General features: G+C 34.2%; 4 protein-coding genes across 11 annotated transcripts; 2 read left to right on the top strand and 2 right to left on the bottom strand.

The window, feature by feature from the left end:
- Positions 1–7,774: 7,774 nt before the first annotated feature.
- LOC110672981 (protein DA1) lies at positions 7,775–15,189 on the top strand. 2 transcript variants are annotated; one of them, XM_021835940.2, is made up of 12 exons: positions 7,775–8,300; positions 8,936–9,067; positions 9,361–9,451; positions 11,325–11,487; positions 11,794–11,914; positions 12,053–12,136; positions 12,455–12,574; positions 12,684–12,896; positions 13,485–13,547; positions 13,659–13,777; positions 14,197–14,255; positions 14,488–15,189. In XM_021835940.2, exons 2-12 carry the CDS (start codon positions 8,954–8,956, stop codon positions 14,793–14,795), a joined length of 1,455 nt encoding a protein of 484 aa, XP_021691632.2. In that variant the 5' UTR covers positions 7,775–8,300; positions 8,936–8,953; the 3' UTR covers positions 14,796–15,189. The 2 variants fall into 2 exon arrangements, with proteins under 2 accessions (XP_021691632.2, XP_057989023.1); XM_058133040.1 differs by having other exon boundaries at positions 7,785–8,300; positions 8,427–9,067.
- Positions 15,190–15,572: 383 nt separating this feature from the next.
- Positions 15,573–17,750, bottom strand: LOC110672988 (lysM domain receptor-like kinase 4). The gene has a single exon (XM_021835949.2). It carries the CDS (start codon positions 17,600–17,602, stop codon positions 15,671–15,673), a length of 1,932 nt encoding a protein of 643 aa, XP_021691641.2. The 5' UTR covers positions 17,603–17,750; the 3' UTR covers positions 15,573–15,670.
- A 5,901-nt stretch (positions 17,751–23,651) lies between these two features.
- On the top strand, positions 23,652–29,378 carry LOC110671002 (putative pentatricopeptide repeat-containing protein At1g19290). 7 transcript variants are annotated; one of them, XM_058132999.1, is made up of 4 exons: positions 23,652–26,755; positions 26,842–26,998; positions 27,146–27,224; positions 27,604–29,378. In XM_058132999.1, the coding sequence occupies exon 1, from the start codon at positions 23,807–23,809 to the stop codon at positions 26,663–26,665; it is 2,859 nt and encodes a 952-aa protein (XP_057988982.1). In that variant the 5' UTR covers positions 23,652–23,806; the 3' UTR covers positions 26,666–26,755; positions 26,842–26,998; positions 27,146–27,224; positions 27,604–29,378. The 7 variants fall into 7 exon arrangements, with proteins under 7 accessions (XP_057988982.1, XP_057988998.1, XP_057989002.1 ...); XM_058133015.1 differs by having other exon boundaries at positions 23,652–26,998; positions 27,132–27,224; XM_058133019.1 differs by lacking the exons at positions 26,842–26,998; positions 27,146–27,224.
- Positions 29,379–37,289: 7,911 nt separating this feature from the next.
- LOC110672999 (probable galacturonosyltransferase-like 1) lies at positions 37,290–38,904 on the bottom strand. Its single transcript, XM_021835957.2, has one exon. It carries the CDS (start codon positions 38,770–38,772, stop codon positions 37,684–37,686), a length of 1,089 nt encoding a protein of 362 aa, XP_021691649.2. The 5' UTR covers positions 38,773–38,904; the 3' UTR covers positions 37,290–37,683.
- Positions 38,905–54,004: the final 15,100 nt, after the last annotated feature.

The raw sequence follows: 54,004 nt of genomic DNA, 5'->3' as shown, positions 1-54,004 counted from the left end.
GTGAGTCTTAAAAGTACAGTTGCCCTAGATAAGGATGAGGATACCACTACTGGCAGTCATCAGTAGATGACCCAGTCATAATAAGTTTGTGATAATAGAAGATTCAGGAGAGATAAGAAATTAGGAGACCTAGTGCATCGGGGACGTATCGTAGTAACTATACAATGTTCTCGATGTCTGCTCTGTAAGTTGCAGATTATAGTACCGACATGAGATTATTGTGTAGAGCTGCGTACTTCCCTGTAGTGCTTATGATGAGGATGTTTATGGCGCCTCTATTTTGGTACAATAATACCATAACAGAGTTCTATATCTGCAGAGGAGTTGGGAACTCCTAGTTAGGGGTCTAGAGTTAGAATATTGAGAGGTCACAGTGGGGTGATAACTAGAGTCAGTGACTCAGTTACCCTAGCATGAGCTAGAGTTACAATAAGAATTGCCATCAGACCAGAGGTTTCGGATTAGTTGCAAAGTAAAGGTGACACCTATAGAGTGAGATTATCTAGTATTCAGTATGGAATTTTGGATGGTTTTTGCAGTATGACAAACATTTGGTTAGAACTTAGTGAGAATAGTATACCTTGTGTGTATCAGTATGAAATAAAGTACAACCCTACTACCTAGGGAAAGTCGAAACTATGAATTGATGATTCACAGAGCTATAATATGATAGGAGAGTCATTAATTTGACATGGTTTTGGGCAAGGTGGTAAATGTAGTATCTTTGTTGCAGCAAGTTAGGGTATAGTCCTATCTTTTCAGAAGGGATCGAAAGTTATTACTAATAATGGTGACCAACAAAATAGTGCCCCAGATGGGACTGTAGAGTGTGGTAGAGAGAAGTTGGCTCAGGTATCCTGCGGAGGATGCAAGTTCTATTATAGGAATCATATATAATCAGATCACGATGGATGTAAATCCTTTGAATTGGATGACGGGTTTGGGTGCCCGGAACCTTAAGTTTTGGCTAATTGAGTAAACATGGATAATAATAATAATAACAAATAAATAAAATTACTACAGAATCAGTTCTCGAGGTGGTAAGGGTATTATGTAAGCTAAAGGATAAGAATAGAGATCATACAATAAAAGTATGACTGTAATTTGCTGAGTTCCTTTCTAATTTCAAATTATTCAAAACAATAGTATAATCTAATTATAATAGTGTTAAGAGTAATAAATTAGCGAAGATAAATCACAGAAGGCCAATGGATAAAGAAAGTGCAGAATGAAAGTTTGGACAATTGATTGCAGATGCAATATAATCTAAATGCTAGTGGAAGTACTAGCTAGAGTGGTCAAAGAGTAGCACAGACATATGATAACGCGATAGAGACTCTGAAAGATATAGTTAGCAAGTACAGCTATTATGTTAGGAAGAAGAATGGAACCAGGGATAGAATAGTCAAGTTCTATTTTGGGTAAGACAAAGGAAATAAATGAAAGGACAACCTAAAGAGCGCATAATAAAAGGAACAAAGTTAAGATATAGGATAGGCTAAGTGTTATTCTTGGCAAGGAGAATGACAAAGATAGAAAACCCAAAATGGGACCACATTAGTGAGAAAAGTGATGGAGGTATGGAATACAATAATAATGAGTAAATGTTAGAAGGTGTGCGATGGCATTGCGGACTACCTAAATAGGTAGAGAAAGAGAAGTTAGTAAGCAGTAAGTTGAATAAAAGTCAGTCTAAGGGATCAAATAGGTATGATGAGAGGAAAAGAATGATAGATAATGACACATAGGTTTTAGGTTAGACTTTTGAGATAGTGAGAAGGTAGTTAGAGGTTCGTTATGAATGTCAGGCAAACATTTTTAGTGTGATCAATGAGAATCACTTTGCGGTGGCTTAATAACGACAGAGCAACAGTAGGGGTAGAATAAAAAGTGACAAGTATGGATGTTAATAAATCACTAGAAAGTTTAAGGATCAAATTAATGACCATAGATAAGGGTGGAATTAGTGTTTGAAGAATCTATTAGCGAGAGAAATTTTTCAGGATTCAACAAGGGTTAAGGGCACAATATAAACGATGATAGATATGAATCATAGGTCGAGTATAAGTAAAGTTAATAAATTATAAAATATTATGTCAGGAAGGACGATGGTATAGTAAAGGGTTCATGCAGATGATACCTTATAGGTAGAGCACAATTGTGCTAGGAGATGATGAAATTTGAAGAGAAAAACTAAGAAACATAGGTTAAACATTATTATATGGACAATCGGGCGTAGTTGAATATAGAGGATATTTTTCTTTCTTTTCAAGTTTAGCTCGTGTTTTTTATTCCAGAGCGTTATATAAGGAGCAGAGACTGAGGCAAGGAGACTTAGTTATTTGAGATTTTGATAGGCACCAATTCATATACAATTTCCTGATATGAGAATAACAGTAAGTGCATACCTAGTGTTAAGTATGAAAGGACGATCAGAGTAATGACAGGAGTTAAATTGAGTTAGCTACTAAGGCTTGCGACTGTTTTAAACTATGAGCTAGATGAAGTACTATTTATGGATGAGTTTCAATAGATGAAATTGTTGCTGATGGGTAATTTGAGGTTGAAGTTTAGAAAGCTATGGGCAGTATATATGATTATATTAAGGAGAATGAACACGTGAAGTATCTTGTTTGGAATTAAGGCATGACACATATTTCCTACAGCCGTGTTAGTTCAGATGGAACTTATAGTTTATGGGGCTCATATTCATCTAGGATAAGCAATTTCCTACTAAGGCTGGTAGGGAATGATAATGTTCTGATAGTTAAGTTGGAAAAAAGGGGGTACAAAAAAAAATTCTCTATGGGTAATTATAAGTGTTACATAAGGTGAAGAATGTGCTGGTAGGAGTAAATCATAGGGTTAGAATTCTCGAAGTAATGAAACTAGTAATCAAGATAAGACTAAGAAATAAAAAGAAAGTTAAAGTTGATGATGGGATAGACATCTTTGAAGGAAAAGGTGTAAGGATGAGATAGGACTAAAATTAAGGAATAAGTACAGCAGGTTGAAAAGATACCAACAATACCAAAAATAGGAAAAGGGAAGTGGATAAGATCCAAAGTACAGGAAGAGAGCTCGATAGAGTCAGTTATAATGATGAGGATAAGGAGTGTCTAACCACTGCCCCTGTGTTAACACTACCTATGAGCGGTGAAGGATACACCGTGTACTGTGACGCCTTCAGAGTTCGCCTAGGGTGTGTTTTGATGCGGAATGGAAAAGTAGTGGCTTATGCTTCAAGGCAGCTGAAGAGGCATGAGCAGAACTATCCCACCCATGATTTGGAAATGGCGGCTGTAGTCTTTGCACTAAAAATCTGGAGACACTACCTGTATGGTGAAGTGTGCGAGATATACACCGACTATAAGAGTTTGAAGTACATCTTCCAACAGAGGGATTTAAACTTGAGACAGAGGAGATGGATGGAGCTTCTGGAAGACTATGATTGCACCATCCAGTACCACCCTAGGAAGGCCAATGTAGTAGCAGATGCTTTAAGAAGAAAATCTTCTGGCAGTTTGGCGCACATTTCAGCAGAGAAGAGACCGTTGATTCAGAAAGTACATGAGTTGATGGATCAAGGTTTAATCCTAGATCTTTCAGATGAGGGGGTCTTGTTGGCTCATTTTTCAGTGAGGCCAGACTTGCGAGATAGAGTTAGAGTTTCCCAACACAGAGACCAACAATTAATGAAGATCATAGAAAGAGTACAGCAGGGTGAAGGTGGTGAGTTTGGATTTGCCAATGATGGCGCCCTAGTGCAAGGTTCTAGGATATGTGTGCCCAATGTGGACAACCTCAGGAATGAAATCATATGAGAGGCACACTATACACTGTACAGTGTCCACCCAGGTTCCACCAAGATGTACCATGATGTGAGAGATAGCTATTGGTGGAATGGCATGAAGAGAGACATAGCAGACTTTGTGTCCAAGTGCTTGACTTGTCAGAAGGTGAAGTTTGAACACCAGAGACCGTCAGGGAAGTTGCAAGAGCTCCCTATCCCAGAATGGAAGTGGGAAATGATTTCTATGGATTTTGTGACTGGGTTGCCTCGTACCACGCGAGGATATGATTCGATATGGGTAATTGTAGACCGCCTAACCAAATCAGCTCACTTCTTGCCTGTGAAGACTACATATTCTGTGGCACAGTACGCCTGGCTCTACATTCGAGAAATAGTCAGATTGCATGGAGTTCCGGCTTCCATAATATCTGACAGAGGGCCCCAGTTCACTTCTCGATTTTGGAGAAAGTTGCAGGAGGTACTTGACACACAGTTGAACTTCAGTACGGCTTTCCACCCTCGCATGCAGACAAATTGAAGGACAATCCAAACACTGGAAGACATGCTTCGCATGAGTGTTTTGGATTTTGGAGGTCAATGGGATGAGCAGCTAGCTTTGGTGGAGTTTGCCTACAACAACAGTTATCACTCCAGTATAGGGATGCCACCCTATGAGGCACTATATGGAAGAAAGTATAGGTCTCCTCTGTGTTGGACGGAAATGGGGGAAGCGAAGGTGCATGATGTAGACCTAGTGCAGTACACTTCAGATATAGTTCCTTTAATCAGGGAACGACTGAAAATAGCTTTCAGTAGGCAGAAGAGTTATGCAGACCCCAGACGGAGGGATGTGGAGTTTGCAGTGGGCGACTATGTATTCCTAAAGATTTCTCCAATGAAGGGAGTCATGAGATTTGGAAAGAAGGGCAAGTTGGCACCTCGGTATATTGGACATTTTGAGGTTACTGATAGAGTTGGAGCAGTTGCCTACCGGTTGGAGCTACCACCCAACCTTTCTTACGTTCATACCGTGTTTCACATCTCTATGCTCAGGAAATACATTCCCGATCCTTCTCATGTACTACAGTCGGATGTAATAGAACTAAAGGAGAACTTGACATTTGAGGAGCAACCTGTAGCCATAGTGGACTACCAAGTGAGACAGCTAAGATCAAAACAGATCCCTATGGTTAAGGTTTTGTGGAGGAGCCAGTCAGTGGAAGAGTGCACCTGGGAGTCAGAACGAGACATGCGTAGCAAGTACCCTTATCTGTTCAATGTGTAATCATGTACTTTATTCTGCCTTGTGTAAAATTCGAGGACAAATTTTCTGTAAGGGGGGAAGAATGTAACACCCCTGATTTTTTATATATTATTATTGGGCTTCGTGTAAGTATCCTCAATTCGCGGAAATTCGACAGTTGTCCGGATCTGTGAATTTCCGGCCAGACAGACCAGCTACCGGAAAAGTCTCCGAATTGGATCGAGGTTTTGGCTACCCCACCATTGTCAGGCATCCCGAGCGCGTTCCCGAAGTCGGAATCGGCAAAGGTAAACCCGAACCTTGCTTTTTCATAATTTTCTAGTGCTTAAATAGGATTAAAAATCCATAAAATATTCGTGGTAGCTTAGAAAATTACGATTCTTTTTACAATAGCTTAGTAATATTTCTAAGGACCGCGGGGCAGAGTTTTATAATTTTTAGAGCTTATTTGAGCAGTTTTTGCAAAAATGATTAATTATAAGGACTAAATTGAAATTTTACATATTGTGATGAATGATTGATTTGATGGGCCCAGGAGGGGCTGTGTGATGTGATTGAGTTGTGGATATATGGATTGTGGATATAGAAGTGTGTTTTGAGCCCTTTTGCAGGTTGGGTAGGTCCTAGGTATAACGGAGACTCTGCCGTATTTTCGGCACGACTTAGGACGTATTGGGTCTTTTCTTAATTTGTATTGGGTCATTTGTATTAAATAATTGTAATATAATTGTCAAGTGAGTCGGGACAGCCTTCTTCCTCCGCCCAGCCGCCACAGTGATTGCCGTCAAGTCTGTGAGTAAAATATTAATTTTAATTGTAATTTCGATATTATTATATGTTCAAGCATGCCCATGCATCACTTATATGCAAATATTTATGTAGTTAAACTCTAGGCACGATTTATGTTGCATTCATAACTGTTAGCGTGCCATGGATGTTGTTGTGGTAATTTGGAGCAGTGTGCGTGCGTTGGCATGCGTGTGATGTGGTGTGGACTATGGATAGGACGGGTAGACACGGCTTGAGATCTTCGCTGGGACCCGGTCCTTCGGGGTAGATACGGCTTGAGTTCTTCGCTGGGACCCCGATTTGGTTATTAAGTGGAAGTCCGAGCTGAGTTCTTTGGCACTGAGTTGGATTTAAGAGAGTCAGATAGGGGATCAGCTCCCATATATTATGATTGATGTTACAGGGTGCGTGAGTGCTTCAAATTACCTTTTTGTTGTTATGATGTGAAAATATGGTTGCTGTTGCATTTCACTCCACTGGTTGCATTAGTTCTAAATAGTTATAGAGATTATGGTTAAAATTGATATTTTACTCATGGAGTCAAACGCTCACTCCTGTTCAATATTTTTTCTCAGGCTACAGGAGGATTTTATTGTGATTAACCTGCTTTTCTCCTTCGCAGGTTGTTTATCAATAGTTTTGTAATTTTATTTACTCCTAGAATTTCCGCATGTGTTAGAAATATTTAAATGATTCGGGTCTGTAATATAAATTGTCATGTGGACCTGTAAAATTATATGCATGTTTGATGGATTGGATGAGGGAGCTGAGCTCCCATTTATTTTTATGCCGATATGAGTATGTGGAGGGTGAGCTGAGCTCCCCAATTGATGATATATTTTGTTTACAGGTCGGGTGAGTAAAAAACTCCCCGTTGAAAGGTCCACTTTATGGCCGGACTCTGTCCGGTTGGTTTCTTGAAATTGGGCCCAAATGGGCCTTAAAGTTGGGTTAATGAACAGTTAGGTTTACTACGGGCCTCGGGGGCTTTAGGCTGGTCCAGGTCCTAGTGCCGGTCCGGCCCATAGATTGGGTCGTGACAATAATTTAATTTTTCTTTAATCAGAAAAATATTTTTTATTGATTAATTTTCTTAAGTGCTCTTAAATATCAGAAAATATAGAAAATATTTATAAAATAAATACAGCTTAAATTTAGGTTTAAATTTACCTGTTTAAATTTAAGATTTTAAGATTAGAGTTTAAAATTTAAGGCTTAAAGTTTAAAATTTTAAATTTTAAAATTTAGAGTTTAGGTTTAGGATTTTAAGATTTAAGATTTAAATTTTTAAAATTATATTTTTAGGGTTTAAAATTCGATTTGGCAATATTAATTATTTTAGTAGCTATTTTATAAGTTATTAACCTTTGATTATTAATTATTTATATGGTTATTAAAATTAAAAGTGTTCAGTAAAAACAAAATGTTAGATTAACTATTAAATATAAGAATAATAATATAATCTCTCTTAATTTTTAAAATCTAAAAAAATAATTTTTTATAAATTATCTTTTAATTTTTAAATATTAATATAAATATTATATTATAAAATAATATAAATAACCGTTAAAATATTAAACATTAATTTAAAAATTGTTGCTGAAAAAAGTTTAATTTAGAACTTTTAGATGTAAAATTTAAAATTTTAGGGTGGGATTATATATATATATATATATATATATATATATATAATTGGACTTTGAAGATTCAAGATGTCACACTTTTACTTGGTCTCAGCCTCCATCTTTTCATATGTTTTTATAATTTTTTTTATGTAACAAAGCTTCCGTGACGCGCGCTCCTACAGTATTAATTACTATTGGATATTATTATAAAAAATTCGAGTTTATATGATAATTTAATAATTATAAAATTAAAGGAGTTTATCCGTGTTTATTATGTATACTATGTGAACTAAAATAAAAGGAAAACAGCAGCAAATCAGAAAAATCACATTCCTTGCTCTAGAGAAGAGAGAACCTTCTTTGGGGTCTTCTCCTAGAAGAATTGCAGGGGGACCCCCACATGCCTACCCACCAAATTGGGTTTTGATGATCCTTTCGTTTCGTCAAACCCTTTTTGGTTTATGACAATAATCTCTTAATCTTATACACTTTTGTGTTTATTTGTCCAAATTTGACTTTGTAATTGCGTACAATTCAAGCATTCCTTCGCTGCCTACATTCTTAGCGTATATGCATTCTGTTTCTTGTTATTTCTCTCTAACGCGTCTCTTCGCTAATCTTCATTCCTTTTTGGACATAAAGATTTTTCGGATTAGATTCTTTTTTCACACATAAAATACACAAAAGGATTATTGCCTGTTAACAAAAGATTTTATCTTTTCTTTGTCTGACTCTAAATTTTGTGGCTTTTCGAGCTGTTTGGATCTAATCTAATCTGGGTTCTTCTGCTTCCGCCATTTATTGCAAGTTTTTTCTTGATTTCTTATAGGTGAGTCACTCCATTATTTGGTTCTTTACCTTCTTCTTCTCCCCAGAATTCGATATCATAATGTTATTTGTAGTGAATTTGATTGGCATGTTGAGCTGGAACAATTTCTCTTTATGTTTCTTTTAGATTGACTTGAGAGCTGATGACAAGGTCTGATAGCTCAACAATGCCTTGTTGAAGATTTTGCTTGCTATAGTGTCTCCATAGTTTCCAATGATTTCTATAGACAAATGCAAAATAGTTGTAGTGTTAGTTATCCTAGAACTGGAATCAATATTTGCATATAGCATATAAAACGCCCTAATTATTGGATTGCAGGGACTCTTGGATGTTTACGCCCTTGCGTTACTATTGTTTATTTGTGGATTGCTTTCAACTGCCTTCAGTTTTTTGCTTTCGGTTTGATTTGATCATTTTTTTTTTCAATGAAATTCTCCTCAATTCTATCATCTACCAAGTAAACTGATTTTCTAAATTTCATTTTGAGTTGGAAACTGCTTGCCAACCTTTGCTTTAATTTGTTTATTCAGTTCTTAAGAAATCCTATTTATCTTTTTCACATAACATAAAATAGAAATATTAAGTAGAATCTGACTCTTGGGTTAGCATCATTGTATGAATGGTTTATCTTTCAGGCAAGAATTTCATAGACCATGAGCAGATGGCTTAACAAAATTTTTAAAGGCTCCAGTCATCATACTTCAAATCGCCATTATAACGGAAATTATGGAGAGGATCCTAATTATTATGCTCCGTCTACTTCAGGGGTACTTACTAATACCACTTCTTTGCTATCAAATCTGTCATATTTCCATTTCTGTGTAGTTGGGTTAGATTGTATGGCTGGAATATGAATTGCATAATGTTTTATTTTGGTTAAAACATGCCATTTTAGAAGTTAGCTGACAAAGCTTAGGAGATGCGTCAAATAGTACTTCCCTCAGATGGAAATATTGTAACTTTGACTTTCGGTACTACCATGAGTATCTTAATAACCTTGGTTGAAAATTTGCTTAGAGTTAAACTTGATTCCTAATTTAATCTTGGATGTTGACCATAGGCTGTGAGGTCAGAGCAGGAGAATGAAGATATTGATCGTGCTATTGCAATTTCCCTTGTAGAAGGACATCAAAATAGAAAATTTGTTACTGGTAAGTAATGTGGCTGTTAGATGATGCTCTTATGTGCATTCTAGTAATATACATTGCTACTTTGAATTGTGCTCAAATTGCTCAAATTATTTCATCATTTTGTGCACACCTTTGTGTCCAAAATTTTTACTTGGAATTGTGGATTTCAATTATTGTTAATCTCAGAAAAATAGAGTGTGATGACTGATGGAAAATATGTGGTTGGCAACTAATATGTCTATGGGATGCTGTCATGGATGCTCTAGGTATTGTGTATTGCTGCTTGGCATTGTGCTTAAACGGTTGTATTTTCTTGTATGCAACTGTTTTCTTGTCCAAATCTTTCCATGACATTTCTAGACTTCTCATCAATCTCAAAGAATAATGTGAATTTAGGGCTGTAACAAATCAAGCTATTCGCAAGCTGCTCGAGGCTCCGCTCAGGGAGGCTCGTTTAGAAAATAAGCAGAGTTTGAGGTCGATTTTTAGGTTCTTTTAATAAATGAGCAAAATTTGAGCTTTACAGTATTCAGGTTGTTAAGACCCGTGAGCCAGCTTATTTACTGGCTTGTGAACAAGCTTGTTTGTAAAAACATTTATATTACTTATGTTATTTCATTATATTATAAACAATTATCATTTTATTCATGAATGTTTTAAAAATAATGTATTGATTAAAAATATGATATAATCAATATATAAAATGTATTTTGTTAAATATAGTTATTTATATTTTAAATTTATTTTTTTCTTATGAAAATTAACTTATTTTTTATATGAAAGCTAATCAAAACCATGTAGTTTGAACTTCATAACTTTAAATCTGAAACTTACTCTGTAAATGAGTTAAACTACTCGCGAGTTGTTCGAGAGTCAATTTGATAAAAGCTCAGGTTGGCTCAACTCGTTTAGAGCTTGTTTTTCAAATGAGTGAAGCTTGAGTTTATTGATATTTAGCTCGAGCTTGAAAAAATTTTTATGTACCAAGCCTGAGCTGTTCAAAGCTCAGCTCGACTTGGGTCATTGACACCCCTAAGTGTGATCTACTGATGCCAAGTGCTGACAATGTAATGCTTTGGTTTTATTAGTACTAGGTTGACTTATTATGGTACTTTTACTTGATCGAGACTGCTATTGCTCATAGAAAGATGCACAATGTAATGCAGATCTGGCTTTTTCATACAGTAGCTTACATATGCTTGAAAGCTCCATGCTAGGGCACTGTGCTTCAGTGGTTAGCTCTGTTTCCACTTGGCAAATGAAGAACTATTGCATGTCCTTGCCATACATGAAAACTATGTGGAATTGCACATCAAAATACTACTTGTATGGTTTCTCTCAAGAGATCTTATTGTTCTTATTTAGTGTATAATTCATAGTTTCATACTGCATCTCTAATGTTGTGGGGTTTGTTATGAAGAATACTAGAGCATCAATTCGATTACTGATGACATTCTATAGTGATTTAAAGCAAACTAAATTATTGTAATGTGTTAATTACCATTCTTTAACTATATAGGTGAATTGTTGTATGCTTAATTTGCATCTTGAGTGCAAGAATGGAAAATATTGTGAATGCAGATTTTCCATCAATCAAGCATTCAAAAGAGGAATACAAAAGATTCATGCCCATGAAGGGCAAAAAAATAGTGATACTCATTTTTATTCGTTTGCATTTTGTTTGGTGTTCGTCTCCTAGCTTCCTTCTCAGCAATAAGTTATAATGGTTCTTTGATATGTCAAACGATTGATCTATTTCTTTCTAGTTGTATCTGTATGATTGTAACCAATTATTTTCTAGTAAAATGATTGATCCTTTTTACCTTCTCTATTATGAAATCATTTTATATTGATCTCATGATTTAAACTATTAAGTTTCTCAATCACTTGATAGATAGCGAGACTCAGCTGAAAGAAGATGAAGAACTTGCTAGAGCTATACAAGACAGCTTGAATGTTGAATCTCCTCCTCAGTATGGATATGGAAATGGAAATGGCAATGCATACCAAGGCAATTTATATCAACCTGTCCCAGTCCAGTTTCCAATGGGGTACAGGTATCTCTGTTTTTGTATTATTTATTAAATTTTCGTTAAGTTCATTGTCAATTCATTAACCACACTTTTGTTATTTTCTTCTTAAATTATTTATTGATTATGAATAAAAGGGAGTTCCAGAATTCAAGGTTTCCCACACTGTGGATTTATTTATTAAAAATTAAAAGAAATCAAGTTTGAATTTGTATTGATAATTGAACATCATCCTGTATTGGTTTTGATGCTATCACTCTCTTTCCTAGTAACTATGTTACTATGTTAGTAACTTCAAGAAAGATGACCCATGAATGCCTTCATTTTGGCTAGGATTTGTGCTGGTTGCAATACAGAGATTGGTCATGGAAGATTTCTAAATTGTCTCAATGCATTTTGGCATCCAGAATGTTTCCGGTGCCATGCCTGCAACCTACCAATTTCTGATTATGAGGTGCACTTTCTGATTAGCTACCAACGAAAGCTTATGGTTATGGTTGATTACAGCCAATCCCATTATTGTTTATTTTACTAGAATTTTTGTTTCTGTGTAGTGCAGTGGCTAACTTTACATATACTCTTTCTCCTGTAGTTCTCTGTGTATGGTAATTATCGTTATCATAAATCTTGCTACAAGGAGCAGTACCATCCTAAATGTGATGTTTGCAAGTACTTTGTGAGTATCTCTTCTATAAGTAGAAAAATCCTTTAGCGATTCTGATCTCGGACAAGGTGTTTGTGTCTGATCATTGACCAAGGATTAAAAAGAGTTTCTTTCATAACATCATACTATAATTTACAGAAGTTATACTTTAATTTGAATACTAAAATTTCAGTAAAATTGACGTCCAAAAGATTTGTTAGCACCTTTTGCAAGTAAAAACCAATTGCCTCGGTTATAAAATAGATCTGAAGTTTGTGTTAATGCTCTTCTTCAAGTATTTTACTCATTTTCAGTCATTGGCTTTTTCTTGATTATATATCTTTTTGACAGATTCCAACAAACCCTGCTGGTCTTATTGAATATAGGGCACATCCTTTTTGGATACAGAAATACTGCCCATCTCATGAACACGATGGTACTCCCCGGTGCTGCAGCTGTGAGCGAATGGAGGTTAGTCAATGAACTACTTATGCAAGCATTAACAGTTTCTTTAAGCTTTCCAGGGAAAATCTCGGTGATCTGATTTTCTAACATGTTTATATGTTCTCAACGTGTGCAGCCACGAGACACAGGATATGTTGCACTTAATGATGGTCGGAAGCTCTGCCTAGAGTGCCTGGACTCTGCAGTCATGGACATCAATCAATGTCAGCCCCTTTACCTTGATATACTGGAATTTTATGAAAGTTTGAACATGAGAGTGGAGCAGCATGTCCCACTACTTTTGGTTGAGAGACAAGCACTGAATGAAGCCAGGGAGGGGGAAAGGAATGTAAGTGTAAATGTGTAAAAGAAAGTCTTATATTGCGTATGATAAAATAATTTTCCTTGTTCAAAATTGGCTTATTAGATATTGAACTAAAACCTGTGGCCATTTGCATCAAATACACTTAGAATGTCCCCCACTTTCTATTTTCATAGGAAAATTGAAAAAATTAAGTGAATTATTTCTTTTTAGAAAAAAAAAAAAACTAAAATTGAATATTTTCAAAGTTATGACTATTCTTTGGTTATCTATCTTCTTCAATATTATACAAAATCAAACAATATACAGTTCTTCTAATTAAACTCAAAAAAACAACAGTTGTGCTATAAGGTTGTTAGTCATTTATTGCACCACAGTAGTCTCTGTGGCTTGAACCATGTTGACAGCAATATGATATATCCATTTTTTATTTTTTAAATGACAACACAATTATGCTTCATGTCTGGATCTCAGAGAGTTATCATGTCCAACACTATTGAACATATGGAAAAAATGGGATGTCTTTGTCCATATGTTCAAGTAAAATCTAACACTAGCTCTTGTTTCCTCTAGAAACTATTTATAGTTGGGTGTTGAAACTCCTTTCCTGGACAGGGCCATTATCATATGCCAGAAACCAGAGGACTTTGTCTTTCTGAGGAACAAACAGTCAGCAGGGTAAGAAATTTTGACATCTTCCTTTTGCATTTTGTGGTGGACTGGTTGAATCTTGCTCTGATATTTTTATATTGACTGGAAATTTACATTACAATGGCCATGAATGACCAGGTAGTAAGACGGCCAAGGTTTGGAGCTGGAAACCAGGCCATGGGTATGGTAACAGAGCCTTACAAATTGACACGTCGTTGTGAGGTGACAGCGATTCTTATTTTGTTTGGCCTCCCAAGGTATATATCCTTATGTCTCTTTGCTTTTATACTTTTAACAGAGGGCGTCATCAAGAAGTAGATAATTGAAATAAAAACAGATATTATTATTCTTCCCCCCTCTTCTTGTGTGCAAAATACACATTAAGGGCCAATTAAAGTTAAATATTTCTGTCCTTTAGAATTAAATTATGTGAAGTTCAAATTTCTCTTTCAAATAGGCCCTTAACAAAATTGCACAATTTCAATTTGCATTTTTTTTTTAGAATTTCTCTTGTAGCGATGTTTGATGTGAAGTTTGAGAAATTCATGTCTTTCATGAACTTTGTATCATGGCGCTTCTTTAATACGTTGAAGATTTGAATATTTACTTATACTGTATTGGATATGTATTTGCCAGTTAGATGTTTTATGTGCGGCTGGAAACTTGTTTCTTGCAGGTTGCTTACTGGGTCAATCCTGGCTCATGAGATGATGCATGCATGGATGCGACTTAAAGGTGCATTTTCTTCTTCTGTGATTTATAAAATCAGTTTATTTGTCTTTCTTAAAATTCACATCATAATTTCAAGTATAGGCCTCCTTTGTATTATGATTCTTGTGATGGCTTTGTAGTAATAGCAATTTGCACGATGTTAATTGACATAAAACCCGATAATTTCATTTTTGCTATGCGTTAATTTTGGGGTCTGTTTCTTTAAATTTGCTGAGATATTCTTTGTTTCTGCAAGGTTTCCAACATCTCAGTCAAGATGTTGAAGAGGGCATTTGTCAGGTGCTTGCATACATGTGGTTAGAGTCACAGCTCCGAACTGGTTCTGGCAGCAATGTTGCTTCATCCTCTGCTTCTCGAGCTTCAAAACGGGGTGCAAGATCTCCATTTGAGAGGAAGCTGGGGGAATTTTTTAAACATCAGATTGAATCAGACACTTCCCCTGTATATGGAGATGGATTCAGAATAGGCCACCGAGCAGTGCAAAAATATGGCCTTCAAAGGACACTTGACCATATTCGAATGACAGGGACATTTCCATATTGAACTCCTGAATCTTGAATTCTTACCATGCTTTTCTTTAACACAGTTAAAAGCTTTGGCCTTTTCCTATACGACCCCAAGGCCAAACCACACTGCACATAGGAATTGTTTTCTAGAGTAGTTTTTAGCAGTCCTGATATGTTTTTCGTCCCATGGGTATGATTCCATTGAATAGCCTTTTTTGATGAAGTTATTATTTAATGAGAAATAGTCATTCGTTGATTTAAGTTTCGTGTCTCGCTCAATTCTGATACATAAGCTCATTTCATTAACATCGGGTATATGTGCTCATTACGTCTCATCTTTTAGAGCAATCCTTGTTGTTGCTGATACAATTCTAGATTGTTTAACGGAAACAATGTATAAATTCTTTTATTAAAGAAGTCTACTTTATTTAGAGGATTGCAATGATTTCATGTGGATCTGCATGTTTATGTGGTGAGAGCAAGTGACTTCCCCACGAGGAATCAAGGACTTTCTATTTATATTGTCAAGCTTGGATATGGAAGCTGCAGGGGCTGCTTTTGATAAAAGCAATCAGAAACGATAATGAATCTATAGATAAAGTGCGATTATTCATAAGCTTGCTGAAATTAAGTTCAGGCTACTACAGTGCTAGGCCGCGCATGTTGCTAAGTTGCTAGGTTGAACCACGTGTGAAATAAGTCACCTAAGTAGGGTATGTAGAAACTTATTAAGCCTTCATTAAGGTTATTCATTAGCAACGTGAGATATCAAACTCTCATTAAGGTTTTCCTCAAGTATAATTGTATATGAATATCTTGCTTAATTATGTAATCATAAAAATAATTGTAGGATCTACATTGACACAAGTAATGAAAATAAGAATTTTAGTCCGTATGTATATATATAAGCTATTATTTTGAAATAGCTTCAGCTCTCCAATTAGTTTCACCTATTGATGAACACCAATGTCGGACTGCTACATCAACAGAGTCAACTTTCAATGATTCTGATTTCTCCAAATCTGCTTGAATTTTTAACAGGGATAACACGACTTCCCTCATGCCTGGTCTCCTCGCTGGTTCGTATGTGAAGCAAGCTAAGCTTACTCTAGCCAGGCGTAGAGCGAATTTTATCTCTTGACTCCCAACAAAACTAGGATTAATGAACAAACCCAGCTCAAATTCTGCATTTTCCTTCAGCAGGATAGAAACTATCGCTGTTGAAAGCAGTGTTTCCCTTCCATCCTGTATAAAAACAGCATCTTTTCCAGTGATCAGTTCCAGGAGCACGACACCAAAACCATAGACATCAATCTTGGGGGTCACTTGTCCTGCCTGTACATACTCGGGCGCCATGTAACCTCTAGTCCCCTCAACATGTTTTGTCAAGGAAGCATTTGCTGTTCCCCTTGTTGCTGCTCTTGCAAGACTGAAATTTGCAATCTTGGCCCTTAAATTGCCGTCTAAAAGAATGTTGCTGCTCTTGATGTCCTTGTGCACACAGGCAGGTTCAGTGAAGCTGTGAAGATAGTAAAGTCCATTAGCAACATCCAGAGCAATCTTAATCCTCTTACTCCAGCTTCCATGATTTTCAGTCCTTTCGCCAGCCAACCATTCTCGTAGAGAACCATTTTTCATATACTCAAAAACAAGATAGAAACAGCCCAGATTCTCGCAAACGCCATGAAGCTTAATCAAATTGAAGTGGTTGATCCTCTTCAAAATGTTCACTTCCTTTGATACATCTCTTCTCATCTTCTTGACAGCTAACATCTCTCCACCGAATTCTCCCCAGTAGACAGAACCCTTTATTCTATGTTTGGAACTGAAATTTTCAGTGGCTTTCTTCACCTCTTTAAGTCCAAAAACTTTCAAGATTTGCTCAAAGCTTGCAATCTCAACACGAAGATCTTCTGGCAACACATGTCCGGTTTCATTACTGCCCTCAAGAACCTTGTTTCTTTTCTCTCTTCGAAGCAGAAGGAGAATGGCTAGAATAATACTGAGGAAAAGCAAAGAACAAGCTGCTGCAATCCCAATCCATTCATAAAGTTTCTTCTTGGATGTTCTGTTTTCAGGCCTAGAAGGCAAAGGAGGAGGTGAAACATTTGGTGGTTCTTTGTGAATAATGGTGTTTGAAGTTGTAGGTTTAGCTTCCAGAGGTATCAGAATCGTTGTGTCTGGATAAATAATTGGATTTTCTTCCAATTCATTTGCATCAATTATACTCTTTACACCTACATTGAATCTTTCAGCAATAGAAGAGAAAGTATCACCAATGGTAACTGGATAAGTAAGCAGATAACTCTTACCACAACTAATTTGGCTTGAGGTAGGACAAGCACATCGAAGTGGTACTTGCAGTTCAACACCAAATTCCAAACCATATTCATTTGCTCTCTTAAGAGAAGCACATGTAGACAATCCCTCATAAGCTTGACTTGCTACAGCATAATACGTTGTATGGTCATTCGTGGCATGAAATGTAGTGTTGGCCTGGTAGTATTGGCCTAAACAAGAGCAATATACAGGAACAATAACCTCTTTGTTGGAAGGGAATTCTGATAGCCTTGTAACATTGTTGATTCTTGCTAGCTCGTCTTGGTTCACAGATGTGAGCGATGAGATAGCAGGCACTGAGTCATAAGAAGGTTGAGATTTGAAGATGAGAAAGGCCTCACAAGATTTGCTTTGGCCATTACAAGTGTAGAGAAATGCAGGTGATGGTCCCGTCTCATCACTGCTGTTGCAGTCCAGTGCAGAATTAGCAGAGTAGTTCTGCTGAGCAAAAGTAGATGAAGTGAGGAAGCTGAGAATGAGAAGGCTAAGAACAAACTGATCCATGGTGGATGAAATGGTTTCCAGTGAGGAAAACAAGTAAAGGGTAGATAAGAATTTTAGGATTTGAGATGATAACGAAGACAGATTAGCAAAATTAACGCGTTTTAGGATTAAAAAAACCTGAAAAACAGAATCATCGACTTGTTGGCCCAAAAATAAGGTCCGTGACGCGTAAACCCTGTAAAATAGCTGCATTAATTTATCATGGAACCCTATGAAATAGCTGCATTAATTTATCATGGTGATTAAAGAAACACAACAGTAATCTTGACTTGACCCAGTGTTTGTGTTAATAATGCCAATGCAAATTTCCAAGCCCGTCTGGTCTGTAGAGGAATATTATGAGAGAATAAGAACTAAGACAATGCGAAGGAAAATTGTATGAAAGGATATATAAATTTTGATTACTTGGTATCAATTTTTAAGGTAGTATTTAGTATAATCAAAATATTATATATTTTTAAAGATTGAGGAAATATTTTGCTACCATTATTTCAATAATTCAAAACTAACCCAACAGTTATTTTTACTAAATACATTTACTTTAAATTACAATATAATAACTAATATTTAACGGCTAATATTTAACTACTAATAAAATAATAGACAATTATTAATATTACCAAAGAAGATTTTAGTGTTTAATATAATTAAATAAAAAAAAAAGTATAGCTAGTATAAGCTCGAGTTTATGTAATAATGAACTTGTCAATTACTAAATTAAATATTTTCATCTAAATTTACACTCTATATACACCTTTTTAATTCTACACATATTTTAATATAAATATTTAATTTAATAATTATTAAATTCATTTTCATATGACTCGTGCTTATATTAGATGTACTAAAAAATTTATATAATCGACTTAACTAATTTAAAATTAAGACAATTAATTTGAAATTAAGATATAATTATTATTGAATGATGTGAGTTCCAGCACATGTATAGATTAGATTACTTATAATCTCCTCAAGTGGGTCTCAATAATCTTCTTTTTTTAATTAGATTACTTATAAGCTTCTGTATCGGCATCAATTAGAATTACCAATAGATGGATTAAGAAAATAACAAGAAGGCGTCAATGGGTATTTTCTAAGAAAAATAATTTATACATGAAAAAATTTTTTATAAAAATTACTTTTTTTTAAAATATATTGTTTTATTTAATTATAAATATTAAATTAATAATATATATTTATACTATATATATATATATATTATATTTTAATAAAATTATTAAATGTCTAAAAAATAACTCCCTTTTAAAAAAATTTATTTTTTTAAAAAATAGTTTAATTATTTCTTTTATTATGAAAATATTTTTCATTTGTCTGAGTGTCTTAAATATTAAAAAAAATATAAAAATATATTTTTAAAAATATTTACTCCTAAAAGCAAAATTGTCTTAACCCATTTAGTTCGAAAAACAATTGCACCTCGTCCAAAATATGGACCATAGTTGTCTGTCCGCATGTGGAATCGTAGAACTGGTCATATTGTGGCTGGTGAGAATTAGTCAGCCAACCACCCTGATTATTATGCTAAAAAAATATTTTAAAAATAATAAAATAATAATTAAATATTATAAAATGTGAATAAAATAAAAATATTAAAAATAAAAATATAAAAAAGAACAATTAGAAATGACAAGGAAAATAATAGAATTAAAGATTATACATTCTCTTTAGTATCTTCTTAGTAGATTTGCTTTTTAATTGAATTCACACATCTCAATTTTATAATTTATAGATTTGAGTTTGTAATTAGATAAAAAAAAATTTAATCATTTTACCCAAAATTTAAATAATTAATTCATAATTTAATGTATTAATCCTTTTTACAAATAACATTGTTGTTATTGTTTTGGAATCCAATTAACCTTTTTTCAATTTTTTTTTAAATTTTTGTCTTTAATATGTTTGATAAAAATGCCTAAATGAATTTATACTTTTATAAGCTTCAATTTATAAGTGATTAATCTACATTTTTTTTTTATTGTTTACACCATAATTTATTTAAATATTTTTTTGCCCCAATTAATTAATGTCAGACTGGTACATATTTATTTCACATTGAGATCATACGCATTCATGTCACGCTTGCAATTCAGTTCATCGTAAAAAAAAGTCATACATATTTTTGATACATGTAAATTGAGTAAAATCAATTTCATAAGAGAATAATGATATATAGTAAGTTATTGATCGATTAAGTATAATCAGTTTAGTATTAGAAATGATTACACTAGAAAGTTTTCTTAATTTAAGATATGTGTACAGTGAGTCTTATGATGGTCTATTTATATAAATATTATTAATTTTGTGTTATTTCAATTATTTTATTAAATTAGTTGTCTGGATATTTGTTGAAACTTATTTTAATGAATGAATGAATGTTGATTATTGTTTAAATATTTATTAATTATAATAATTATACAACTATTTAAACTTTGGTCCCCTCAACATATAATCCTACGTCCACTCCTGGAATTAGTCAAATGTTTTGTTAGAAAAACAAAAGGGGTAGAGTTAGGACTAAATATTAGATACACAGAGAGCACTTAGTGCTCTCTCTCTCATAAAAAATTGAGTCATCCATATAATATGGAGAGTGAGTCCCATATGATTATGAGAGATTGTGTATATGTACCGGATGCATCTAATAATTTCTCGTTAGTTGGAAAGCTGGAAGTGATTTTCAACAAAAACAAAGCTTTAAACATTAACATAATAGAAAAGAAGCTAAACATGAATATTAGAATACTAATTTCATTGCTTCAAAACATAACATTTACAAAAGATTAAATAGAGATTTTTTTTCTTCTTCATCATTTTTTTTTTCCTTTCATAGCTCACCCACTCTCCAAATCTCATTTTCTCTATACACTCTTACGACACAACACACAAATACATTCAAAGTTCCAACACTCTTCCTTTTTATAGGCAAAGAGATACCTTTTACAAGTTAATAAACACATACCAACACTTCAACGAACTTTCAATAATTCTTGCTATAAACATTGAGCGCCATTACATTTTCAACTAAACACATTACATCAAGAAATTTCCAGTAGCAAAATATCTCAACTTCCAACATTCCTCGTTGAGATTTTTGTCCAACATTCCTCGTTGAGATTTTTGCTATAAAATCAAATTCATTACTCCTTCAAGCATCTTCACTATATAAGAAAAACTCATTGAATGAAGCTCATGGACCTTCAATCAACAGATTTTTCTTTGGCAATTTTTGGACTTGATAAGGTCTCTTCCTATAAAATCTACAATTTATGGACATGAAAGTCCCTTTAAACAAGTTTTAATTTTTGTAGTTTAGAAACTTGCAGGTCTCTTCAACAAATTGTTTCTATGATTTATGGACATACTGCTCCCCTTAAACAAATTCTAGAAAACAAACTTTCAAGAAAACAAGTAAAATACCCAATCATTCAAAGCTTCTCATCTTTGAAGGTGGACGAAAATGGAGGAGAAAACACACTTGATAAAATCCATGCTTCATAAAATAAAATAAAATAAATATATATGATTTGAAATAGGCCCTCAAAAACTAGTTTAGCTCTGATATCATATTAGAAAAATAAAAGTGAGAGGGAGGTGAAAATGATTTTCAATGAAGACAAAACGTTAATATGATAGAAAACAAGTTAAACATTGCACTGCTTCAAAACAGAACATTTACAAAAGATTAAACAAAGTTTTCTTCTTCTTCTTCTTCTTCTTCTTCATCATCATCATTTTTTTTCCTCTCACAACTCACTCCCTCTCCAAATCTTACATTCTCTGCACACCCTTACTACACAACACACACATACATGCAAAACTCCAGCACTCTTCCTTTTTATAGGCAAGGAATGCCTTCCACAAGTTAACAAACACACACCTAACACTTAGACAATCTTCCTATAATTCTTGCCACAAATAGGGAGAGCCATTCCATTTTTATTTAAACACATTACATCAAGAAATTTCCGGCAATAAAATATCTCAACATCCAAAATGTTCTAGTACATGATCAATCTGTTAACATTGTGTAATTGAAAATCAAAATGAAATGCAACTCAACTTTTTAATTTTCTTGAGACCCAAATAAAAATATATGCAAGATCAAGATAGGAATGACTTGAATTGTCTTCAAGCCACTTAATTCAATCATCAATAAAGATTCAGGTCTAAAGAGCAGAAGAAAAAAAAGGCTTATAAAGCATTAGTTGTTATGAAGCGAACAAAAAGCACTTTCTCTAGAATTCCAGTTGGGAACTGTTTGCAGGTGCTCCTAAGGGGATGAGGGCTTAGGGGATTAGCATGGAAAACCTTCAGAATTGCTTGGACAGTTTGCTTAGCCCACTTGATTAAAAATGTTGATGATACCAAATCTTTAGAGGTGTTGCTAGAGATAGAGCTGACACTACCTTGGAGTATCGACGATTGCTGGAGATATAAGTAGAGATGGATCAATGAAACAATAGTGGGATGTAATAATAGAGGTATTTATCAGAACAACTAGAGATCAAAGTCTATCCAAGAAAATGGTCACTTGTGAACCTGTGACTTTTTGGGCGATGGAATTGAGATGGTTGCTTATGTGAAATCTAAAAATGCTGATAAAAGGAGCCATGGAATTGACTCAAAATCACAAGTATTCTCAATGACAATTTTCTGCAAATTAAGTTGGCAAGGATCAAAGATGCATTTTTCAGGATTTTCACATGATAGGTCAAGTACCCAAATCCATGGCTTAGCTCCAAAACTTCTGTTGAATGAAAAATTATATTGTGAAACCCATGTACATATAAGAGACAATTTTTTCGTCGGCAGAAAGAAAACTTCCTTGGTTTTAGCAAATCATGAAAAAATATTTCCTCTTTTTTGTGCCGTCAGATGTGGATGTGCTCTGTAGTAACCATATACAACTGCTTGCATACAAATGGCAAAGGAGGTCATTAGCTAGTGATGTAGTTTTTGCATGTGTTGCTCATGGTGAGAAAACACAATAAATATATTTGGCTTTTCTTAGTCTCAATTTTCTCTCTACTAAAGCTGGTCTAGTAAGAACAATATATTTAATGGTATTCCTAGTAGTAATTGAGGGTAGTAGGTGGACTTTTATTGGTATGTTCATGGAAATTTTTATAGATTGTCCTTCAACTTTGAAAGTGGTTTCATTTTCATCCTTCATATTCAATTTGTTGCCAAAAAAAAATCCCTAAACTTTCATTTTGTTTTAGAAAAATCATTCTTTATAAGTGAAATAATGAAATTATCTTTTGGCACACATCTTTCAAAAATTAAGTAACTATTTTGCCTCATTTTTCTTCTCTTTCTCTCATCATTCGATGAGCATTTCGCCATTTGATATATGGTTGATGCGTGGTTAGTGTCAAAATCAAAGATTAAGGAACGAGAATGAAATATTAAAAATAAGTAAATAAATAAAATGTTCAATAATGAATTTTAGCGACATATCAAAATTTCATTGCTAATAATATTGATTAGTGATAAATCCATAGCTGCTTGATATATTGCTATTTAGTTGCTAACACTTAGGGATTGATTAAAATTTGTCCCTAAAACTCAATTTTTTGAATTAACTATGAATTAGCGATGGATTATAGTCATCGCTAACCTATATTATTAGCAATGGTTCTATCAATTTGTTGTTGAAAGTTTTTTTTTTTTAATGAAGATCCTAGATCCAATCTTTCAAAATGACCGTCAGTTGGCCAGAATTTGAGCCTAAAGCTGCAAGATAAATTTTAATTTTAATTTTAATTTTAAATTTAAATTGGTTTCATTTTAATAAATTTATAATATTTTTTAATTTTTCTTTTTTTAAAAATAAAAATTTTGTTTTAATCCAAAAGTAGATTATCGATTTTAATCTAATTTATATATGTTTTCAATCAATCCTAATATAATCAATTTCGATTAGCCTAATTTTAACGAGTGGGCCTATCTGGACTTGGCCATTTTCTTTCCAACGGAGTACGTACCAGGGTTTGCTGCGCTAGTTGAGTAAAAGACATTACACGACACGTCGTCTCCTTTTCCCTTGTCGCTTACGCAGAGTAGTCTCGGTGTGCTCCTTTTCTCAAATCCTCGAGCTCTTGAAAAAATGCAATCTACAATTTGAAAGTAGATGCCCAAAATTCCCCGATGTTATGATGGTCGGCCGTAGAATCTCCCTCAATGCACAGGTACTTTCCAATCCCCTATCCTTCTCTCCTCCTCTCTCAACTCCGCCCACACAAATCACTCCACTGGAAGCCCCGCCACGAATCCAAGCTTACCCGCCCCGAACTCCTCGACCGGATCTCCCGCCTTCTTATCCTTCGTCGCCACCATGCCCTCAAGAATCTTAATTTCGATTTCTCCGATGATCTCCTCGATTCTGTTCTTCTCAAACTCAAACTAAACCCTAATGCCTGCTTGACTTTCTTCAAATTGGCCTCGAAGCAATCCAATTTTAGACCAAGTATAAAGTCCTACTGCAAACTTGTTCACATTTTGTGTCGAGTTCGAATGTACGATGAGACCAAATCCTGTTTAAATGAATTGGTCCGTCTTTGCAAGAATAACTACTCTTCGTTTATTGTTTGGGATGAGCTTGTTAGGTTTTACAAGGAGTTTGCATTTTCCCCTACGGTTTTTGATATGCTATTGAAAGTATATGCCGAGAAGGGAATGACAAAGTATGCACTCCATGTGTTTGATAATATGGGAAAGTGCGGTCTCGTACCGAGCTTGCGATCTTGTAATAGTTTGTTGAGTAGTTTGGTTCGAAAAGGTGAAAGTTACACTGCACTGCTTGTTTATGACCAAGTGGATAGGTTAGGGATCGTGCCCGATGTTTTTACTTCTTCTATTATGGTTAACGCATACTGTAAGGAGGGAAGGGTCGGTAGAGCTATGGAGTTTGTCAAGGAAATGGAGAATTTAGGATTTGAATTGAATGTGGTGACTTACAATGGCTTGATTGATGGGTGTGTTAGTCTCGGAGATATGGAACAAGCCAAAAAGGTTTTGAGATTGATGGGTGAAAGAGGGATTCTGAGGAACAAGGTCACTTTTACCTTATCGATTAAAGGTTATTGTAGACAACGTAAGTTGGAGGAAGCAGAGAAGGTGCTTCGAGAGATGGAGAAAGAGGAGGGTGTGGTCTTGGATGAATATGCTTATGGTTTGTTGATAGATGGGTACTGTCGAGTTAGTAAAATGGAAGATGCTATTAGGGTTCGAGATGAGATGTTAAACATAGGATTGAAAATGAATTTATTTATTTGCAACTCATTGATAAATGGGTATTGTAAAAATGGTCAAGTTTGTGAGGCAGAGAGGTTGGTAACAGGTATGGGGATCTGGGACTTAAAGCCAGATTCTTATAGTTATAGTACACTTGTGGATGGATACTGTAGAGAAGGTCTTACTAGTAAGGCTTTCAGCGTTTGCAATGTAATGCTTCAAGAGGGAATTGAACCAAATGTTGTTACCTATAATACTCTTATCAAGGGCTTGTGTCGTGTGAGTGCCTTTGAGGATGCTTTGCACCTTTGGCATTTGATGTTAAAGAGAGGTGTGGCTCCTAATGAGGTCAGCTATTGTACTTTGCTTGATGGACTCTTCAAAATGGGAGATTTTTCAAGGGCTTTGGCCCTGTGGAATGATATTCTAGCAAGGGGTTTTGGAAGAAGTACATACGCTTTCAATACAATGATTAATGGGTTGTGTAAGATGGAGAAAATTGCTGAAGCAGAGGAGACTTTTAAGAGGATGAAGGAATTGGGTTGTAAGGCTGATGCAATAACATATAGAACTCTGAGTGATGGGTATTGTAGACTTGGAAATGTTGAAGAAGCTTTTAAAGTTAAAGAGAATATGGAAAAAGAAGCAATTTCTCCTTCCATTGAATTGTATAATTCTCTTATTTGTGGACTTTTTAAGTCCAGGAAAACAAGTAAAGTGATGGCTCTTCTTTCTGAGATGTGCATTAAGGGATTGTCTCCTAATGTTGTCACTTATGGAGCCCTTATTGCTGGATGGTGTGATGAAGACAGGTTGGATAAGGCTTTTAGTGCCTATTTTGATATGATTGAAAAGGGGTTTGCTCCCAATGTAATTATTTGCAGCAAAATTGTCAGTAGCCTCTATCGACTTGGAAGAATTGATGAAGCAAATATGCTATTGCAGAAGATGGTGGATTTTGATGTTTTTCTAGACCATGGAAGTTTTGACAGGTTCCAGAAGGCAGATGAACGATATCTGGACAGTCAGAAAATTGCAGATACTCTTGATGAAAGTGCTAAAAGTTTTTCTCTACCCAACAGGGTGGTGTACAATATAGCTATTGCAGGGCTTTGCAAGTCTGGAAAGGTTGATGATGCAAGAAAATTTTTCTCAGGCTTGTTGCTAAGAGGCTTCAATCCAGATAATTTCACATACTGCACCCTGATTCATGGCTTTTCAGCTTCTGGTAATGTGAATGAAGCTTTCATCTTAAGGGATGAGATGATGAAAAGGGGTCTTACTCCAAACATAGTTACGTACAATGCTCTAATGAATGGCCTGTGTAAATCAGGTAATCTAGATCGAGCACGGAGGCTTTTCAATAAACTTCACTCCAAGGGATTAACTCCAAATGTTGTTACTTACAATGTACTGATTGATGCATACTGTAAAAATGGTAACACTAGAGAAGCCTTGGATTTGAGAGAAAAGATGTTAAAAGAAGGGATTTCTCCTACCATGATTACCTATTCTGCCTTGATTAATGGTTTCTGTAAGCAAGGAGATGTGGAAAAATCTATTGAGCTTTTAGATGAAATGACAGAGGTATTTGTGGATCAAAATCCTGTGACTTTTTTCAAGTTAGTTGAGGGTTGTATTAAATGTGGGGATGTGAAGAAGATATCCAAGCTTCACAATATGATGCAAGTGACCTTTCACTCCGCCAGTGTATTTTGTCATAAATTAATGGAGTTAGAGGTGTTCTCAAATGGCAAAGAAATGCAGGACCTGGATTCATGTATTATGTCTGAAGCTGTGTGTTGATGAATGCTCTGTTAACTAAGTACTTGTTTCAAAGTTTGTTCAGTTTAGTCTAAATTATTTTGATTTCAGCCATCCCCTTGAGAAGCCCAGGTAATATGCATGAAATTTACATATAGGTTTGGCTCTTGTTTGCATAAATCATAAATATGCTGTTGAACTTAGACTTAATGGTGCAGGACAATCAATCTGTTTCATCTTGACTTTAGCTGTCTCTGCATGTACTGGTGTGATTGCTCTGGAGGGCTTACTGACTTATATTTCATATATCTGGAAGTGAAAGACTGCAATGATTGAGTTCAAATTGTGGGATTGTCAAATTGAGTTAATTTTTGTGTAAGAACTTTTTACCTGTCTTATAACTGCATCATTAACCCAGTGCCATTTTACTTTTCTTGTTTGCATTAATTGCATATGCTCCTGAAATGTTGATAACCTTCAAAGCTACATGTGGTGTTAATCAAAATAGTCCCTTTTTCCCAGGTTAAGAGGACGCATGTTATATATGGCAATATCTTGTGGAAATAGTGTATCATGCCTGATTTGCAATTGAATTCAAAAGGTAGGAGACAAATTCTCTTATGAAACCCCACTGGTTGTGGAGGCTGCCTTTTAAAACGAGAATTGTATGGCAGAAGTTAAATTTTTTTCTGTTGAAGTCCAATTGCTATGCATTTCTATGGAGGTTGGTTGGGAAATTAGGCTCGTTCCAGAAATTGTGTTTTAATGGGTTTCAAATCCTTTTGCCATCAGCCTGCGCTGAATGGCATGCACCCTTCTTAAATCTTTGCCATGTTTATTTATGTGTGCCTACATATTCATGCTTCTAGGCTGTTGTGTTAAAAATAAAATTTGATTACTGCTTTCTGATTTTGTTCAATTGGCCATGTTTATAATGGTTTGTAATTTTCCTTTGTTGTCAATTTTGAATCTTGTTGTAGGTGCTTGTTTGGCGCTAAAAGAAATCCACCTACAGCATATCACTATATTCATGATCAACATGATGCTGGTATTTGACACTTGGATGACTTTGTGAGGCCCATGCCTGGAGATAAAAAAAAAGAAAAGGAAAATTGATTCCCATCATCCACATGATAGCCTGGATAGCCAGCCCATTCCTAGGATGTACATTGACAGATTGTACTCTTGGTATCAGCAATTTGGGATTGCAATAATGTCAGGATCTGCGGTTACTGTGAGATTGACGGATTTGGCAAAACAGTAAAGATTCTCTAAGAAGATTCAAGAAAGTGTTCCGAGGAAATTAAGGGCATCTGAGAAAAGATTAAGCAGTCAGCTTTGGAAAGGAATGCCATTCTTAAAGATATGTGATCACTGATGTCCAAAGGTGTAATCAATGGTGAAAGGAAAGTTGCATGGCAGGGGCACTTTTCAATCTCTGGCAGGATCTAATGACCGGGGGAAGTGGATTTGATTTAAGTTGCACGACCCAAAGATCAATCTCAAGAAGTGGAGCTGAAATCCCAAATTCAAAAAGCAATGATTCATCAGGGCTTTAAAGAAAATGGTTCCATAATTGTTTTCCAGTAGCAATGTTCAATCAAAAGCACTGATTGAAGATTCACAATTCGTTATTGTCAGAAAGCAAGCAACCTTGAGCCAAAGTTGAAGGGTGGTGAGTGTCTTCTTTTTCTGGAAAATGGAAAATGCCGACGCCAAATCAAAACCCTCAAATTCAGGTGACCGTGGTATAATTCTTGCCTTTGAATCTATTGAAGTTTCAGAAAAAGAATTTGTGGTGTCATTAAAAAATTCTGGGTATGCAAAATTATTTTCCAAAACTCAAATCTTTTGTTGCTGAGATTCTGGGAGATGTTCTTGAAAAAGAGAAAAATAAAAGAGTTGTAAGCAAGTTACAGTATTTTTGGGGCCACTATTGTGAGTTCAGTTCTTGTGATTTTCCAATTCTCATGCAAGTTAAATGGGAGGCATCAAGGAGGCAGAGGAAGAAAATATGTTCTTTGTCAATTGAGAAGTCACATCACAAATGTTTTTGACAATGCCTACAATGATCAAGTTACTGCATTCAACTTCCATTTTTGTTACAAACTTAGCTTGCACTTTTGTAGCGGTTGCCATAATTGTGATGAAATTGTACGCTGGAATTGAAAAAGAGACCGCAGGAGATGTTTCACAAATGGAATAAGTGAGAGTAAGTCCTCAAAGGTCTCTTCAAGTGTTGTCTCACCAGAAGCATTGAAAATTGTGCTCGACTTCATGTACAGTGGGGAAATCAGTTTAGAAGGTACCAGGGATTTTGGAATTTTGATGAGGAGCAAGGGAGTTGAGGAGTTGCGTGGGGGGAAGATGGTGGATGAGTTACTGGCAAATTCAACTCTTGACCTTATTTTTCAAGAGAGGTTTCACTCTCTTTATAACTTATTGTCATTTGTGAGATTTCCATTGCCATCATATCAATTGCTGAAGAAGTTGGGCCAGAGCAAACTTTGCAAGCACATTCACACAAGAGCTGGCCAAATTGTGTTGGGATTTTTTTAGCATCCATAATGTTGTTTTGTTACTTTCCATTAATCGTTCTTGAGGACAGGAACAATCTCAAGAAGTGGGGAATATTATGATAATAAGGAGAATAAGAGATGTGAGAATGTATAGGAGAATATATTGTATAAGTAAGAATAGTGTTGTAACTGATTTCAATCAATCAAGAATTCAATAATGCAACAGTTTCTCTCTCTCTCTCTCTCTCTCTCTCTCTCTCTCTCTCTCTCTCTCTCTCTCTCGTTGTTCTTCTTCTTCCCTGTTTCCTCTTTCATTTTCCTCCTCCATTTCTGGATCTTGGAGACATTCCAAAGCCTGCTACATAACAAGTAGTTAATCACTAATGAAATTGATGTGCATGAACTTGATGGTTGTTATCATTTTTTTGTATATACTTATAGTTTATCGTTATTATATTGTGGCCATGGATGATGTTTCAAATACTTTATAATTGATGCTAACTTTCATAAAATGAGCACTTGGATTATATGTTGTCAGTTTCGCGAAGTTGGTCGTCAACCCCACGAAAGAGACACAATTGACTGAACCTGTTGGCATCATAGAGGAATACTGAATACCTTATCCTGCATGTTATTGTGTTTTCCGGATTTGGGTCGTAGAACATTTTTCTCAAGATTTTTATTAGTGCACACTGAATATGAACCATATTTTCATATTCCACCCCCATATTTGGATCCCTACTAAGCCTTCTGGCATCATAGAGGAATACCTGATCCTACAAATTATAGGTCGCGTTTTCTTGATTTGGATTTTTGAACATTTTTTTCGAGATTTTTCTAATGCAAGCTTCGTATGAATAATATTTTCATATTCCACCTTCATATTTGGATCATTAGGCCTCTGGACATGAATACCTGAGGGTGTTTGACTTGATGCCTCACGGCTGTTCTTCAGTGCACATAAGCTGAAGGCCAAGTGGGTCCCTGGTTCAAGTCCAATATAGCTCAGCTGCGCCAAAGACATTAAAAAAGAAGAAGAAGAAGAAGAAGCATCTAACTTTTTTGTGCATGCGTCACTTGGCTCGAGGATATAGCTCAGTTGGTAGAGTACTATTCTTGCAATTGCGTCATTGCAATTACAGGTCAAATCTTTGATGATTTCATCATACATGATTAAGTTGTGAAAACTGTCATACATGATTGAGTTGTGAAAATTTTTGGATAGGTATTTTACACTTAGAACTGAATCTTTCTAATTAAAAAACCTCTTTCTAGTCACTCTGGAGAATTTATAGAAGAAATGTTGGGGTAGCTTTCCTCCATCTAGGCTGTGGTGGTTGTTTAAAGGATTTTGGAATTGTGTTGTTTCTGCATGTCTGAAGAATCTGATGAGAGCAAATCAGAAATCTGTTTTGGATGGTAGCGATCTAGCTAGTTGGGCGCATTCTGATGTAGTGGGATGGTGTGCTGCATGCCATTGGCCGACCCAAGGCTATAAGAGTTTGAAACGTCTTAGATCTTGTTACACCCACTTTCCCTTCAGTGGATGCCATTTGGCTAGTTTACTCAGTTTTGAGGTCCAAAGGAGTTTGGATGATTTACAGTGGCCAAGTCATAAATTCAATTCAATTCAGAGGCTCAAATAAATATATAATTCCTAAAAATTTTATTTATAAAATAAATATAAATTAATAAGAGAAATTTTTTTAAATAAAATTCACTTGGTAAAAATTAAATAGAATTGATGTTAATTAAAAATATAGTGAATCCTTAACATTAGACATTATTGAACTTGCAATATATTGATGATATAAAATTAAAAAAAAAATTTGTCAAATTTATCTTGAATTTAAATTTTTTCAAAATAATTATGAATTATAAATTTAATTAAAATTATAAATTAAATAAAATAAATAACATGACTTTAATTTATGAAAGAAAATTTTTTTTTAATCTATGATAAAATTATAATAAGAAGAGATTCTAGTAATAACAATTCAACTCAACTCAACTAAGCCTTTATCTCAAAAATATGGGATCGGCTATATGGATTCACTTTTTTTACTCTGAACGATTTTGGGTTAAATCCTCAGAAATGTGTAATGCTTTTAGGTTATGTTGTACTACTTTCCTCCAAGTCAATTTAGGTCTACCCCTTTTTTTCTTTCTATCCTCTAACCTAATGTGCTCTACTTGTTTAACTAGAGCCTCCGTATGTCTACGCTTCACATGACCAAACCACCTCAATCTCCCTTCTCTCAACTTATCTTCAATTGGCACCACTCCTACCTTTTCTCTAATACTCTCATTACGGACTTTATCTAGTCTAGTATGGCCACTCATCCACCTTAACATTCTCATCTCTGCAACTCTTATCTTAAATGTATACTACTTTTTCAGTGCTCAACACTCACTACCATATAACATAGCCGGTCGTATGACTGTACAGTAAAATTTTCCTTTCAATTTATTAAGAATCTTACGATCACATAAAACTCCCGTGGCACGTCTCCACTTCAACCATCTGGCTTTAATCCTATGACTAACATCCTCCTCACATCCCCCATCTACTTGAATGACGGAGCCTAGATATTTAAAGTGATTACTTTGGAACAGTACCACTCCATTCAAATTAACTCATTTCCTATCACCAGTTTGGCCTTCACTGAACTTGCAATGCATGTATTCTGTTTTCGTTCTACTTAACTTAAAACCCTTTGACTCTAGAGTACTTCTCCAAAGTTCTAGTTTTCTATTGACTCCTTCTCGTGTCTCATCTATCAGAACAATATCATCTACAAACATCACGCACCAAGGAATACTCTCTTGAATATGTTTCGTCAGTTCATCTAAAACTAATGTAAAAAGGTAAGGGCTTATAGCTGATCTTTAGTGTAATCTAATTGAGATCGAAAAATCTCTTGTGTCCCCTCCCACTGTGAGTACACAATAAAATTATAAAAAAAATTATTAAAATTTCAAATTGATAAAAAAATATAATAAAAATGCGTTGGATAGACTTTTATTTAATAATTTTATCTTATAATTTAAATTTTAAAAAATATAAATAATTAATTATGATAAAATAGAATTGATGAAGCAAAAAGCGCCCAACAGGAAATGATGTTTTTAGTGGTTTGTTCAGAAAAGAAAATCATAGAATTAAACGAGGAAAACTTTATGGATATACCTTGTACGGCACGTTTTGCGTTCAATGGGAATAATATGTGTGATTAATAGGAAAGTTGCAGGCTGAAAAGATAATTACATTTATGGGAGATGAAAGCCAGCCTATGAGAAAGTATGGTTTAATGGCCTACGAAATGAACTTCTCTCACGCATTGTGGGCATTAGTTACTCAATCGCTGTCGATTGAGATGTAATTCACAGTGACTTTTCGGGAAGCTGTCCATTCTTACAGTAGTGCACACAGGAGATTCTTAATGCAATAGTTCTTCACCACTAGTCATTCGAGAGTATTTAAGTCATTATAATTTTTTACAAACGATGCCGAATCAATTTTTAATATTTAAAAAATATATATTATAAATTAAAATTTGAAAATAATAATATTATCATAACCCTCTAAATCTAAAAGTGACGGTGAAATTTACCTAATAAAAAGCTGCAAGGCATAGGCTCACCTAATTTGTGATAAGTTATTAAAATATTGATAAATTATATAGATCGAGATATAGTGATAAAATATTTAAATTTTAATTTATAATATAAAATTTTTTTATTTTTAATTTAAATAATATAAAATTTTTATAACTTTTAATAATTGACTTTTATATTATATTTGTTAACGCATTATTTATAAAATTAAAAAAAAATAATAATACACTTATGAATTAGTAGAATTATAAATAAAGAGAGAATAATATTTTTTTTTCTAATTATCAATATAAATAATTTAAAAATTGATTATTGTATTAATTTTTTTTAATTATCAGTTTAATTAATTATCAAATAGAGTTTTATATTATTTAAATTAAAAATTAAAAATTTTATATTATAAATTAAAATTTAAATAATTTATTATTATATAGTATGTCCTTAGAATATTCTCCCATAATTAGAGCAACAGAAAAGGCAAAAAAGCAAAATGGCATCCACTTTTATTTCAAAGCAGCAATGGCCACCATGGTCCACCCTTATACTTTAGAAAACGCGTTGTTTTCAACAAAATGACGTCGTCATGATATGATAAATCTAACAAAATAATTTTTTTTTCTTTTTGTTTTTTATTAGATGACCATTTGATTCAAATTAAATCGAATAAAATTAAATCGAATTAAATTATAAAAATTAAATTTTAAATTTTAAAAATCAAAATGAATCGAAATAAATAAAAAAATTAAATTAAATCGAATCGCTCTATTTCAGTTCGATTTGATTTAAATCGATTGGTTTTAATTTTTAATTAATTTTTTAATTTAAATATAATTTTTAAGTTATTTAATTTAATTTTAACTTTAGTTTGAACCTAATAACTATTAATCAATGAAATTAAATAATTAATATATATATATAATTAAATATAATTTATAAATTTTTTATAAAAATAAATTATTTTAAAAATTAAAAAATTTATTAAATTCAATTTGAATATATAAATTAATATTTAATTTGATTCGATTTAATTAATTTTTTTTATATTAAACCGAACTCAAATAGCTGAAATTTTTATAATATAAAATTAAACTAAAATAATTTAATTTTAAAACTAAATCAATTAAATTAAACTAAATTAACTCAATTCAATCCGATTTTTCAATTTAAATTAAATTCCGCTCAGCCTATTTCCTGCATTAAAAAAATGCAAAGAAAGAATTTCTTTTCACCAAATTCAACAAGTGTACGGTCCTTATAATCATTGTTTTAATTACCTTGTCGCATTCACATTTTGCGTAACTTGCTTCTATACAAATTTTAGTAGACTTTTATTAGAATTTAAATTTAAAATTTTATAATTTTGAATATAATTTTAATAAATAATTTTTAATTAATCATCATTTTATTTTATTTTTATTTTATAGATATAATAGAAAAATATAATTAATAAATTATATAATGTGAGGTAATTTTTTATTTTTTTATTATAAAATTTAATAATTTTAAAATAAATAAAAAGACTAAAATTTAGGATTTTTTTACTTTCAATCAGTCCCATAAAATTAAAATAAAACTAATTAAATTACCTCCTAATTAGTAATCTATTAATTTATTTGTTAAAAAAAAAGTAAACTAAATGCATGAGAAATATTTTTAAAATTCAAATAAGATATTTCATTAAATGAAATAAGAATTACAAATCCTAAATCTACTTAAGCTAGTAATAGATATAAATGAATTTTATAAAATTTTATAAAATTTATTTATAAATTTAATATTTGAATGTTTAGTTTAAATAAAATTTATTTAAAATTTTTAATAATTAATTTTATAAAATTTATTATAATTAAATCAAAATTTATTAAAATTGATAAAATTTATAAATAAATTTTAAATTATATATATTTGAAGTGATAAAATTATCTACTTATTATATATTATTGTATTTTATTTTATTTATTTTAAATATAAAATATATTAAATAAAAAATTTTATTTATAAATAAATTTTGTCATTTATGATAAATAAAATAAATTTTACAATAAAACTAAACTAAACAAGGCGTAAAAGTTGAAATGCTCCATAAATTTTAACCCAAGTCTAGGAATAAAAGGCTCAAACTCTTAGAAACATTGATCCTTCAACCAAATTGGTTGACCCGATAACCAAACATCGGTAGCCACCGACCTCTACTTCTTCTCCAGCAAACTCTTCACTAGCTTTCAAAGGAAAATCGGTAAGGCAGCTTGAAACTCAAACTTGCAACGATGAAAATTACCCTGCTCGACACTTGTAAGCTCATAGGAAATGGGATGTGCAATAAACACCATAAAAGCAACTGGGACTAGGGCCAAGGTTGAATGAACCATGAAGAGCTCAGCAAAGGTGACCAAATGTATATCAATCTCCGACAACCAACCAACAACTGCGCCGATTTCACAACAAGCAACAGTGGAAGCCAACTTTGACATGCAGAGCTTCCCATTGAGAACCAATAAGAGCCCCATATAAAAGTGGGATATTGGAACTGCAAACTGGATACTAAGAAACACTAAGAGAAAAAGGACAAAAAATAACCAATAACCTTTGAAAAAAATGCTGCCAAAAGAAAAGGGTAAAGAGAGGGTTGACAGCTAAACGATTAAACATCTCCCAGACTAAACTATATTGGAAGCCTGTTGTGAGAAAGGTATAGCGTTTTGTTTGAGAGAGAGAGAGAGAGAGAGAGAGAGAGAGAGAGAGAGAGAGAGAGATTAACAATTGCCAACTCAAGACAAGCGAACTTGAGGGATGTTAATGAAATGTAATGATAAGTTGAGGGAGGTGAGTGCAATTAAGGGACATTAGTACTCTATTGGCGGGCTAAAGACTCTTAAGTCTTGACAGTCTGAGAAGCCGAAAACAAGGGCTTTTGGGTCCACATGCAAAGACTTTTTTTGTCTCGCTAGTACCGTACAAAAGGCTTTCCTCTCGAATGCATGCCACGCGTCACTCACACAAATGCGCTGCTTTGCGCTACCGACGCTTATTTTCATTTTTAATTATTCTACATTTACTCTTCAATTATATTGGCTAATGAATTTTAAGTCGGTTGATACTGAAATTATATTTAGACCTGAAATTTTGAATTCGAAAATTATATTTTTATAGTATTTTAAAATTTTAAATTGGAATTTCACCAAATCAATTAATAATTAAAAAAAAAAATTATTGCCGAGTGGTTTGGCAATGGCATCTTCAAAGTTCTACAAAGTTGACGAAGTTAGTATTATTGAAGCCCACTATACATTTCTTTGTGTGAATTTTCTCCAACTATTTACTAATTTTATTTATAACTGGTATTTCAAATTTTATATCAATTATAGCTTATAAAAATTAATTTAAGGTGACTTATTAAAATTATCGTAATATTATTAAAAAGCGTATTTTTTTTTCTTGGAGGTGATTATCAGAAAGAGCTGGCGCATATGACTTTATAATATGGGGAATAATTGAAGAGGAAGGCATTTGGCAACTATGTGCCTTTTCTCCCTGTTGCCAACTTTCCATGATGACGTTAACATTTTAGCCTTCTCAACCCCTTTAAATTCTACCATTCTTTAATTTTCAAAGTATAGTGATATATTACATCTAATATAAATTAAAATTCATATAAAAATAATTTTTAAAATTATTAATTAAATTAAATATTTATATTAAAATATATAAATTATTCTCATATTAATTCGAATTTCACTGACTACACTCAAGTAAAATATATATTGTGAAAACCTATTTAAGGATAAGAATTTCTTTTTTTAATGGGGTGTATTAGAAGTGCACAAATGTGTACGGTAAATTCACACAATAGATAGATATTAGGACCTTGAAAATCATCAATGGTATTTGTCTTTAAATAGTTGATTGAGAATTTATTTGCTGTAGGCCATGAGTCTATATCAGTTGGCAAAAGATCTTTCCAGCCTTTCCACTTACTTACACTTGACCCAATACTTTAACCAAAAAAAAAAAAAAAAAAAAAGTTTGTTAGATGGATTGAAAGAAAGAAAAAGTTCTTGCTTCCTTAAGTTTTCATTTTAGATCTGAAAATGAAAGAAGAGATTAATTTTCTTTAATACACAATCATTTACCTTCAATAATGGATGCTTTCCAGCATAATTAGTGTCTCTACTGTTGCTATAAATTTTATTTTATATAATAATAAATTTATTAATTTTCAAATAAATTAATTATATATAATTAATTAAAATATATATAATTAGAATAATAATATACATATACCCTTTGATAAAATTATAATAATTTTGTCAAAATATGTTAAATTTTATATCTCGCAGGCATATACACGTTAATAAGTGATCTCGAAAAACCAGTCTAACCAATTAGAAACATATAGACACTCCCATTAAAATTTTTTTTTTTAATTGGTGTAAATATATATAGATATATAACACTAAATTTGTATCAAATATCGAATTTTTCAATAGATTACATGCTAAATACCGGAAGAAAAAGCATAAATAAGTGAATTATAGAACAAAATAATGATTCATGAGAACATCCAAAACAGCTCTCTGGTTATGCGAAATTTGATTACAATTGTAATTAACCATGCATATATATGCCTAAGATGTAATGAAAGTTGATGAATCCCCTCTTCTGGGTTCTTCCTTATTCTTGCTTCACAATTTCAAACTCAGAATTTCAACAGAATTAATTCTTGATAGATGTATAAAGACACCTGTATAATCATCTACAAAGGCAACTTGCCTAAGCTTCAATATATCTGTATATGATCTTGAATTCTTGATCTCGTCACATCCCCCCTCCCTTTCTCTCCCTCTCGCTGTCTCTCTCTCTGGGTGAGGAGCATAATCTTTTTATATTCATGCTCATGGTACTGAAGCAATGGTTCCTTTCTCTTCAAGAATCCAACGCAAATGGAGTCTGCAAGAGATCGTATGGAGCCCATAAAGCATCCAAAGGACATGGCCGGTTGGCGTCAAGTCTAGCCCAGGGCTTCCCTTTACCGCTCCAATGCAAGAGACTCACCGGACCCGGATGTAAATCTCTACAGAGACCTCTAAAATTATCTCCGCCGAGCCCGTGCTGGTTCCACCGGTGATCAACAGGCACTATATTCCCTGCAAAAACCAGCAAAAATGGCGGCAAAGAACCCAGTTCGTATATTCTCATTCTCTTTTGCAGCTCCATCCACTCCTCAATCTTTGAAGTGTAATCTCCAGCCCTCCATCGATAGAGATCGATGACCATAACTCCAGTATTAAAGTAACACGCTTTTCTATCCGCAAATGTGAGTGATAGAGAAGGGTTAGACCAGAAAGTTGGTGTGAAATAAATAGTGAAATTCGCATTGCAGTACTCAGGAGCTGCAAGAACAGATTTTTCACCCAGCTGAGTAGCGGCGAGCTTGGCAATGTCATCGACGAGGACGAGGTCTGAGTCGAGGTAGACGACTCGGCGGACGCCTAAAGGGAGGATATTGGCCAAGTAGCTGCGAGCGTAATTGAGAGGGCAATCTAGAGCAGAGCGGATAGAGGTGGAGATGAGTCTGGAAACGAACGAGTCATCGAACGTATAAACACGGAATTTGAGGTAAGGGAAGGAGGAGGAGATGGTGGCTCGTAGAAGAGAAGCGTTAGCGGAGGCGGAAGCGACGAAATGAAAAGCAATATTTTGGGGACAAGAAGAGTGTTGAAGAACAGAGAGAATTGCTGCCATGGAGCCACGTATGTATGCCGTATCTAGAGTCATTGCTACGTGGACTGCTTGATCGGAGCAAAAGATGATACTATCGTCATCACCACAGTCTGATTCCGAATCAGGGTCATCTTGATCAAATGAAGGGCAATCTGGGGAGTTATAGAACTGTGGGGCTTCTTTGAATTGTTGAGTAATGGTGGCGGTGGCGGTGGCGGCATTGGTGATTAAAGCGAGAGAGAACAGGAGGAGAAAGGCAAGGAGTAGTGTAAGCGTGGGGAGTCTAAGCATTGGCGAGGCTTGGCTTCAAGTGAAAGTGAAGAGAAAGAGAGGGGAAGTGTTGGCTTTTATGTGGATGAGATGGATGGGGGATACGTAGCTTTGGCTTTAGGACTTCAATTATTGATTTTTGAGGCAGTAAACACACGCTTTTGATTTACTTTATTATATAGCTGGATGGCAGGCTGGGCTGCAGGGGAGCTTGGTCAACAATTCACATTGCTTGGAATCGTAGGGGGTGGAATTTCAGATTTCTGGACTTTTTATTTTTCATAAATTACTATTAATATTTATTTGATATTATTGATGGAACTGTTATCGATAAAATTATTTTTTTAATATATTAATTAGAAAATGTTAAAAATAATTTAAAATTAAATTTAATAAATTATAATTATAAAAATATTAAAATAATAAAATTATTTTTTTAAAATTATATTTTTAATAATATTTAAAATGATATTTTTATTAAAAAAATAATTTTAAATCTTTAAATGCAATATTAAATAAGCCTTAAGTCTTTATATTTTATCAAAATTAACTATTTAATATATATTCATGCATTTTATAAAATCAAATTCTTTAATCATTCTTTTAGATTCTTGTTAAAGAAATGGTTAATCAACTTATTTTGTCTTAGTTAGATAGACTAGATAATTCAAATTATAAGTACGAAATAATATAAATAGTTAAAATTAAGGATTAAATATAAATATTTAAGATTAAATAATTAATTTTGATAAATTTACTCTTTTATTTTTGGCAAATGAGTCCCCCAACTCTCTCTATCTCCTTGCTTACTATCAATTGAAAAAGTGAAATCCCACATTTTCTCATGAAATTTCTTTTTGGGTTTGGTTAAATTTTACAACCTAACAAAATAGAAAGTTGAGATTCTGAGTTTGAAATGTGGTGTGTTTTCTTCTCACTCATAGTTTAATCAAACAATGTCCTACGTACCTTTACAGAGATTAAACCTTTTTCTAAATTTCAACATTAATTATATAAAAAAAATGAATACTATTAAAAATATTAAGAGGGTTAGTTGATGCTTCATGGTCTAAAACCATCTCTCCTTCCACTTCAGATGGGTTGACCCATCACCCTCTGGGAAAACTAAGCTTGAGCAACCGAATTAAATTAATAAATTAATCATGCTTTGAAACCAAGTCTACCTTCCATTACTAAAATTAATGATAAATGCTTAGATATGTATTATTTATGTCATATAATGGATTTTTCTTGCTTAACCTATTCTATATAAATTTAATATACAAGATATATGATGAAACTCATATATTAAATACATAGACCTCACATATTTATATCTAAAAAATTTTCATCTGAACTCACTCCACTATAGACCCAAGATAGAAGATTTATAATGGAACCTGCTTATGAAATATATGAGTCTCACATACTAGTGTCTTGGAATCATAATAGGTTGATATTCATAGTTTCTAGGTCAAATTTTCCCTTGATATTAGGTATTGTGACTTTGCCATTGGACCTTCCACCGGCTGCCAAACTAGTTTTTGTAGAACAGAAATCACTGAATTGGGTTGGCTTGGCCGGATTTGTTTGGACCTAAAAGTCTAAAACTGTCTGTGTATGTGCAGAATCAACCAAAAATGTAAGACTAAGAAACCCCCAGCTTCCATTAGTGGTGGCAAGCCTAAGACAAGGACGTGCATGGAAAATTAAGTTTCATTTTCTAATTAATCAATTATTATTTAATTAGGAACATTTGCAATTAGACTACGATGCCAAACCATCAACCTTCAAATTTAGGCAAATGTTACTTCCCTTTTCCTTTAAGGTAGGTTTATGAGCATTCATTTGTAGTATAAATAATTAACTCAATTTCAAGTTAATTATTTTAAAAATCATAAAGATCAACCGTGTACCATAAAAAGTTGGGTAATTTACTATTCATTTTTTTTTTAAATATAGACTATTTAATTCATGTAATTTATTTTTTTATAATAATTAAGTCTTTTCATTTATTTTAAATGAAATATTTTATTAGTCAAAGCTCTTTATTATGGTCTAATGATGGAGAAAACTTTATAAGTCCTAAATTACCCTTTCCTTCTCTCTTAACGTTCATCTCTCTCTCCTCCCATTTTTATAACACCAATAAAAGCTAATGCCATGGAAACTTCATTATAAACAAGATGAAAATGTCCAAACAATTGAAGGATCTCCCCATTTCCTGAAAAGAATTTCACAAATCATGCTCATGGAAATTATATTTTTAACAAAATAAATGAACTTAAAATTAAATTACAATAAAATAAGAGGTAAACTCAAAGGTACATGTTAGGAGTAAGTTTCAACTTTAAATTATCACCTGTCAATAAACGTGGTTCATCTATATATAGGATTACGTCTATGAGTTTACTGTCATTCATTTTCAATAAATAAATAATAATTATAAAGTCAAAGCTAACTATCCATCATTTTGAATACACGCAAGGGAATCATTATAAAAATTGCTCATAGTAAATACATTAATTAATTTATCTCATTTTTCTATAGAAATAACTCAATATATTTACTATTTTAGTTACCTTATACATATGAAAGTGTTTGTAATGGACAATAGTTCATTTCTCTTGGACTATATTCTTCTCCACCTTAGGCAGAAGTCTCTCTTAATGCGTAAGAGTCATTATCTGTAATGGGTGAAAGCCAAATAACCTCTTCACATCCTATTTATAAGTTTCTTCAATTCTAATCTAATTGGTAATTCAATTCAATTTAGAAATAATACAATAATAGGATTTTTACATAACATAGGAAATATCTCATAAATTTAAAACAAAAAGATCTCTCATAAATTCCACTAAAATTTTGACTTACAAATCTAACAATTCTACTTCCCCTAAATCAAACGGTCAAGATTTACTAGATGTTCTTACATAAATTTAATCTATCATAAATCTAAAATACAATATTTATGATAAGATTTACCTATTAAATATATAAATTTTATATATTTTTATATTAAATTTATGGTAGATTGAGTTTAGGCAGCCTAGATTTTACTTTTTGAATTTTTTTATGTTTCAAAGCAATAATCATAAGTAGTGTATATGAGATGATGGCACATAATCTCATATTGTTCAAGAATTAATACTCAATAAAGACCATAATCCCTCAAGAAAACAGAATAATACAGATAAATGGTCTGTTAGGTCCACCTCTATCCTTAACCACCAATGCAAAAGTGTTGTGGGCAGTATCTCATCATGACAACGTGTGTGACGTATGAGAGGTACATACTATTAACATTTTATAAACTAAAAGTTTATTTTCTGAACCTGCAACTACAACCCATTACGCACATTCACAGCCCACATCTCAGTTTCAAGGAAAATGAAAGGTTCAAATTAGCAAATTAAACCCAGATTCATTTGTCATTCCACATTAATTACGACTCAAGAGAAGCCAAGTCTCGGCCAATTGCCCATCACTGTGCCATACTCGAGCATCAGAAGCTAACAGTTTTCTCTCTTTTGGTATAGGATCGTGCATGGGATTTTAAATGAACAACACATGGTGTAAAAGCTGAGCACAATTTCAGGTCGGTGGTCAGTACAATTCAGGAGCCTTTGGGTCAAACCTATATTTATATTATTGTTGTCTGTGTGCTTTTGAAGAATGGTCTTCACTCTTCAATTCTCTTGCACTTGCTAGGAAGCTTCCAATTATTATATTTCATTTTAAACCTTTTTTTTCCCATGTGGATCACCTCCTCCTGCTTTTAATTCAATATTTTTGCTTAATGCTCAAGGATAATAGAAGAGAGCCCAAAACAAGTATTTTAATTAATGCCCAGGTTAAATTAGATTGTTGATGAAATCTTGCTTAGTTATAGTTTATAGTTTGAGATGGAATTTACTTTTAATTTATTTGTTAGATATTGATAAATCTTTAAATAAATAAAAAAAATCAAAGAAGTCCTTATTTTTTTAGTGAAGATTAAATAAGTTTAAAATTAAGTTTTGAGCTTGTATGTACCTTTTAATTAAAACTAAATAAGTACATGTCTAATAAAATATTTTTTAATAATAAAATATTTTAAATAATAAAATATTAAAAACAATAATTTTAATATGAAACAATTTTTGTTCACCATATTTTTCAATTTTTTAAAATTTTATTTTAATTAAAATTAATAAAAAACTTTATATTAAAATTAAGGAAAATAATATTTTATTATTAAAAAAATATTTTATTAAATGTGAATTTATTTTATCTTATTAAAAAATATAAAAATTTATTTAATTTAATACTTAATTTTTAACTTATTTGACCTTTACTGAAAATTTTTTGGTACTCAAATCAATATGGTAATTGAGATATGGGTGGAGTGAATTTCAATATTTTTTTTTTATTAACTTTTATATAAAATTGTATCACTTTGTACACTAAAAATTAAGTAATGTCAATCAGAATTGAAGAATAAATTATACAAATTGAATAGACACTAAAAATATATTTTTAATAAAAAAGCTAATATATTAAAATTAATTTATAAATATTGAATTAATGTTAATGAACATGCTAATATTAATTTATTTAATTTTATGTTAATTTAATATTAATATATTAAAATGAATCTATAAAAATATTAATTACATAATGTAAATTCATTTATTAAATAGTATTTAATGTAATATTAATATTAAGAAAAAAAATTAATATACTAATATAAATATATAAAAATTATTAATTTTATAACATAAATTCAATTTTATTGAATAGTATTCAGAATGAATAGTATGTTGATTCTACTCTAGCTGGACTCCAACTAAACTTTAAATTCTAAATTCTCTATTTTCATTGATTTTTAGGTTGAGTAGGGTCTGAAATCCTCAATTAAATTTGATAAAAGAAAAGGTGAAATTATAATTAAAAAAATGGTGAAGGGTACATATGAAACTCATATTTCATTTTCATACATTAGAGATTTTATAATATAAAATTTATTCTTACCTAAATCCGATTATAAGGAGCATCCAATTTTATAAGAGTATATTACTCATATTCTAAATCAACATAAAATATTAACAAATGGGTTGATGGGCAATATTTTTAACAAATAATATGAGTTGACAATGGCCTCTATATTGAAAAAGAAAAATGCATACATGATTATAATAAAATATTAGTTCGAAGTATAATAATACTGTTTTTAAAAATAATTTTGACACTATTCACTATTCTTCAAGATTCAATCAACTCTAATTCTTGAAAAATAAAAAAAAATCAACTCTAATTTAAAATGATAAAATTCTGGCACACTGTCCCTAAGAAGCCCACTATTTATAAGTAAGAAGATGGTGACAATTAAAATCATAATTTAATTCATCTTTAAACAATATTTAATTAAAAAAACGTTACACTATTAATGGAAAATTGTCAAAGATGGCCATTTAAAATACTAACCCGTTGAATGTATTCAACAGTTAGCCGAATGTTAAAAGAAAACAAATAATTTCAAATTGATGACCATTGTTTAACAGTATTTGACTAAATTAAATTATTTTGAAATGATCGCAACACTCAAAGCACAGACCCATTGAATAGCCTTGTGGAGGGGGAGCCAAGGCCAACCCTGTGCTGCATATCCTCAGCAAGCCGGCAAATATAGCTACTTGCAAGTTGCGAGCCAAGAACATGATAGCTCCCACATAATAAATAAATATATGTGGGGATATAAACAGCAGGGAAATGGAAAGCCAAAAGATTTTTTTTTTTTTTTTTAATAATGAAAATCTATTAAGCTTTAGATAGGGAAACAAAAGAGAATAAAATTAAATCACTTCATAGGATTACAAATAAAAGTGTCACTATGAGCATTTTGTGAGCAATAAAATAGCTACACAAAATGAAAATCAAACACATCAAGATCATGATTAAAATTAATATATCAATTAAAATACCAAATAAATTATAAAAATTGGAGCCTCCTTTAATTAAAAAATAATTAATTACAAATCGCCTTCAAATAGAATAGAACTGAAACGCTTATGTTTACAAGTAAAATCATTTTTCTAGAGCCTTCAAAATAAAAAAAAAATAATAATAATAATAATAATACCAGTATGTCGACTGATATACCAACTTAGAGTGTCTCTGTTTTGTACTATTTGTCATGGGTACAATAAATGAATACATTATACAGGGCCAACTTATGTGGCTTCCAGTATTAACTATTTATTTTATTAGTTTTCTTGCTCCTTTCATCCCAAACAAAAATCATCCCTTTCATTACTTGGAAATTACTATCGGTGGAAAGTTCTCCTTGGGTTTAATTTTTATAATATTTAATACATTAATTAAATTTTTATACATAAAAATCTTGACATATATATATATATATATTTTGCCGACTGTAGGAAAATAAAAGAGGCAAACCACAAAAGCTTCAAGTACGAGTCTGCATGTTGCGCATTGTCTCAATCTCAATCAAGCAACCCATGTGGTGGATGAGGCCACTGAAAAACACCAATTGATTGTTCATGTGAAAATTCAATTTAAGACAAAAGAGGCACAGCTACGATTCACAACCAGAATATCTGCATGTATCTGAATGTGGCAAACCCTACCAAGCTAAAAGTAACAACCTTTCAATGATGATGTTTTTGCAGCTCATAACACTGTGCTTTAGTTTCTCATTCTCTAAAAAAAAGTGACAGATAACTAAGAGTAAGCACTAAAAAACACTACCATGAATCTAAAACCTTATAGCTGCTTGCAGCTATTATTGTTTTACATTAATTTGAAATAAGACATGTGTGGTAAATGTAAGACTTAAGTAAACTTTCTCTACTTGAGTTAGCTTTTAAAATTGAGTTAGACCAGATCCACTTTCTGCTTCAATGTTTGATCACTTACAAATGTGTTTGCTTGCAAATTTCATACTCTATGAGTTAATACCTAGATATGAGGTTATAGATACCTAGACATGAGAGTATGTTTAATCACATTGATTTGCGATAAATATAAGAATTTTATTAAATACAATTCTTATATTTAGTACAAATAATTGGTGCAAAACAGACAGCCACTTTCATAGCTGCGACTTTACATCAACAAATAATTCACAGGCTCCAAGACCATGCCATACACCTATCTCAGCCTGGAGTTTCTGATGATACCCTGTTAATCCTGGCAAATACAGAAACTGCTCTTACTATTGTTCAAATCCCAAGACAAATTGCAAGGGAAGAATTGGAAAGAATCATTCCCAGAGGATGGTTCACCAATTATGAGAAGCTTCATAACAATTCTCACCCAATTCAGACGACAAAATCTTCCTTTCAGAGACAATCAGATGGGACGATTAGAACTGTCTTTAATCCTCCCAGGAGTTCCACAAATTCTTCTCCTATGTTCCAAACTATGATGATCTCTGTAACCAAGAAAACAGAGACTTTTGATGCAAACAGACGACCCATTTATACAGATAAAATTAATAGGCATTTTATCTAGGACGCCCCTGGATCTGGAATGTGTGACCCTGAATGTGACTACCACTTGATGGATTACGAACGAGAGGATGATGATGACTCTTGGACAAGGAAACGAAGAAGAAAGAAGAAGCCTTCCCCCTGCAAAATTTACAAACCTCGGAGGGACTATTCCTCAGACTCAAGGCCATGGATTGGTATCAGCATAGAGACCCAAAGAACAAATCCTTTACCAATTTATGAACTAGCTTTACAAATTCTCAGAAAGGAAATAGAAAAGGAAGGTAGGAAAGCTCCTCAACCACCTCCAGCAGTTCCTCTTGTCGAACCATGTATGATGATTAAATTTTCACAAAGTCAGTATGATGAAGACTTTCCCCCTTTGCGGACTCATGATGATCTCACTCAAAAAGTATCTTCAAGACCTTTTGTTCAAGCCATAATGGTTAAACCTATTGGCCAGCCCAAGCCAATTACCCAAGCAGAAGAAGTCTTGAACTGGCATACCTTGAATGCCAGAGCACAAAACTCTATTTTGCCAAACATTGACAAAAAAGTTGATGTGGTTGTCAACAAAAACATGCAAACGGAGTTGAAAGTAAACTCTTCGGAGAAACATTTTAACAGGATCTATACTAATCTTCAGACTAAGATTGACCAGCTTGATAAAAGACTTCAAGAAATGGTCCAACGAAAAACTTTTACTCAGGAGTTTTTCCAAAATGAGGTAGAGCTCAAAAGGCTAAAAGCTGAAGTTGCTAGAATGAAAGCTGATCTTTTCAGCACAATCCTGAAGACTTCCTAAAAAATCATTTGTATTCTCCTCAGCCAAAAGATTGAACCAACTTTCATCTATTCCAAGACCTCAATAGACTCAACGACTCATGATCTCTTCACAAACTTCAAATCCTCTTCAGCAAAAGCAGCCAGATAAACGGCCAATGAATGATCCTGATCCTCCTCCGCAGATGACTATTCAATCAACACAAGAAGGTTACTCAAGTTCCTGTAGCTCCTCTTCAGACTCAAAAGTCTTTGATTCAAACTCTGAAGCAAACTTAGCAGACATCACAAAGATACTCATAATGGAACCTATAGGAACTACTCAATATAGTTCAGCTCAAGGTTCCAATCCAACAACTACTTCAAGAACATCAAAAACTACTAATGCCACAAAACCTGTTATTGAAGTAGAAATTGCTCGACCTCGTGGTGGGCCATCATTTACTCTGGATGACATCCCTCCTTTTTAATGGAGAGAAAGAATACACCAATTTAGTACATGGATTGATACTTAGAGATATACCCGAGAAGACATTACAATGCCCTTTATACTTCAAGAATTCTCAGCAATGCTCGAGGGTACTCTTCGCTGTTGGTTTGCTTCTTTAAGTGAATTTCAACAAGCTCACTTTTCTCCCTACCAAATGCCTCTGATGTTCTTGGCTTTATCCATAAAGAATTCCTGGGGGATGCCACAAATATCCTCACAGAAAGTAGAAAGGAATTTCATGAAAGGAAATATTGCTCACTCAAGCCAAAAGATATTGAACAACACTACCAAAGGATGAACTATCGTCTCCACATGCTTTCTAGAAGAGAAGATATTAGCCTCAAAACCACCTATATTTCTCTCTCCTAAAAGAGTTGGTTCCAAAAATTAATGAACAGTTAAAAGAAAGAAATTTCACAGAAACCACTCTTGAAGAAATTCATCAATTCTCAATGATTTCCTTGAAAAAGCTTTGTGAGCAAAACTGCAAATGGGAATTGTTTATGACAAATTCAAAGAAGCTCGAAAAAATTTGTGACAAGTCCCATTTTGTCACGACCCAATCTATGGGCCGGACCGGCACTAGGACCTGGGCCAGCCTAAAGCCCCCGAGGCCCGTAGTAAGCCTAACTGTTCATTAACCCAACTCTAAGGCCCATTTGGGCCCAAATTCAAGAAAACAAACGGACAGAGTCCGACCATAAAATGGACTTCCCAACGGGGAGTTTTTGACTCACCCGACCTGTAAACATAATAATACTCAATTGGGGAGCTCAGCTCACCCTCCACATACTCATAGCATCATAAAAGAAATGGGAGCTCAACTCCCTCATCCAATCCATCAAACAGACATAGAATATTAAGTTTACAGGTCCAACATGATAATAATATTACAGACCAAATTCAAATAATTACTGCTAACACATGCGGAAATTCTAGGAGTAAATAAAATTACACAAATATTGATAAACAACCTGCGAAGTAGAAAAGCAGGTTAACCCAGAATAAAATATCCTCCTGTGGCCTGAAAAAATTTTTTGAACAGGAGTGAGCGTTCGACTCAGAGAGTAAAATATCAATTTTAACCATAATCTCTATAACTATCTAAAACTAATGCAACCTGTGGAATGAAATGCAACATCAGCAATAAATTCACATCATAGCATCAAAAAGGTAATTTGGAGCACTCACGCACCCTGTAGCATCAATCATAATATATATGGGAGCTGATCCCCTATACAGCTCTCTTAAATCCAACCTGGTGCCAGCGAAGAACTCAGCTCGGACTTCCACTTAATAACCAAATCGAGGGTCCCAGCGAAGAACTCAAGCCGTGACTACCCCTCGAAGGATCGGGTCCCAGCGAAGAACTCAAGCCGTGACTACCCGTCCTATCCATAGTCCACACCACATCACACGCACGCCAACGCACGCACACTGCTCCAAATTACCGCAACAACATTCATGGCACTTTAACAGTTATCAATGCAACATAAATCGTGCCTAGAGTTTAACTACATAATTATATGCATATAAGTGATGCATGGGCATGCTGAACATATAATAATATCGAAATTACAATTAAAATTAATATTTTACTCACAGACATGACGACAATCACTGTAGCGGCTGGGCGGAGGAAGAAGGTCATCGGCCACTCACGACAATTATATTACAATTATTTAATACAATCGACTCAATACAAACAAAGAAAAGACCAATACGTCCTAAGTCGTAGAAAATCAGTGAGTCTCCCCTATACCTAGGATCTACCCAACCTGCAAAAGGGCTCAAAACACACTTCTATATTCACAATCCATACGTCCACAACTCAATCACATCACACAGCCCCTCCTGGGCCCACCAAATCAATCATCCATCACAACATGTAAAATTTCAATTTAGTCCCTATAATTGACCATTTTTGCAAAAACTGCCCAAATAAGCTCTAAAAATTCTAAAACTTTGCCCCTCGGTCCTTAGCAATATTACTAAGCTATTGCAAAAAGAATCATAATTTTCTAAGCTACCACGAATATTTTATGGATTTTTAATCCTATTTAAGCACTAGAAAATTACGAAAAAGCAAGGTTCGGGTTTACCTTTGCCAATTCCGACTTCGGGAACGCGCTCGGAACGTCTGACAATGGGGGGCTAGCCAAAACCTCGGTCCAATTCGGAGACTTTTCCGGTAACGGGTCTGTCTGGCCGGAATTTCACAGACCCGGTCAACTGTCGAATTTCCGCGAATCGAGGATACCTACACGAAGCTCATAACACGGGGGTTAGTACATAAATTTTTCAGAATTTTCTAAGCTCATTAAATGCTCGGAAAAACACTACGAATTTCCCTGGGACCCACCGAAAAACGGTGTCTGAAAAATTTGAAATTTATGTCGCCGTGAAGCTCTCGACAAGTGGAGCGTGCTGGTACCCTCGGTTTTCTCGTGGGATTCATAGTTTTCGAGAAATCTAGCCCAAAAGTCGAAATGGGCTAAAATCTTCCCGAGCAAAAATCGGACAAACCGCTCGATGGATTTGGCGTTCTTGGTGTCTATGGAAAGCTCTCGTCGAGTAGATGATTTTAGACACAAGACCCGGTCCAATTGGTGGCCGGAGAAGCCGAAACACCGCGCGAGGAGGATTCACGCTGGGGCGGCCGTGGCGTGGTGGTGGCGTGGCGCGCCGGGTGGCAGGTGGGGGAGGTGGCGGCTGGCGGGGAGGGAGGAGAGAGAAAAGAGAGAGAAAAGGGAGAGGGAACGTCGCGCGCGGGAGGAAGAAAAAGAGAAGAAGACCGGTCCGATTCGACCGGTCCGATCCGATCCGGTTCGATTCGGCCGGTTCGATTCAGAATACAAAATTTTGAATTTTTACTCTGCCTCGGGACCGAAAACGAGGTCTAAAAATTCCGAAAAAATTTCAGAAAACTCAGAAAAATACGTAGACTCCAAATATATTTTTAGTTTTACCACGTGGTCTTTAAATTAATTTTTAAAATTTATCAAAGTTTATATTTTCGGAAAATCGAACCCGATTTTTAAAATCCGAAAATTCTCAAAAAAATTCCTAAAATTTAAATAAAATTAAAATACCAAAAATGCTCATAAAATTTAAAATTTTGGGGTGTTACATTCTTCCCCCTTACGTAAAATTCGTCCTAATTTTACACAAAGCAGAATAAAGTACAGATTACACATTGAGCAGATAAGGGTACTTGCTACGCATGTCCCGCTTTGACTCCCAGTGCACTCTTGGTATCGACTCCTCCACAAAACCTTAACCATAGGGATCTGTTTGGATCTCAGCTGTCTCACTTGGTAGTCCACTATGGCTACAGGCTGCTCCTCAAATGTCAAGTTCTCCTTTAGCTCTATCACATCCGGCTGCAGTACATGAGAAGGATCTGGAATGTATTTCCTGAGCATAGAGATGTGAAATACGGGATGAACGTGAGAAAGGTTGGGTGGTAGCTCCAACCGGTAGGCAACTGCTCCAACTCTATCCATAACCTCAAAAGGTGTCACGACCCAACCTATGGGCCGGACCGGCACTAGGACCTGGGCCAGCCTAAAGCCCCCGAGGCCCGTAGTAAGCCTAACTGTTCATTAACCCAACTCTAAGGCCCATTTGGGCCCAATTTCAAGAAAACAAACGGACAGTCGGCCATAAAATGGACTTACCAACGGGAGTTTTCGACTCACCCGACTGTAAACACAATAAACAATCCATTGGGAGCTCACCACCCTCCACATACTCATCAACATAATAATAAATGGGAGCTCAGCTCCCTCATCCAATCCATCAAAACAGACTTAAAATATTAAGTTTACAGGTCCAACATGATAATAATATTACAGACCAAATTCAAATAATTACTGCTAACACATGCGGAAATTCTAGGAGTAATTAAAATTACAGAAATATTAATAAACAACCTGCGAAGTAGAAAAGCAGGTTAACCCAGAAAAAAATATCCTCCTGTGGCCTGTAAAAATTTTTGAACAGGAGTGAGCATTCGACTCAGAGAGTAAAATATCAATTTTAACCATAATCTCTATAACTATCTAAAACTAATGCACCCTGTAGAGTGAAATGCAATATACACAACATTTTCACATCATAACATCAAAAAGTTAATTTGGAGCACTCACGCACCCTGTAACATCAATCATAATAAATGAGAGCTGATCCCCTATACAGCTCTCTTAAATCCAACCTGGTGCCAGCGAAGAACTCAGCTCGGACTTCCACTTAATAACTAAATCGAGGGTCCCAGCGAAGAACTCAAGCCGTGACTACCCCTCGAAGGATCGGGTCCCAGCGAAGAACTCAAGCCGTGACTACCCGTCCTATCCATAGTCCACACCACATCACACGCACGCCAACGCACGCACAGTGCTCCAAATTACCGCAACAACATTCATGGCACTTTAACAGTTATCAATGCAACATAAATCGTGCCTAGAGTTTAACTACATAAATATATGCATATAAGTGATGCATGGGCATGCTGAATATATAATAATATCGAAATTACAATTAAAATTAATATTTTACTCACAGACTTGACGACAATCACTGTGGCGGTTGGGCGGAGGAAGAAGGCTGTCCCGGCTCACCTGACAATTATATTACAATTATTTAATATAATCTGACTCAATACAAACAAAGAAAAAGACCAATTACGTCATAAGTCGTGCCGAAAATCCGGCAGAGTCTCCCCTATACCTAGGACCTACCCAACCTGCAAAAGGGTTCAAAATACACTTCTATACTCACAATCCATACATCCACAACTCAATCATATCACACAGCCCCTCCTGGGCCCATCAAATCAGTCATCCATCACAATACGCAAAATTTCAATTTAGTCCTTATTATTGATCATTTTTGCAAAAACTGGCCAAACAAGCTCTAAAAATTATAAAACTTTGCCCTGCGGTCCTTAGCAATATTACTAAGCTATTGCAAAAAGAATCGTAATTTTCTAAGCTACCACGAATATTTTATGGATTTTTAATCCTATTTAAGCACTAGAAAATTACGAAAAAGCAAGGTTCGGGTTTACCTTTGCCGATTCCGACTTCGGGGACGCACTCGGGACGTCTGACAATGGGGGGCTAGCCAAAACCTCGGTCCAATTCGGAGACTTTTCCGGTAACGGGTCTGTCTGGTCGGAAATTCACAGACCCGGTCAACTGTTGAATTTCCGCGAATCGAGGATACCTACACGAAGCCCATAACACGGGGGTTAGTACATAAATTTTTCAGAATTTTCTAAGCTCATTTAATACTCGAAAATACACTGCGAAGTTCCGTGGGACCCACCGAAAAATGGTGTCGGAAAAATTCGAAATTTACGTCGTTGCGAAGCTCTCGACGAATGGAGCGTGCTGGTAGCCTCGGTTTTCTCGTGGGATTCACGGTTTTCGAGAAATCTAGCCCAAAAGCCGAAATGGGCTAAAATCTTCCCGAGCAAAAATCGGACAAACCGCTCGATGGATTTCGGCGTTCTTGGTGTCTATGGAAAGCTCTCGCCGAGTAGATGATTTTAAACACAAGACCCAGTCCAATCGGTGGCCGGATCGGCCGGATTTGGCCGGAAGCTAAGCGCGCGACGCGCCAGGGCGTTCGCGCCCGTTTTTGCGGGCGGCCGTACTGGTCAATGGCATACGGCTCATTGGGGTCAGTGGTATCGCCTGGGGGCGGGGAGGAGAGAGAAACGAGAGAGAAAAGGGAGAGGGCCATCGCGCGCGGGAGGGAGGAGAAAAAGAGAAGAAGACCGGTCCGATTCGACCGGTCCGATCCGGTCCGGTTCGATTCGAAATACAAAATTTTGAATTTTTATTCTGCCTCGGGACCAAAAAGGAGGTCCAAAAAATTTCGAAAAAATTCCAGAAAACTCAGAAAAATACGTAGACTCCAAATATATTTTTATTTTTGCCACGTGGTCTTTAAATAAATTTTTAAAGTCATTAAAGTTTATATTTTCGGAAAATCGAACCCGATTTTTAAAATCCGAAAAATCTCAAAAAAATTCCTAAAATTTAAATAAAATTTAAATACCAAAATGCTCATAAAAATTAAAAATTTGGGGTGTTACATTCTTCCCCCCTTACAGAAAATTCGTCCTCGAATTTTTTACACAAGGCAGAATAAAGCACATGATTATACATTGAACAGATAAGGGTACTTGCTACGCATGTCCCGTTCGACTTCAGTGCACTCTTCCACTGACTGACTCCTCCACAAAACCTTAACCATAGGGATCTGTTTGGATCTCAGCTGTCTCACTTGGTAGTCCACTATGGCTACAGGCTGCTCCTCAAATGTCAAGTTCTCTTTTAGCTCTATCACATCCGGCTGCAGTACATGAGAAGGATCGGGAATGTATTTCCTGAGCATGGAGATGTGAAACACGGGACGAACGTGAGAGAGGTTGGGTGGTAGCTCCAACCGGTAGGCAACTGCTCCAACTCTATCAGTA

The sequence above is a fragment of the Hevea brasiliensis genome, chromosome 2 (assembly GCF_030052815.1).
Source record: "Hevea brasiliensis isolate MT/VB/25A 57/8 chromosome 2, ASM3005281v1, whole genome shotgun sequence".
Taxonomy (NCBI): Eukaryota; Viridiplantae; Streptophyta; class Magnoliopsida; order Malpighiales; family Euphorbiaceae; genus Hevea; species Hevea brasiliensis.
This window is presented reverse-complemented; position numbering and strand designations above follow the sequence as displayed.

Bases quoted from the DNA above. Each gene is read 5' to 3' on its own strand.
- LOC110671002 (XM_058133019.1), top strand. From the start codon at position 23,807: ATGCACAGGTACTTTCCAATCCCCTATCCTTCTCTCCTCCTCTCTCAA.
- LOC110672981 (XM_021835940.2), top strand. From the start codon at position 8,954: ATGAGCAGATGGCTTAACAAAATTTTTAAAGGCTCCAGTCATCATACT. The intron at 12,137-12,454 runs GTGAGTATCTCT...TCTTTTTGACAG, and splicing joins GTGATGTTTGCAAGTACTTT to ATTCCAACAAACCCTGCTGG. The intron at 12,575-12,683 runs GTTAGTCAATGA...CAACGTGTGCAG, and splicing joins GCAGCTGTGAGCGAATGGAG to CCACGAGACACAGGATATGT.
- LOC110672988 (XM_021835949.2), bottom strand. From the start codon at position 17,602: ATGGATCAGTTTGTTCTTAGCCTTCTCATTCTCAGCTTCCTCACTTCA.
- LOC110672999 (XM_021835957.2), bottom strand. From the start codon at position 38,772: ATGCTTAGACTCCCCACGCTTACACTACTCCTTGCCTTTCTCCTCCTG.